Source organism: Zonotrichia leucophrys, chromosome 2 (assembly GCF_028769735.1).
Source record: "Zonotrichia leucophrys gambelii isolate GWCS_2022_RI chromosome 2, RI_Zleu_2.0, whole genome shotgun sequence".
NCBI classification, from domain to species: domain Eukaryota; kingdom Metazoa; phylum Chordata; class Aves; order Passeriformes; family Passerellidae; genus Zonotrichia; species Zonotrichia leucophrys.
The window spans coordinates 44,914,925-44,973,702 of record NC_088171.1 but is presented as its reverse complement, the minus strand read 5'-3'; the positions used below and the strand labels follow the sequence as shown (position 1 = coordinate 44,973,702).

At 40.7% G+C, this 58,778-nt stretch overlaps 3 protein-coding genes across 9 annotated transcripts; 2 read left to right on the top strand and 1 right to left on the bottom strand.

The window, feature by feature from the left end:
- Window positions 1-3,848: 3,848 nt before the first annotated feature.
- LOC135443122 (C-C chemokine receptor type 5-like) lies at window positions 3,849-11,078 on the top strand. Its single transcript, XM_064703350.1, has 2 exons — window positions 3,849-3,961; window positions 7,567-11,078. The coding sequence occupies exon 2, from the start codon at window positions 7,578-7,580 to the stop codon at window positions 8,646-8,648; it is 1,071 nt and encodes a 356-aa protein (XP_064559420.1). The 5' UTR covers window positions 3,849-3,961; window positions 7,567-7,577; the 3' UTR covers window positions 8,649-11,078.
- Window positions 11,079-12,824: 1,746 nt separating this feature from the next.
- Window positions 12,825-35,446, top strand: TOPBP1 (DNA topoisomerase II binding protein 1). Of its 3 annotated transcripts, none has more exons than XM_064704802.1 (28): window positions 12,825-12,842; window positions 13,164-13,251; window positions 13,842-13,976; window positions 14,525-14,668; window positions 15,144-15,325; window positions 15,445-15,638; window positions 16,439-16,618; window positions 17,521-17,690; window positions 18,211-18,374; window positions 19,253-19,500; window positions 19,789-20,108; window positions 20,893-21,065; window positions 22,091-22,302; window positions 22,868-23,157; window positions 23,898-24,071; window positions 25,000-25,109; window positions 26,145-26,268; window positions 26,649-26,792; window positions 27,277-27,370; window positions 27,970-28,162; window positions 28,973-29,199; window positions 30,295-30,458; window positions 31,394-31,508; window positions 32,030-32,193; window positions 33,133-33,273; window positions 34,157-34,246; window positions 34,687-34,848; window positions 35,189-35,446. In XM_064704802.1, exons 2-28 carry the CDS (start codon window positions 13,171-13,173, stop codon window positions 35,330-35,332), a joined length of 4,539 nt encoding a protein of 1,512 aa, XP_064560872.1. In that variant the 5' UTR covers window positions 12,825-12,842; window positions 13,164-13,170; the 3' UTR covers window positions 35,333-35,446. The 3 variants fall into 3 exon arrangements, with proteins under 3 accessions (XP_064560872.1, XP_064560873.1, XP_064560874.1); XM_064704803.1 differs by lacking the exon at window positions 12,825-12,842 and adding an exon at window positions 12,883-12,944; XM_064704804.1 differs by lacking the exons at window positions 12,825-12,842; window positions 13,164-13,251; window positions 13,842-13,976; window positions 14,525-14,668 and having other exon boundaries at window positions 15,195-15,251.
- Window positions 35,447-37,306: 1,860 nt separating this feature from the next.
- On the bottom strand, window positions 37,307-54,391 carry CDV3 (CDV3 homolog). Of its 5 annotated transcripts, none has more exons than XM_064704799.1 (5): window positions 53,948-54,385; window positions 51,451-51,530; window positions 49,105-49,247; window positions 47,893-48,055; window positions 37,307-39,996 (listed from the first exon to the last, which is right to left on the bottom strand). In XM_064704799.1, exons 1-5 carry the CDS (start codon window positions 54,182-54,184, stop codon window positions 39,972-39,974), a joined length of 648 nt encoding a protein of 215 aa, XP_064560869.1. In that variant the 5' UTR covers window positions 54,185-54,385; the 3' UTR covers window positions 37,307-39,971. The 5 variants fall into 5 exon arrangements, with proteins under 5 accessions (XP_064560869.1, XP_064560868.1, XP_064560871.1 ...); XM_064704798.1 differs by lacking the exon at window positions 37,307-39,996 and adding an exon at window positions 44,510-46,776 and having other exon boundaries at window positions 47,893-48,049; window positions 53,948-54,391; XM_064704801.1 differs by lacking the exon at window positions 37,307-39,996 and adding an exon at window positions 44,510-46,595 and having other exon boundaries at window positions 53,948-54,386.
- Between the last annotated feature and the right edge of the window lie 4,387 nt (window positions 54,392-58,778).

Below are 58,778 nucleotides of genomic sequence, written 5' to 3'. Positions count from 1 at the left end.
CCTACAAATTGGTAGAGCATACATAACAAACATGGATAAAAATAATAGAAGGAAGCAACGTTCTCTTCCTTGCTGCATAAGGAAACATTGTTCAGTAAGAGCAGCTTGGAGAAAGCCAAAACAAAAATCATATAATGACAATAAGAGATAGGATGTATAATGACATATGTGACAGATTTACAATGAAAAAAGAAAGAGCATAAAAATAATAGGTGAAAGAGCCCCCAGCCCCTATTGATGTTATAGACAATAAAGAGCAATGTGAAGAAACGTTCATCAGCTTTAGAAATGCTTGTGTCTTCCAGAGTTTTGTTTTGTTACCTATTTTCTTTTACACCTATGTGTGAAGTGTTTTGTGTTTTTTTCACTAGTCTCTATGATAGAAATCTTAGGGTGTGGTACATCGTGCTTTCCCCCTGTTCTCCTCAAAAGAATACATTTCACAGATGTTAAGATTGGGTGTGATTGTGATGGTGGCTCAAATGATGAGTCACCAGAACCTGAAAGCCCAAAAGAGAAGGCTGATAAGAAAAAATAGCCTAAGCAATAAAGTAGTTTGAACTGGATGTTTTTATTCAGCCTCTTCAAGACAAAGACATTTGCCACTGATGAAAGAAAATACATGCTAATACTAACTTAGTTTGGACACAGATGTTGTAAATAGAACAAGTAACAAGGTTCATGTAGTTCATGTTCTGTTGTCTTCATTTGACCTCTTCTCCAGACGAAAAGGATTAATCTTTGCTGTAGCGATAGACTTTTAATGAGACTGCTGTGCTCTATCACACTGTGTATACCCAAGAAAGGCATTTGTCATTCTGTCCCAGGATTCCTTCTTCCCCCCAGCCTTTCTTCTTCAGGTGCTGCAAGTTTGCAATAACTTGAATGGAAAATGTAAGTTGAATTTTCAAGTTTCTGTACCCATAATTACACTTGATGACACTTGTGTATCACAGTGGTATGTGAGGTTTTGGCAGTCCTAGTAGCCAGTCTGGTACCAGTGTGAGTCTCACATGAATTACAGCATCTCCTCTGGGAGTGCCATATCACTCAGATACTGACACTTCAGTGTGGTGGGCTGAGTGCTGTAAAGATGAATCATGCAATCAAACATTGGATAGGAGAGACTGACAGATGCAGCTTGGCTTGACAGTCAGTGTACATGGCTGCACACTTGCTGAGTGCCTCAACTTGAGCACCACAGATGGGGAATGCACCTCAATTCCATTCCAGGAATATCTTTATGGAGGGAAGGAGCATCACACCATTAAACACAACTCCTACTCATCTCTGAATGAAAACTATGATAGGTAAAATTCAAAGCTATATCAATCCACTGAATCATTACTTTTGTAATTAAATGGCTTCAGTTTCTTGGTAAAATGATAAGGTTCAGCGTAGGTAAAAAGTCTTAAAATCCACTGGCATTCATGACAAGCAGCAGCGCCCTTATTCAAAGAAATGCTTTCAAGGGATTGAGAAAAGCTGAGAAAAATCTGGCTTGCCACAGTGGATGTGTTTTTTGCATTGTCCATACCTGTGTTCACACACACAAGATGGAGGCAGCAGAGAAGAGGTGAGAGAGCATTAAGATGATCAGTCCCAGATTAGTGTGTTGAAGTTTCAGACTGGATGGGAGACCAATTCCTGCAGGAAAGATCTTGTCCTAACAGAACTGATAAAGGCACATCACCCAATGCCCCACAAACTGCACAAGGGCATTGGGCTTGCTCCCAGCCTCGTGCAAAGCCTGACCAAATCTGGCCTCCCAGCAGCTCTGCTTATCTGCAGCTGGGGTAGAGCTAATTGTAGATATCCTGCAGGTGCTGGCAGTAAAGCCACACAACCCAGGACTTGGGCTGCCAAGTGCCACAGCAGTTCACACTCTGGAGATTTTCTCATCCAGCTGTAAGAGGCAGCTGGTGAACAGACCCTTTTTCAGCTGTTAACAACCGTGAGTGGCAGAGGCCCCCTGTTGGTGTGCAGTACTCTTCATCAGTAAATAACATGCCACACTGTGCTTGCTGACCAGACTGAGCTATGGGAGCTAAAAGCTATAATCAACAAAACACATTAATAAAGCCAATGAATCCATGGGAACAAGGGAATTTTTTCTGAAGACCAGCCTACCACAGGTCTTATTTTAAAGCAGTAGTGGTAGTTGATCTTGTTATTGTTAGTCAAAATGCTGTAGACAAGTTTTGCAGGAGCATATTTTAGAATTAAAAAGCTTGATAAAAAACAGGCAAGTCCAGCAACAGGTTTAAGACTGTTTCCTCTGTTCCTGTGATGTGAAATTATGAAAGGGTTTAGAGTCTCCAGTGGTTAAGTAACATATAGGAATCAATGCAATCTTCATGAAGAGATACTTAAAATATGTATTAATTTTAGCATGTAGATTGTTTAGAAATTATATATTGAAAAAGTGATTTGACACAATACCTTGATTCAGAATTATAAGCATTCAGTATGAAAGCAGAATTTTTTATCCAGGAAAGTTAGGCAGTAATTGGAACTTTTTTTAGGTGTAGTGGAAACAGTATTAGAAGCAGCTATTTCCACTGACTGTGTAGGCAGTCTAATATAGTCAGTCCATCAACCATGGTGGGGTGAATATACCTTTAGAATACCCTTCAGGGGGCTTTAATTTTGATCCTAAAACTCCAGCCTTTAAAGAGCTCATTGGAACAGCTGATTAGGGAAGGAAGAGAAAAATTCATTTGTACTGTGGAATAAAGATTAGTCCTTGTGCAAAGAAGGGTTGACAAGGGAAAAGAGAGCGAGCTTTTCACTCTTTACTGTCTCCCCACAGATCTGAGGGATAACTCAAAAGTTGTGATTCCCTTGACTTCCATTAAGGAATGGCAGCATCCAAATAAAGATATCATTGTGCTTTTAAAATCTTTTAAGGATACCAAGAGTCAATGCAGAAAGGCATCCCTCTATAGCCTTCACTGATGGGATGAGATCCTCCAGAACCCTACCAAGAGATGTCAGTGTGAGGCAGGGGGTGGTACTTCACCAGGTGTCTTCTCAGGGGTTCTCTCTAAAGGGTTCTCTGACGTTTGGTCAGGCACCATTCCCTTTCTTGCTTTCTGTATTTTTCCTACATCCTTTGTTATTTTTTTGATGTCCAGGAAGGATCTAGAAATCTGCTCACAGTGCAGTTTCAGTTTAAAAGTCAGAGGAATCAGCTTCGAGGAAGGAAATTGATAAGAGATCAGATTTTATCAGCTTTTCTAAAGTTTAATTCCAAAACATAAGTAACAGTGATGGTTTAAAAGATCAGACTTTAGTTCTTAGTTCTTAGATCAAACTTTAGCTTTTAGTTCACTACACAGACTAAGTTACAGACTTATGAGAGGGGTAAAAATAAAAAACATAGTCCAGAAGACAAGGTGAAAGAAAAATAGGATTGATCAACTATTCTGAAACATAAGGACTGCGACTCAGAGCAAGACAACAGAAAGTGCAGGTAATTCTGAATAGATGCATAAACTTTATTCAAAGGCTCCACATTTTCTTAAAGGACAGAAAAAACATAAAAGAAATGTAATGACTTAAAAATGTAAAGGGCTGAATTGCATGTAAATTGCTCTTGATTCAAACAGGTTAGCTAAAAGATAAAATAATTCTATAAAGCCTTTTTCTAAAACTATAGTGCTGGGTTGTGAAACTTCAACTCCTAGGAGGATCCTCTAGAATTTCAACATATCTGCACGCCTCAAGGGTTAGAAAAGTAACATCTGATGACCCATTTTTAGAAAAAAGAGAACCAGAGAACTGCTCCTTCATTTTTTTTACATGAGAATAGATTTTTTTGCTTGAAGTTTTCAAACTGATACATCCTTCTTCACACAGGAAGACGCGTTTTTGACCTTCTTTTTTGTGACGGACAAGTCATTTTAGCATTACTCATGTTGTAATAATACAAGACATCACCTGCACCATAAGATACATGGTAAGTCATCTTTGCCTCTTTTTTTTTTTTTTTTTTTACATTTAGTAGCTACATGGTAGTACGATGTCTGAAGTGAAACATACTAGTGGAATCCTGCCAGTGTACTCATCTTTACAAATCACGCTGGCAAAATGCATAATATATGTTAAATTGAATACACTATTTTTAAAGGACAAAATCACTAGAAGACTTGAGCAGAGCATCCAGGTAGGGAAAGAAATAAATCTCTAGTGATTGATCTGAGTAAGAAACATAATGGAGTATGCCTCCCTGATTTTGTCTCTGAAAATGATGTGCAATGATAGAAATATTGATTTTAAAACTGTTACTTCAAAACAAAACAGTTTGAATGTTGATTTATTTAAGAGTACTTATGCTTCTCATAGGATGACTACAGAAAAACTAGTGTTGTGTTTTAGACACTGATTGATTGGATCCTGTTTACATGCAGGACTTTACACTTAGCACTTTACCTCCATTTGCCACAGCTTTAAAATTATTACCATTTTATGGGACTATGCAAATGAACTGAAAGTCACTTTAATAAAATCTTTCCCTTTTAAAACACAGAAAACTGTGACCTGAAACTCAGCATGAAACAGGGACACGAGTTTACTCATCTTTTCTATGGTGAGCCTTTCTTTTAAAATATGCATGACTGCTATTCTGCTCAAGCACAGAAACAGAATTTGTGTAGCAGATTGCAGGTTTCTGGAAATATTGCATTTATCTAAACTGTACTCAAAATTATATTGAAGGTTGGTTTTTTTTAATATCTTTTCTTCAGAGATCTTTGTTGACTACCTTTCAGGGTTTTTTTAATGATCAGGAAACATAAGCCCAGATCCCACCAGTTAGGTGAACAACCTACTCTAGTTAGTGCACTGATTAACCCAATGAAATGTTCCAACCAGTAGCCAACAGTGTCTCCTAAAACATCAAGATTATAGGCTAAAGCACAAACCTGCTTATAGTTATTTTTTCTGGATTCCAAATTAGTATTTTTAGTCTCCATTGTCAGCATGTGCTTGATACTATATTCAATTCAGAGTAGTAAATTTTTGCAGAGAGACTTGTGAAGCAAAGGGCTGCAGAAATGGGGCTTTTTTATCAGAAGCAACTGCTCAAAGGGGAAGCCATAGCTTAAGCATGCAAAAAGGGTTGTAAGGAAGAAGACAAGATGCAGGGAAGATGTGGTAGTCATTCCAGGAAGGCAGAGGAAAAAGAGAGAAGGCATTGAGATAGCAGTTAATGGGAAGAAAGGTCTGTCACAAAAAGAATTATCACAGTAATATCAAGGCAGCATTTTGCTATGAATCCTATCAATCACCTACTCATAAAATCCCACTCTGGGTTTATGACTTAGTTGTTTTTCATACCCATATTTATGCATGACCATCCCACTGGTGCAAAATGAACAAGACAGGTCTGGCACTCATCCCATAATCCCAGTATACAGCATGGCTGACATTGTAAATGAGGATACTCAGCTCTGTGCAGGGATGTACTGTCAGGGCATGCCACATGGATCTAGCAAGTCCAGCTGAAGGAAATCTTGAATATTTACTTGGGTAATGCCCAAGTCTCATAATGTTTTGAAGTAAAGAATTTAATGTTTTAGACCAAACACACTTTTAAAAAAAAGTGTAGCTGAAAGTACTTAAGAAATATAAACCCTTAGTTACTTTGAAATCAAGATATTTACTGACAACAGACAGAGCCACAGCCACTTCCTTTACCAACAAAACCATAACTGCTGCATTGTAATAGCTACATAGTATGACTATGGAAAAAAACTGTTTCACAGAGATTGCCCGAGTTTCCTAAAAGACCGTCTTTGAAGAGGTTGACAGCACTTAATTGTCATCAAGAAATTGTATCTGAGCAAAGCTGAGACCCAAACAATTACAATTTGCTAATATTCTCTTACTCCTCATTCTCCAAAAGAAAATTTTACAACATACTCAACATACCAAAGTAATGTCTGAACATAGATATTGTTGTTCTTATTATTCTTAGGAGCAGAGCTGGTAGCCAGACTCAAAAACTAGGGGAAAGAGCGTAACAACCTTTTGCAAAAGCAGCATTTCTTTTTGCACAAGGTGCAGATTTTGCTCCAACAAAACTTCCTCTTTTGGAGCAGAGGCATATCTGCATTGTGCAGCATAAGAATCTCCATCAGGAGCTGGCAGCAGAACCTCATTTTTAAGGTCAGAGACCTAGCAAACAGCCCCTTCCCCAAGACCTCAGCTTAGGGTTAGCTAAGTCAACCTCTCGGACACTGATTAAGGACACTGGCATTTTAAGCAATTTGTTTTTACAGCAGTAAATAGTTTATTCTCCTGAGTGGTTTTATCTACAGGCACAAAGAGATGCTTTGGGGATTTAACAAGCTCTAAGTCAGAATGGACCAGTATGAGCTTGTACCAAAAAGCAGAGCAGGGGCCTGTCTCTCAGTCACTCCAGACATGGGCTAGGTTTCTTCAGTGACATTTAAACTTGCAGAACTCAAGTGCAGACTGAATGAAATAGTGGTGGTTTCGAGACTGTGGTCTCTGCAGAAGATGCCTGCAATCACACAGGGCAGAGCACACCACTGAAAAAAGTGCATTCAGAAAAGGACAGAACACAGGTGCATGACATGAGTGTTCAGGGATCACACAGCAAGCTGGACCAGATGCACTGCCTGAACTCTTCTGCATCGGACACTGTTGTCTTTGGCTAAGAACAGGCATGACATTTCCAGGAACAGGCTGATTTCAAAACTAACATCATGCCATGAGCAGCCACCTGTGTCATGAAGTGTCTGATCAAAGCAGTCATGATGCACAGGAAGACAGAGCAGCCCTTTAAACAGACAGCAAGTAGCTCTCTCTGAGGGGCTACCAAAGGCATTGATTGCATTTCCTCACCAAGTGACCAGAGAGCACTTTTGGTCCTTCTGACACTTCACAAAATCCTCTGCCCAGCTTCTCATGGGGCACACAGGAATTCTTCTGTGTTCTTCTGGAGTCTGTGAGAAGACAGTAGTCCTGAGCTTTTCAGAGATCAAGTTAAACAAATCTATGCTTCTGCATCTGGCTCACAGTCCTACCAGAGTCTTGGGAAAAGGGGAGGCTTTGGTGACTGGAGGGGCTGACATCACAATCACAGCCTTTCTCTGCTCCCAGTGTGTAGCAGAATTTGCCTGACAGCTTTCACAGCTCTGCTGCATGCTCACTTCCCAGGCCCTGACTCCTAGCAAGGGAAGGCCAGTCCCTCACAGAGTGCCTAAATCAAGAACAGCCATGGCTCAGATTCAATCCGACATTCCTCTGTTTCTGGCTTAGCTAGGAAGCTGACAGTCTCTGCTGAGAAGGAAAAAGGCACGTGACAATGCACACATGGGAAATGACATACTGCACACTTCCAGCATGAAGCAGTGTGACTGCACAGCTGTATGGATGAGTTTCCTGGAAGCTCTGCAATTTCATTCTCTTGACATCGTAATGCTTGCGTGCTCATAAGCAGAAATCATTTCAAACGAGAACCTCAGGATGTTTCATTCTCATTGGAGATTCCTCTAATTCCTCTAGTTTAATGTCTTTTTTTTTTCTCCTTTTCAGACCAATACACCATGGGAAACGAAACCACAGACTACACCGACTGGCCTCTCACAACAGAATTTGACTACAGTGATTCCACGCCTTGCCCTGCAACTGATGAAAAGCACTTTGCAGCAAAATTTTTGCCACCTCTTTATTCTTTAGTGGTGATATTTGGCCTGACAGGCAACCTGCTTGTTGTCCTTATCCTGGTCAAATACAAGAGGCTGAAGAGTATGACTGACATCTACCTGCTCAACTTGGCAATTTCTGATCTGCTGTTCGTGTTTTCTCTCCCCTTCTGGGCTTATTACGCAGTTCACGACTGGATTTTTGGGGAGGCGCTCTGTCGAATTCTGTCAGGTGTCTACCTCCTTGGCTTCTACAGTGGCATCTTCTTCATAATCCTGCTGACCCTGGACAGGTACCTGGCCATAGTGCACGCGGTGTTTGCTTTGAAGGCCAGGACAGTTACCTACGGCATCCTCACTAGTGTCATCACTTGGGCTGTTGCCATTCTTATTTCTGTCCCTGGGGTAGTATTTCACAAAACTCAGAAGGAAAGTTCAGGCTATACTTGCAGTGCTCATTATCCATCAGAGCAGAGAAATACATGGAAGCAATTCCTCACCTTAAAAATGAACATTCTGGGACTTTTTATTCCCATGTTAATCATGATCTGCAGCTACACACGAATTATAAAGACATTACTGCAATGTAGGAATGAGAAGAAACATAAAGCAGTCAGGCTTATTTTCATTATCATGATTATCTACTTTTTTTTCTGGGCACCATACAACATCTGCATTCTCTTGCGTGATTTTCAGAGTGTATTTTCCATCTCTACTTGTGAAGGAAATGGTCAACTGCACAAGGCAATCCAAGTGACAGAAACAATCTCAATGATCCATTGTTGTATCAACCCTGTAATCTATGCCTTTGCTGGAGAAAAATTTAGAAAATATCTTCGCAGCTTTTTCCGAAAGCAGATTGCAGTCCACTTGTCTAAATACTGTCCTGTTTTCTATGCTGACACAGTTGAACGAGCAAGCTCCACCTACACACAATCTACTGGAGAACAAGAAGTCTCTGCTGCATTATGATCTGTGTCTAGTGAAAAAATGGAATTGACTCTCTTGAGATCAACTCTATGTAGAAAGCCTGCTGAATCTCTCCTGGATATTGTCTCTAAGGCAGCTGAAAAAAAAAATAATCACAGAATACACATTTACCAAAGTTTGCATTTGCTCACAGACTTGAGTATTTGTAAATATATGAAAAAGATGCAGCAAATTACCTGACTGGGGGCCTGAGCTAGCAGCCTAACAGATTTTCTGAAGGGAACTAGAGGTTATCAAGTTACACTGGTTCTTTGGAAACATCTCTTGACTTTGTGCATCACACAAGATACCTCACTCATTTAAACTCAGTTCCAGTCATATTTTTTACTAGTCTGGTTGTCTATCTCTGTAAATAATGCTAAATTACTAAGGTCCATCATACAGCATAGAACAGAAAATTTTATACACTTAGAATGGACTCTGATATTTCATGGTATATTTGCCTTTGTGTATGGTTGAGTCCTAACCACTTAGATCTTTCTCATAATGGTTCTAACTGCTAGGGGTTAATGCCTAAGTGACTTTCAGGTTTGATACTTCTGAAGGGTCTCTTTTACTCATCTGTTCTTTTATATGCTACTCATGCTAAAAAGATAATATAATTGAGCTATCATTAAAAAACTAATGTCCTATAGCTGATCAGAAAATCAATGTTGTGACAGTATTTTAAAAATATATTTCACATGGAGCTTTAACCAGGTTGGATGAAGAGTGGAGAGTGAATCAAGAGTGTTATAATTTTTAGTGCAGTGATTTTGCTCGCCTTTTTTGTAGCCTCCATAAGAGGAATACTTAAAAAAAAAAGAGAATGCAGGCATAATGGCTATCACCACAACAGTGGTGAAACACATGTGAAAATGATTTCTGAATTGGATTGACACAGATGTTTTTAGAGATAAGTTATAAACATTTAAGTTTACAAAACATCTGAATAAGTAAAAATATTCCCTGTTCTACAGAGTCAAGGGCAAAGGGCATAGACCATTTCTCTTTTGTTTTAGAAGCTGGTATCATTTGGGGGGCTGTGATAATGGCGGGTTTTTTTGCCATTTAGGAGTTCTACAGAGAGTAAAAGTTTCCATAATTAGTAAGACTGGTGGTTAAATATGACTGATTCTCCATAAAGTTCAGAACCTGTAAAGCATGGGAACACAGAAAACATGAAATAAATATTTGGCTACTCAGGTGCTTAAGAACATACCATAATCACAATATTAATTAATTTGGGACAATTTCTCCTTCTAACAGTTCTTATATTTCCCTTAAGACATATGGTATTGGACAACTTTGGAGACAGGAAAAAAAAAGTGAATATTTTGTTTGCAGTTCCTATCCAGGAGGGCAATTTTTGTTTCCCAACTTCTCTAGCCAGTCTTTAAAATAATATTTTCAAAGACGCAAATGTTTCAAGAAGACTCAAAGAAATTTTACAATGAAAAGTGTTTGTGAAAGCAGGAAGTAAAACAGGGAAACCTTATCAAACCACTTGTTTTGTGTTATTTATTTTGTCATATTAAGCACCACTTTGGAACTACATCCACATGGGAGGTGTAACAGAAGTAACACCTTCTTATCTCATTTACAAGACATTCAGCTGCATACTCTTCTTTAAGGCCCTGTGCATCAATTACTTTCTGGACTTAGTACATGCTTTTAAAATGGGTAAATATATCAGCATAATGAGAAATACACGCCTTCTAGTCAGGCTTGTTAGTTTTGTTTTTTTTTTACTTACAGAACACATTTATGAAAAAAAATTTATATTTTATTCTGTCTTGACAAGAACTTTCTCTTGGTCTTAAAAACACCTTTAGGAAACTACTTTCTCTGGAGGGCTTTGATGCCAGACACAGTAATGCCTCTTTGTCAGCCCTTCGGGAGCAAAGCACAACAACCAAACATGCGTGGGGACACTGACAAGCTTTCTGAGAGGCACAGCAAAATTGCCTTTATCCTTCTACAGCATGGACCTCTAACCATGGATCTTTCTAAGCAACAAGCAGCTTCGGAGGAAAGAGGTGGAACTGAGGTTGGTGGCCCAGCAGTTCGGCAGCTTATCAAGAGTTCCCATCATTTCACTGGAAAGGGATCACACTTCAACACATGAAAACAAGGCATATTTCAGCGACTGCAATGAACTGTGATCCACATTCAAGGAGACAATTGAAAACACAGTATTTGGTTGCACTGCTGGTGCACTCAGTTAAGGACTCTGCCAATAACTGTTATAATACTTTGTATTATACCATCCATTAAAGTTGGTTAACTTTTTTGTTAGACTTCTTGATCCTTTCTCACCTCCATCCCTAATTTTTTAGAACAGCCAGGAAGAATGAAAAAGGAAAATAAATTCCTCTTCATAACACTGAAAGAACAGGTGGGACAAAATTGGGGTTTTACAAATGGGCTAAGAACCAGCATAATCAAATAACCAGCAAGATAACTCCAGTGCTCTTAACTGCTTATCACTAATAATCTAATAATAAATATGCTATTTGTGTTGTGATTACATGCGATTTTGTTCACATTTACCAATAGGAAAAGCAGTATCTCAGACAATTCATACCAATCCTAGATGATTTCTATTAGTGTTTTTAAAAATAAATAAACGTATAAAAAAATTCCAGCGTATTTAGTGACCTAAGTAATTAGGTCATCTAGCTAAAATCTAACAATTACAGCGGACTTGTGCACACGCTTCCCTTCAGTTCTTAAGATTACAGTGCCACCATGTGGTCACACTGTAAAGTTTGATGCCAACAAACATGCACTACTTCAGGCAGGCTTTTTGTGCTTTTCTCATTCAAAACATTTTTTAGGATGAATTTCTTCACACAAAGGGTGATTAGGTATTGGAATGGACTTTCCAATGGGAGGTGTCACTGTCCTTGGAGGTGTTTAAGGAGAGACTGGATGTGGCTCTCAGTGCGGTGCCATGGTCTGGTTGACAGGGTGGTGTTGGGTCATGGGATGGACTTGGTGATCTCAGAGGTCTTTTCCAACCTAATTGATGCTGTGATCTCTTTTCCTAAGAAAATCTCTCAATCTAATGACTCCCTCCACTACAGGCATTATCAGTATTATGCAAACAGCAGCAAGCCACTGTGGTCACTAGGAATGGAAGGGAGGTGCATTTGGTACATAGGCAGGGTTACCCTGTCATGATGCAGGCAGATGCCAAGAGTGTGGTTCAGGCTTCCAGACCCTGCTCTGGAAGGAGAGCATTTGATGTTCTTGCCCACAGCTTGGAAGCTACAATCTACAGGAATGGAAGTGAGGTGCAAGGTCCAACACCTGGGTCACAGCAATGGCAGACACAGCTCTGGGTTGGGTGCAGCGGCGATTGAGAGCAGCCCAGTGGAGAAGGACTTGGGGTGATGGTTAATGAAAAACTCAACTCACTGTGCTCTTCTCTGGCCGCAATTACCACCGCACAACAATATTTTGGATTTCTTTCTTCTAAAATATATTAGCACAGAGGCATTATTGCCATTTCTAATTGGCCCAATCCACCTTTGGATCTGCCAGGGGTTGGATCTGCTGGACATAGAGGGAGCTTCTGGAGGCTGCTCAGAGAAGCCACCCCAGCTACCAAAAACCAGGCCTTGCAAACCCAATACAAAGTAACTGAAGGGGGCCTGCAGGGAAGCCAGAGAGGGACTCACAGTCAGGAACTGCAGTGATAGGACAAAGAGTAATATATATAGGCCATAAATTGAATAATGCAGGGCACAAATTGAAAGAGGGGAAATTTAGGTTAGATATTAGGAAGAATTTTTTTCCTGTCACAGTGGTGAGGAGCAGCGTGCCCAAGGAGGTTGTGGCTGCCCCATCCCTGGCAGCGCCCAATGCCAGGATAGGGTATAGGGTATTCAGCGGGATGTGTCCCTGCCCATGGCAGAGGAGGCTGAGGCTCCCGGTCCCTCCCAACGCGTCCCTAAGTTCCGCTCCCTCCCCTCCCCGCCCTCAGCGAGGCGCTCGTCCCGCCCGCTCCCCCACGGGCGCTCCCAGCGCCCCCTGCGGGCGGAGCGCGGGCGCGCAGCAACGCGGAGCCCCGGCTCCCGCCCCGCCCACATCCGCCGAGGCCCCGCCCCCCCGCCGCACCCCAGCCCCGCCTCCCCGTGCCGACCACGCCCCGCGCCTGCGCAGTGCCAGCACCGCAGCTTTCCCGCGCGGGTGAGGGGCCGGGTTTGGTGGGGGCTCCGGTGGGGCCGGGTTTGGGTCTGTCGGGGTCGGGAGCGCCGGGCACCGGTTCCCAGCAGGGACCCCTCCGTGCAGGTATTGGACCCCCTGGAGAACGGGCCTCCCGGTGGGGACGGGGCTTTCCGGTGGGGAAGGGGTCTCGGGTGGGGGCCGGCCAGTCCCCGCCCCTCCGTACCCGTTTGAAGTGGGTGCCGGGCGGCGTGTGCTGGGCCCGTGGCCCGGCGGGGACAGGGACGAGAGGGCTTCCGGGCTGCGGCGGGAATGTCAGGGTGTTCACTGGGTTTTGCTTCTTAGTTGAAGGATGAGAAGTAGTAAGGAGCCGTTTTTTGTGAAGTTCATAAAGTCTCACGGGAGCTCGGAGTATTTTTCTAAAGCTCTTGAGGTAAGTGGGTTTGGTCACCGGGGTGAACTTGGTGAATTGGCATGTGATTTCTGTGCCGTAGTTAGCTGCATGTGCCATACTATAAGATAAGTTATATGTGTACACCTGGAAATAAAGCTTTTTCCATGGCAGGGGTGCTTAGTGTGTAATAAAGCTTGTTGAACAAGAACAGTTTTGTTGGAGAGCCTCATGAAATAGCTTCAATTTCAAAACCTGGTGGCATGTAGGGAAGGGACATGTATCCTGGAAGGCCTGCATGGTGGTCACTCATCTAAGCACAAACTTTGGAAGGACACTCTGCATTGTTTTACACCTTGGGAGGTTAGTTGGGAGCCAAAGGCACTGTATGGCAGGATCGGGTCCTGAAGGCCTCTGTGCTAAATATTTGTCAGAATATTCTGAAGACTCAAGGGAATGAGGGAGACAGCCATGGGATGTTTTAGCCCTTTCTTCTGCCAGTACCTGTTTGCATGGTAGCTTTGTTGTGAGCTGTTTCAAGGACGTGCACTTGTGTAGTTTGCACAGGATTGCTTCTTTATTAATTGTTTACTAATTAAATAAATGTTGTTGTTCTCTTCATTTACCTGCAGTCTATAAAAGAATTCCAGTCAGAAGAACATCTCCAGATCCTTGAAGAGAAAACAGTACTCAATATAAAAGAAAATGATAAATCACTTTACATTTGTGATCCTTTCAGTGGTGTGGGTTTCAGTCATCTCAAGAAGGTATGTCACCCACCAACTTGCTTTGAGCTCTGTTCTTTCCTCTTTAGAAGCACTCATGTCCATACTTACATCCTACATGTTCTCTCCTGCACTGAGTGCAGCAGGGTGAGCTTCATCCTGTATTTAGGATACAGGATGAAGCAAAGCATAATAATTATTTTCAAACTTTTGGAAAAGTAAATGGTATGGTTGGTCCTGATTCTGCTGGAGTCTCTGAGCTGGGTCTTATACTGTTTATCTCCTGATAAACATGATTTGGTTTGATCTGCAAGAAATTGTCTTGTGGACAAAGGCTAGCTGGAATTCTTTGGCCATAGCCATAGCATCAGCTGCTTTTACTGAGGCCAGAAAATCTACAAGGATTGTACAGAAAATCCAGAACTGAAAGTAAAAACAAACCTCTCAGCTACCTGGGAGTGCTAGAGGAGAAGGCGGAGGACAGACCGAGAGCCCTGCCCTCTTCAGAATTCAGGAACAAGGAAAGTCTTCCTGATGCCAATGTACCCTCTGCTTATTTTCTTGGTGCTTTTCCTGTTATTTTCTTGCAGCTTGGCTGTAGGATTGTTGGACCACAGGTCGTTCTGTACTGCATGCAGTCGCAGCGGTGTGTCCCGAGAGCCGAGCATCCTGTGTACAACATGACCATGGCCGATGTCACAGTGTCCTGTACCAGCCTGGAGAAGGACGTGAGGGTAAGGCCTTCCCAAGGATGGGTTGTTCAGCTGGTTATCATTGGTATTTGCTTTGCATGATTCATTAGTAAGGCAGCAGTCAGAGCATGTACTTCTCATTGTGTCTAGATCCATCAAGTCTTCCTGTAGCTTGTAGACAATGTGTAGTTTATATGATTATATACATTTACTGTATTCAGATACCTTTTTCTAATACAACCTAAAATGGCAACCATCTGCAAAATTTTGCTCATACAGCATAATGGTCATGTTTTTACTTAGGATATCTATTATGTTCAGTTTATCATAAGTGCAAATAAAATGGAAATTACAGTTATATTTTATGGCTTTATATCCAGTTAGTATTTTTTTTAACTGCTTCTAGGGAAAATAATGGACAATTGAAATCCATGTTCTTGGTGTAAGGTGAACATGACTGTCACATAGGTTCTTTTTTTCCCCTGATGATTTTCTCTATTTTTTTTCCTCCATCCAGGAAGAAGTTCATAAATATGTGCAAATGATGGGTGGATGTGTATACAGAGATCTCAATGTGTCAGTAACTCATCTTATAGCTGGAGAAGTTGGCAGCAAGAAATACTTGGTAGCTGCTTCTCTGAAGAAACCTATTTTGCTTCCCTCTTGGGTTAAGACTTTGTGGGATAAGTCTCAACAAGGGTATGAAAAAAACAAACAAATTTTGTTTTGGGTAATGGTAGTTCTTATGTACAGACTAATTTCTTTTCCTAGCTGATTTTACTTGCAAAATAACTTCTTTCTCTCTTTCATTCCTGTAGCATGATGAGGTACACTGATGTTAACATGGAAGACTACGCCTGTCCTGTGTTCCTTGGCTGCACGATTTGTGTCACTGGCTTAAGCAGCTCCGACAGGAAAGAAGTGCAGCGCCTCACTGCTGAGCACGGTGGGCAGTACACGGGGCAGCTCAAGATGAATGAATGCACTCACCTCATAGTGCAAGAGCCAAAAGGTAAAACTGACAGAATAAATGCTGTTTTCACTTCTGGAGTTGAAGTAGTGTGAAGGTGTGTAAGCACTGGAGCTGGAACTGCCTCTGCTTCAGTGTTGCTCTTACTGCTTCTCTGTAGGAAATCACTGTTATGGAAAGAGTTACACAGAGCACCTTTGCTTTGCTTTAAACACATGGGAAAGAGAACAAAAGAGGAAGAAAAGCCAGAGATATAGATGGCATTTAAAGAAAGGAAAAGGGAAAATCCTAGAGGGGATAAAGAAAAGAAAAACTTTTTTTGGGAGAGCAAGATAGGACGTAATTTGTACCGTGATTGAAGTTGGATTGTGGCCTGATGTTTTTTAGCTGATTATTCTTTGTGCCTTCCAAACTCCCTACTAAGGTAAAATGAAAGCTCCTTTTCCTTTCTGTTGGGAACATGAAAGGATTGTAGTTTAACTGTGAGAAGAAAGGAAAGGTTTTCTTTTTTGCCTTGATTTCCCTCTCTTTGCTTATAGTGAAATATGCTGGGACTTTTTCCCCTTTTGTGTGCTTGAAAGCTTTAAAGTCTTTTTCCCCTTTTTGTTTCTTTAATGCCTTGTCATACCATGGGTTAGCCATCCATGAGATTTTTCTACTCTGACTTTAATTACAGCATAAGCAGCTTATCAACAGTCTAGTATAACATAATTTGTCCATTAAAATCAGTTATTTGAATTTCTAAATTTTCTTAATGTCCAGCCATCTTTTAGCAATCGATATTTGATGCTTTAGTCTTTTAATAATTGTGACTTTTTTAAAATTTTATTTTCATTTGGAAGGTCAGAAGTATGAATGTGCCAAAAAGTGGAATGTGCACTGTGTGTCAGTGCAGTGGTTTTCTGACAGCATCAAGAAAGGCTTCTGTCAGGATGAGACAATGTATAAAATAGAGGCTGGATCACAACTGAGTAATGCACCCAGTACATCAACACCTACAAATGACACCAGCAAGCCTCCCAGTAAGTAAGATAATTTAAAATGTGTTTCAATGATGTAGGAAACATTTGTGTTTAGGAAAAAGAACTATTCTGAGATGGGAATGGTGCTTGCTTTTATAAATACTGGTTTGATAGTTTGGGTTCTAGATTCAGTTTAAGCTTAAAACATAGCAGATTGCTTTTATGCACATATTTCAAGTCTACACTGTTGGAATATTCCAACATGTGTAGACTTGAAATATGTAGATGATGGATAAAAAAAAAATATGAATTAGGTGTATGATTGTCTGCTTGAGAACCAGTGGTGTATAGCAGTACGTCCTAAAAAAGCACAATTGTTCATAGATTTAAGTTTAAAACAAGTGTTTATCAGTTTAATCTTACAGCAGTCTTGGGGTAGGGGGAAGCAAATAGGTTCTTATTAATCTTTTTCTGTTTAATTTTTCTTTATACACTTGCTTTTATTTATTCCCTGTTAATAACAGAAGGATAGTTAAAAGTATGTTAAGCACACATGGTAGCCTAAAAGATACAGCCAGCTTTAATGTGCATCTTTGTGATGCTAACTCCTCTTAAATAAAGAGTCCTGTTTAATTTAAAAAGTATTTCTATTAGGTGTCACAAAACTAGAATAACAGCTTTACAAACAAGTCTCATTGGCTGCTGTGTCATGGGTGTCGTCCTTTAGGAAATAATCAGAAGATGTATCCGCATTCTTTCTAATAAGATGATGTTCAATCTGTGTGTAAAGAAAAGGTTTAGCAAAGGTGTTACTTACCTAGTATTTTTCATTCTTCAAACTTTACATTTCCTTATAGCACCACAAATTTGTAAGTGGCAAGTCTGTATTTTCTTTAGTGAAGCAGTGGAGAGAGCTGAGCCAAATCTAATGCCTTCTTTTTTAATTTTATTTTTATTTTAAGATCACGCCTTTTCCGATGTCAGCCACATTTCCAATATCAATTTGAGTGGTGTTAATGAAACTGCATGTAGTTCAGCTATGAGCAGCAGACTGGATCCTGTTTCTGATGAGCTGGAAAACCTGGACATAAGTTCTTTTCAAGCCGCTGAAGATTTGCTAGATGGGTGTCGAGTATGTTTAATGGTGTATACTTTGAAATGTTCAGTTTTAACAATGCAAAAGCAACTATGTTGAAGCACTGGCACTTTCTGCTTGAGTAAATAATTTCCATGGTCAGCAACAAATACCAAATTTATTTTGTGTCCATGTGCTTGTGTGTGTGTGTCTATAATTATATTAAAAATGTAGTGAAAGTTTATATTCATAGGTATCTGCATTAAACATTAGAGGGAATGGATTCTAGAATTAGTGTGTGGGTTTGTTTGGTTTTGGGTTTTTTTTGTTTATGCAATTTCAGGGTTTCGTTCCATTAGTAAACATTGACTCATTGCTAGACTAATTTGCAAAGCTAAATTAATCTTTATAAGTGCCTAACTGTTTTTGCTGCTTTTCAGAAGCTGCAGCACTACTTTCTGTGTTCTGCAGCAGTTAAAACAAATTATTCCAAAACATTCTACTTTATTTTTTCTTATTTTGTTGGGGTTTTTTTTACTTTTTTAAGGCTTTACTTGTTGCTCTGTTCTCTTTGTAGATCTATCTCTGTGGCTTCAGTGGCAGGAAGTTGGACAAGATGAGAAGGCTTATTAATTGTGGTGGTGGCGTTCGATTTAATCAACTTAATGAAGATGTTACTCATGTCATTGTGGGGGAAAATACTGATGAGCTGAAACACTTTTTGGACAAGACAGCTCACAGGTTGTGATAGCTATATTGCTTAAGGTCTGGTTACACCTCTTTTCCAGCTCTGGTGTCCCCAGCACAGAAAAGGCATCAAACTGTTGGGAGGGACACCAAGATGGTCAGAGGAATGGAGCACCTCTCCTGTGAAGATAGGCTGAGAGGATTTGTTTGAGAAGGATTTGGGGTGATCTAATTGTGGTGGTCTTCCAGTACCTAAAGGGAAGTGAAGAGGAACTTTTGGCAAGGACATGTAGAGACAGGACAGAGGGGAATAGCCTTAAACTGAAGGAGGGGAGGTTTAGTTCAGATATTAGAAAGAAATTTTTTACTATGAGGGTGGTGCCCCATCCCTTTAAGTGTCCAAGCCAGGTTGGAGCAACCTAGTCTAGTCAAAGATGTCCCCTGCTCATGGCAGGGGTGTTGGAACTAGATGATCTTTAAGTTTTCTTCCAAACCGTTTTATGATCTTTGAAATCATGTATTGATTTGAAACTACTAAGTAGTTCTTGATTTAAATTAGAAGACTTACAGCTAGTGGTAGTAAATATGTCCACATAGGCTTTTCAGTACCTTTGTAGTGTACAGTACCTACTGTATCTTTGGGTAGCCATGGGTAGAAAAGCAAGTGTTCTTGTTGGTGAGAAAAGGTGTTAATGTGCATTTATTAGTGCATTGAGGAGGAAGAACTTGGCAGTGCAACAGTGGCAGATATAATTTTTTTATGTTATAGAAAATAATTGTGAAATGCTCTGTTCTCAGACTGAAAGAAATAAAGTCTTTTAAGGGTTGTAAATTGCCCAAAGCTTGCTTAGTATTAGAGTTACAGACTTTGTGTGTGTACATACTGGTCTGAAACCTTCTGTGACTTGTTTCTATAACATTTTTTTTTATAGGCCTCATATAGTGACAGCAAAGTGGTTGCTGGAGTCATTTGGTAAAGGTTGTCTATGTCCAGTGGAGCACTATATCCCTCTAAACTACCAGCTGTTAGAGAATCCAATTTTAGAACAACCTGGAATGAAGTCAATTTTTCCCAAAAAAGCCAGTCTCTTGAAGAAAGATGCTGTGAACATTATAAAGCACCAGAAAACTGCTGAAGATGACTTCCTCTCTCAATATGCAGATAACTATTCTGCACTAGGTATGTTCTAGACTCAGCATGCTGTAGAAAATTTAACTGCTCATAAGTAGCATTTGAGCTTGCAGAATTTCCTTATTAAAAATTCATTCACATCTAGTATGTTAACTTCTACTTTGTGTTTCAAAATTCAAATTTAAATAGGCCTATGTAGAACAGTTTTTAAGTAAAACCTTGCTGTAAACAGCACAGTCCTGTAATTTCTTCATGAAACTGTTTTGGGTTGTCTTTGATGTTCTTGTCAAACAATTATTATGCTTGATTCTTTTTTATTTTTCTTTAACTTTCCAGATGAAGTTGAAAAACTAACATCCAGAACCTTCAGTGATGTTACTAGCTCGACTGCCCAAGGAGAGAATCAGCCTTCTGTCTGTAATGGGTCTTTGGCAGAGTCTTCTGCACTGGCTGAAGGAGGCTTATTTTTCAGGAAGAGATTTTTTCTTCTGGGTTTTAGTGAAGAGGACGAATCCTGCCTTGCAGATATTATTAAGGAGAATGCTGGGGAAGTTCTGCCACTGCAAAGCAGAACCATTGCAGACTATGCTGTGGTACCTTTGTTAGGGTGCACTGTGAAGGCAACTGTTGGTGATGTCGTCACAAATACATGGCTGGTAAGGGAGTGACACTTTTTCAACTCCCAAATAAACAGTTATCTCCATTAGGAATTTGTCTTGTCAGAATGCAGCTATTAATGGCTTAAATATAAAGATACTGAGATATCAGCCTCATTTCATTTGAAATGTGCTAAACAAAAGCCTTCATTAAAGCCTCTGTATCTGTAGGGTGTCTTATCCGTTTCACTTCATTTTCCACAGGACTGTTAAACAGGACTGCGTTGTCATGACCCAGGCTTATATGAGGTCTGACAGCATTCTGTCTAAATGAACTGTAGAAGGAGCTAGTTGACTAAAAGTAATTGGATATTTTTGTTTGTTTCATGCTTTTTGTAAGTTTTTTTTTTTAATTTGTAGCAGAAGAGCAAGTCTTTATAGCTTAAAAATGCAAGAATACTAACCATCTTTGGCAAGAGCAGGCCCATGATTTAGACTACCTCCTGTTAGCAGCTTTCACTATTAGGTAACTTCCTGTGAAGTAAATCTATACAGACCCTCAGATCATGTACTGAACTGGAAATTCCAGGTTTATGGGAACCTGCAGAGTTGGAATTTTAATGACTGAAAAGTTCTGAATAATGCTTCAGTATGTCAACCTTGACAAAATAGACATGGTCTGAGAAAGAGTTTGTCTGATCCAGTGGGAAATAATTTGTGTGATGATGGAAGCATGATTGCTCATTGTTGAGTCCATAAATGCTGTTGCAGAGTTGCTGAAATCTTGTTGGCTTTGTTACTATTTGACTCAATTGACATTTTTATGTTTTTCACCTTCTTGAAGATAACGTGCGTGGAACAACAGGCCCTTTTGGATCTCAGATCCAATCCACTTTTCACACCAGTCCTGGTAATGGAAGGAGCTACCCCTCTGGAAGATTGTGTTCTTTCTTTCAGCCAGTTCACAGGTGCAGAGAGAGACTCCCTTGCTTATCTGGCAGAGCTGCTGGGAGCCAGGTACTTCTGTCACAGTTTCTCCTTGATCTTTCAGGAGCCAATGTGCTGCCATTATGCATTTCATTTCTTCTGTACAGATACTGGAGTTAAAGCTCTTTTGAATTCCATCCATTTACAAAACCTCATGCTGAAGCAATGAGACATCATTATATAGGTCTTTAATTTTGCTCTCTTTTAAGGAAATATGGTCAGTACTCACACAGTCTCATTTCTACCAGAGTATGCTTAGTCTCTTATTTCTCAGTAACTGAGTCTCAGCGCTTTCACTCCGCTCATGAACGGATCAATGCAAGTCAGGTTTTCAGATGTGGCCTTCCAAGTTGCTCTTTGGTTGTCTAGGAAAGGACCACTTCAGTACTGTCTGACTTTGCCTCATAAGTATGGTGAACCCCATTCGCTATCCCAGCTCCCAAGAAATGGTGTTCTATTTGCTTAGAGTTCACAAAAATCTTTGAAAAACTTAAAGAAAAGCATGTTTAGTCATGACATGGCAAAATAGCGTAGCTTAGAGTAAGTATCATTTGATCTGGTTTGTAGCCTGTTCAAACTGAGTTCTTTGCTGATGAGTTCTCAATCCTGGCATCTTTTTGCAAGATTGTATCACAGATGATAAGAGAAAAACTGTAATATAAAGAAAATTGTTGTTCATTTGGAAGTGATGCTTGTTGACTCTGGGAGGGAAGCAAGCCTGTTCCATTCATCTTGCTGAAGAATGTTAGGCCCAGCACAGGATTTGAAAATGAGATATTGCTGGGGGCTTGCTGGAGTAATTGCTTTCAATGCTGGTAGAAGTGAAACATTACTGTGTAATGTTTTTTGTTGTTGTTTTGGCAGTTATTTGGGGAGTATTTGTGGATTTTTTTTCCTTTCTGCAGGTTAGGCTGTAAAGTGTGAAGTGGGTTGCCTTAAGTATCTACTTCTATTGGTTCTTCTTCTATTGTGAGAATACAACTTATAATAGTATAAACGTGCCCTAGATTAATGCTGTTCATGACTAAATGAATGTTTTATCTACCTGATTGCAGAGTCCAAGAATTCTTTGTGCGGAAGGCCAGTGCAAAAAAAGGGATGTTTGCCAGCACCCATCTTGTGGTGAGAGAACCGAACGGCTCCAAGTATGAAGCTGCGAAGAAGTGGAATTTGCCAGCAGTCACTGTAGCTTGGCTTTTGCAGTCTGCAAGGACAGGAAAGAGGGCAGATGAAAGCAAGTTCTTGGTTGAAAATGCAGAGGCTGAAGGTTGGTTCTTAGCAAATTAGGAGATATGATTGTGTCATTGCACTGTTTGTTCACAATAAAGAAAGCAGGTGTGATGAAATTTTCTTTCCTAACACCTTCAAAGTATTAGAGGTAAAGGATATTTTCCAAATATAAGGATAGAATTGTAGATTGGTTTGAGTTTGAAGGCACATTAAATCATGTAGTTCCAACCCCTTGCCATGGGCAGGGACACTTTCCATTAGATCAGGTTGCACATGCAACCATGCTGTTGAGTAGTGATTACAGAAATGATATTGTGTGTTTGCTGCAAATCTCATGGAGCCAGTGGGCTCTGGTGCTTATCAGTCAGTTGGGATTCAAGCTTAGTGTTTCAACTTTGTTCTTTTCAGCATGTATGCTGCTTTGTAGCTTGCATGAGAATTGATTAGAGATCCATCTTAGGACTTCAGACTTGTTAGTGTGCAATGATTTGATGCCCCTCTCTTCAGTTCTTCATGGTTGCTGGTTAAATAAGAGTGTGTGGGGTCTGTGTTCAAATGGAAAACCAGTTTACTTGCTTATGTTTTCTTTGTTTCTTTTAAAGATACAGAGAGTTTCATTACTCAGCTTAGCAAGACACCAGCGACTGTAAAATCTCCTAATTTTGAACAGCCTATTCATATTCTTGAAGCTGGAAAAAAAGGACCTGTGACCCCCCTTGATATCAACAGGTTTCAGAGTAAAGCTTTCCAAGCTGTAATCTCTCATCATACTGGGAAGACAACTCCTGTTGCACAAGGGGGAGCACTTCAGAAAGAACCATCTTTAAATCTTGACACACCATCAAAGTTTCTTTCCGAAGACAAGATCTTCAAGCCTTCTTTTGATGTGAAGGTGATTTTTGCAAACTTTTTAGTCTGTGTGGCTAGTACTTTTCAACATGTGCATAAACTTTAAACAGCACAGAAACTGTGCTTTTACCCCTTTTTGTGCTGTTCCCATATAGACTTTCCCTTTTGAACACAGCCAGGAAAACTGGCTCGTTTATTTGTATAGTTTAGTTAATGGCTTGTGGACTAAATTTATTGAATAGTAAGTGTTGTAATGTTCTCAGCAAAGCTCCTTTGTGCTTATTATGCTTGTGTGTCCTACACCTTAGACAGTATCCAGTCTGTGTTCTTTGCATCTAGAGACTGTTAAATGTGACAAGGCACCTTGGAATTGCTCCACGTATTTGTAAACAAGCGTTTGCATTTTCTGATAAAATGCTACATTGATGGTATGTTTTAATGTAATAGCTTTAGAGCAAGGTGCAAGTACATTAAAGTAGTTGGTTGGGGTTAGGAGTACCTGGGTTTGGTCACTGGCTTTTCCATTGAGGGCGGTTCTCAGTGATGGCAGTGAACAGAGAGATTAATAAACTGTTGTCCCCTTGTTTTGCTTCTGCAGGCTCTAAGATGGGGTTTGCCTTGTACAGCTTTTGTGCAGTGGTTCTACAGTTGCTCTTGGTAACTGTAGTTTGCTGTCCTGCTTTAGGAGTTTGAAGTTCTACTGTATTTGTAAAACTTGCACTTGAGTTAGAGTTTTGTAAGATGTTCATTAAAGGCAATCAGTTTCTTCTTTTTTTTTGATAGGATGCTCTGGAAGCTCTGGCAACTCCTAGAGGTTTTGAACAAAGAAACAGGAAACTGAGCACACCTCTCTCCGAAGTCATTGGCAGAAACTTGAAACTGGCACTGGCAAGCAGCACAACTCATGCAGCAGCTCTTACTGCCAGCCCTCAGTTGGCTGCTGCACAGCCAGAAGTGGTAGGAAATTTGGGGGTTTAGTTGCTGGAGCATAGGTTTAAATAAGAAAAAACTTTATCCTTTATGATTTAAGTTACAGAGGAATTTGTGAATTGTTGTATGTGATAAATTCATATGATTATGTGTTCTTCAATGACAGTTAAAGCAATGTAAGATAGAGGAATTTCCTTATGGAAGGCAAAGAACTTTAAAACGTTTTTCTACTATCTGCATTACTGTCTCGAATATTAAGCAGTGGCTAAGTGATATGACATAAATATGTGCCAGTTTAGACTGTAGTATTGGAATGAGATATCACACTTAAGAAATTCTCAGGTTCCAGCTAAACAGGATTAGATATTTTGTCTTGGACTAAAATTTGGAGTTCTTTATTGATGCATGTGTCTTCTTTTTCTGCCTTCCTCTGTCCTTAATAGGAGAAGAAAAGTGAGAGAAAACAAAAAGATGTAGGAGGAAAGGGAGGATTTATGTATTGCTTGCCATGTTAGTGCACTGTTTACTGTTGGAGGGGTAGGAAGCTTATGACCTCTGGAAAGGGAAGGCTGCTACTTCTTTTGTAGCTCCTTAGTCTTCTAAGGAGCTTCTCACTCACTTCTCTCACTCACTTCTCTACAGTGAAATACTTCAGTAGCATCAGGTTTCAGAATTCCTTAATTTCGGTGTTCGGGCTGTGATGAAAGGAGTAGGGTATGTTCTAGGGGGACTGGCTTAAACTTTTTCTTGGCATTCCTAGTGTATGGTATGTTAATAATGCTGGGTTTTGAGCATGGGTAGGGGAGCATCAAAAATAGAGGAAGTGTGTTTCTCTTACTTTTGTTGTCACTGTATATTTTACTACATGCTTCGCTAAATATTGAAGTATTTTTGTTATTGATACAGAAGCCTTCTAATCACTACTCTCCTGTTTTTATCCCTCCTGCTTGACCAGGAAGAAGAGCCCAAGCCTCTAGCTGGTGCTGTTATATATGTTAGTAAAAAACTTTGTAAGAGGCAAAGGGAGCTGAATGCAGTAGCAGCTTCTCTTGGAGCAGACTACAGGTATCAGCCAATACAGTGGCTTCTGAGCTTTTGCACTAATGTGAATTGTAATAACTTTGAGTCTTTACATCCTATTATGTCTTTTGCTACAACTAAAGATTAGATTTCACCATCCTAAACAACATTACAAGTCATCCACTTCTGGTGTGAAATAAAGCCATTTTTCCCTGCCACATCCCCAGTCCTTATGTTCTTTGTAAATCCATCTCAGGAAGACTGTTTGTCCAGAAGTCTTCTTGAATTGCAGATTTTTTTTTCTCCTTTGGTTTGAAGAAATTTTGCTTTTGGATGGTTTAACATTTGCTTTATATTTTACATTTTGAATCTAATGTGAATTTGTGTATGTGTCTCCTGGCTCAAAACAAGTTATTTTCTTGATTGCAAGCATGGCTAAGTCAGTGTTCTTAAAAAAGCTTAGGAAAAAGAGGTTATCATGAAGAGAAAGTACAAACTAACATTTTTGATTTAAGACAGAATTCTGCTTCCACTATACGTGTTTTGCTACTGACTTTTATATAAATGTTATTATTCATGGTGTGAAGGAGGTTAGCCTTATGTTTGGTAGTGCCTTAGAAATACTGAAAATAGTTGGATTAGATGGAAAATACTTGTTTTTATCAGTTTAAAAATTAACAGTCATCCCATTTTTTTATTTTGAGCTTCAAGGATCGATATTTCACTTGCAGTTCAATATGGCAACAAAAGAAAAAGCTCTTGTCCTGGCTCTCACATTCTTTTCAGAAACTGTTTTAAAATTCTACTTAAATAAAAACAAAACGTAGCAAACCCCCTACTTTCCATATGTTTATCCTATTTAGTTTTCTTCAGGAATGCTTTGAAAACATGTTGAAGTTGTGCTATCATGAAACTGAATGCTGTCTTTTCTGTCAAAGCAAGTGGGCTCATTGTTTATTAAGGCATAACAAAATAGGCAAAATGACTTTAACTTGAACAAGGGAACAATTTTTGAGCTGGATTTATGATACTTTTTGATAGAAATTCCATCTTCAAGTTGTATCTTGTTCTCTTTTCCAGATGGTGCTTTGATGAAACAGTAACACACTTCATCTATAAGGGCGGACAGAATGATAACAATAAGGAGTACAAATCTGTTAAAGAACGGGGTATACATATTGTTTCAGAACATTGGCTTTTAGAGGTATGAAGCTTGTTTTGTTCCCCATTTAAAAGTAAAATGAAATGGAGGCTTAAAACCTCCAAATTATAGCAATGGGTTTTTTGTAGGCACTTATTCTAAACATATATAAGGACTGATGTTTTGCATCCTGCTTTGAATTAATAAATTGAGTGATCTCTTTTCACTGATGTACATTTACATTGTTCTCCATAAGGAGAAAATAAATTCTCTTCCACTGAACACTTCTGCTACATTTTTCCCAGAATGGCAGCCACATTTTTCTCCTTGTGTGAAGTATTTCTTTTGACAATGTTTTTATTGTACTTTTCTTATGTTTAGGTGTGAAGTTTTTTATCTCAGTCTGTTCCTCATCTTTCTCTGATTAACTGGTGTTATTACAGAGTGCCCAAGAATGTAAATGGCTTCCTGAATCTCTTTTTCCTCACACTTACAATCCCAAAATGAGCCTGGACATCAGTGCAGCGCAAGACATCAGGCTCTCCTCCTCCTTTCTTTCAACTGGAAAACCAGCTGAGGAAAATGAGGTATGATGTGTGATAGCAATGTGTTTTCCATTATTTGAATTCAGTTAATAATTATATTAACATAGTAATAAAAACAATAATACTAATTCAGCAGTGTTCTGAATCAGGTTTAGCTAGTTGTTAGTAGTAGCTATTGCAGATGTTCTCTAAGGTTTTTCTGCATTTGTAATATTCATCCTCTAGGATGATGGAGAAAAACTCAGGCATTTCAGCATTTGCTTTCCAGATTTGAAAAGATAGATATCTTTTCTTTTAGGTAATAAGATCCAAGGTGTGATCTCACTTTAGTAGACATTAAGATTGCAGAATTGGAGTTGTCATCCATGCTACTGTTCACTGTCATTGAAGTAGCAGAAAGGTTAGATTTACTGTAAGGAAAGATTAATGATCTTCAGAATTTAATACAAGTGTCATACATAGTTAAAAAGCAGGAAAAAAAAAAAAAAGGATGTTTGAGAAATCTGCTTGTCTTCATTGGTTTTAGATTATTCCAGAGGATGAAGATGATGTAACTACTGACCAAATAAAGGGAACGGTCACTGTAGAAGAACAAACTGTAGCAAGTGAATCCAAAGGAGGTAAATGTAAATTGTTTTCAGAATTTTTATGGACTATCAGAGTATCAATACAAGCCTTTGCAGTTCCAGGTGCTGAATGCTATGATTTGGAAACTTCAATTAGCATATTAGTATACTGGTGAAGTACAGCTGGCTTTTATTGGTGCTGGATGCCAGCAAAGGGTTTTCCTCTCTCTTTTAAAGGTCTTGGCAGCCCAACAGAAAATCATGACCAGTCATTGGAAGATACTTAATTGCCATTTCTTTGTGTTTAAAACACTGAAGTTCATCCTTAATGTAACAGATTTTTGGTTTGGAGTATATATTATGTAATTAAATGTGTTAATGCGGATCTAAGTTAGATTGTTGAGGAGATTCAGAAGTGAGCCAAATGGAAATTTCTCCTTGTGTCTAAGAATAGGTGACTTAGGGCATATGTGGTTTTCCTTGATAGTCTTGCCCAAGTACTTTTCCTCTTTTTAATGTATAGTCTTCGTCCTGGTGGAAGGAGGGAGATTGATTGGAATTTCAGTTTTCACTGAGACAGTGAGCAGTTGTTCACTTTTCACTTGTTTCAGTATAAGAGTTGTGATAGTATGACTTTTGTTTCTTCTCTTAAGTTTTAACCCAAGCACTAGAAATGAGGGAGAACTTCCAGAAGCAGCTGCAGGAGCTCATGTCTGCCACATCACTAGTGAAACCACAAGGGCATAGAGGATCCCTTTCAAGGAGCAGCTTTGATGGCTCTCCAGCCACTCCCGACAGCGCACGGTCTGTGCGAAATGGCCGCAGTAGGGTCTTGGAAGCTCTAAGGTATGGATTTGTATTTAAATGTATCTTGCTTTGTCCTTGCATGTATTTAGACATTCATTGGTATTTGAATAGGTCTCCAGGATTTTCAAATGTATATTGTCTGTTTCTACTGATGTGCTTGATTTGCTTCTGCAGTTCAGAATGTTTAACTGAATGTGCTAGGTAAAGTCAGAATATTGCCTTAATCCATAGTGGGTATCTTTTGTTTTTTTATAAAAACCTGAATAGTATGACTGGTTTTAATGTTCAGGTTTTGAACTGGCTTATTTTCTTACTCTTCAGATTCCTTAGTGTTCTTATAGCTTTTGAAGAAAGGGTGTATGAATGCTTACATAGGTCTTAAAGAAGTAGTAGGCATTACTGCAGAGCACCTCTGTGAATGTTTCTTCTCTTTTATTTTTCTTTTCTCTCCAAATGGAGAATAGGATTTGAACTCCATTAATACTGATGTGCAATAAGACAGTAATGGAACCCTTGCAAAATAATTCATTTAGCTTGGTGCCTATTTGTAAATAAATAGGCTTAATAAAGAGTAAGGTATGCTGATTTTATAATAGCTTATTAATATGCAGATAATAAAAAATATCTGCTGGTATTTTGGGTGCCTGTTTTCAGCCATGCTGACACTTAGGTTCATAAAGCCAGGGTGCTAGAATAGCTTCTATAGTGAAATTTTCCCCTTTCCCAGCCATAATTTCTAATAATGAGGTGACTTGGGTTCTGCAGTTGATGTGATCATTAACACATTGCCTCCTAGAGTGGAAGTCGTCTGTAAAATGAGTCTGTAAGGTGTCTTGGTTTTTCCCTTAGGCAGTCCCGCCAGGCACTGGCAGATGTAAATACAGAGCCATCCCAGAGCGAGCAGATCATTTGGGATGATCCTACTGCGAGGGAAGAGAGAGCAAGACTTGTCAGCAACCTTCAGTGGCCTAACAGTCCCTCTCAGTACCTTGAGCAAGGTCAGAGTAACACCAATAAGAACGTGGATGAGTCTGCCTTCAAAGGATCCGTACCTGATGCAGAGATGGCTGGTATAGGTAAAATTACAAATGCAATATTCTTGTTCTGTGCAACAGCATCCATTTGGCCTTGGGACTTTTAAAATACAATAGTATTTGAGTTCTACTTACAAAAAATGTGAGCATTGTTGGCATTTCTCAAAGGCCAAAAATGCAATTTCACGTCTTTGACTTCCAATATGTGTTGCTGTTTTTTAAAAAGAAGCTTTCCCATTCATTTGTGGTCAAACACCATATAGACTAAAAAGACTTAGTCTAATATTAGTTTTAATATTTACTAAAAATAGACTGCTGTGGCTCTAAAAAAATGCCAACAACTTGAAGGACTTAATAAAATTTTTCAAGTTGTTTTGGTTTCTTTTCTTTTTTGAACCACAGCTGGCTTCCAGGTAACTCCACAGGTAAGTATAGTGGAATTCTAATGGGAATACCATGAGAATCTTTTCCATTGTAGTGGAATGGAAAGTATTTATAGGTGAAAAATTGGGGTACAAGATTAACTCACAGACCCAAAACACCAAGATGTGTCAAGTTGCTGATGGACATGCTTGGTAAAGGATTTGGTAAAGATATTTTATTTATGTTCCCTGTTCTTGAAGTCTAAAGTCTTTTGCCAGGATTAAGGAAGCAACGTACCTTTTCTGCCAAAACCAGATATTTTTTCATCTGTTTTGCTTTCTTTCTGTTCTGTGATAGCAGAATCCTTTATTTCTCTCTCCCTGCTGCCACAAACTCCTTTCCTCAGTCTACTTGCGGAGTTTCTATAGCAGCAGTCTTCCTGAAAACTGACCTTGTCCTAGAGGAGGTTGAAGAAAATTAGATAATTCCATTCAACTGATTTTTGGTTCAACTAAATCAGTGCAGTTTAGCCAAAGAAATCAGAACATTTGAGGTTTTCAGGTGTTTTTTTAAAAGCAAGGCATTCAGACACATGATTGCAATATTGCTGTTGGTGGTTTGTGGTATAAGGAAGAGCATCGTTATCAAAGGCAGGTGAAATATAACTGTACATGTTGTAGCAGCAGTTGTGGGGATTTTTAATTTTTATTTTATCTTTATACATACTTATAATCTTCCAAAGGCAAGTCATGCAACACCACTTTAATTTGACAGATGTTCCTGAGGCTGGGCATGGAGATGTGACTGAAAGGCTGAAGAATCCCATATGTAGAGATCCCGAAACACCCATTAAGGATAACTTGATCCCTACTCCACAGGCACCCAGCATTGCTTTCCCCCTGGCTAACCCTCCTGTGGCACCAGAGCCCAAAGAAAAGGTTTGTCTAATGGAAATATATTTATGATGATTTGTGTTCTGAGAGATGCAGTTATACCTAAAGAAATTTTGAATTTAATGATAAATATAAAATGTGCAGATCTGGATTTAAAATCTTGAGGTGGATTACTTTTGTACAGTTCTATTATCCTTTTTCTATTATTTTCATTACTCCCCCTTCCTTTGAGATTTTTAACAAATAATATTTGCTAAAAAAAACTGAAGCTTGTTTGTTTAGACAAATGAAGCTTTTTGTCCCATTAGTTAGTGCTGGGATGCTAAGGCAGGCTTTGGAGTGAAGAATTACTATGTGTACTGCTTGGAACTCCTCCAGCCATGTTAGGATGACAGAAAAAAAATTAGGCCTTTGTTTCTTTGGTTGTATCTGGAATTTTATGTTTAGGTACAAATGGGAAATTATTTTTCTGCCAAAACCTGGTTTAAAATTCTCTTTAATTTTGAACTTGGAAGGGGAAAGGAAAATGAGCTTATAGTCTCACCTGCAGTGTGTCACTTGATGCTCAAAGTTTCAGCAGCTGGGTATCTTCAGAGCTATAGCATATCATCTTAGTGGAAGGGCCCTCAAAAAACATGGTATTCTGACCTGACAGAAAGTGAATGAATGAGGCAGTGTGATAGATCAGTGCTGATTTCTTCAAGTGTTCAACCTGGCATTCCATGGATGTGAATGAAGGGCTACTTGTTATGACAGACTAGTTCAGCTGTGCCCTGAAGAAAGGGGGAACCAAGAGGATGTTCAGGCAGGAGCCTAAGGATAATATGATAAGATCCAAGCTTTTTGTCAAGTGACTGACAGGTTTGGTTCTGCTTTTCCCAGCTAAAAGAAACTTAATGTATAAATATTTGGCAGAGAAATAGTCAGCTGTCAACCTAATCATTCTGTCATATTTTCAAAATCTGTTACCGTATTTCTAGGTTGTTACTGAAGATAAGAAGGTTGATGAAGAAACAGAAAAATTCCGTAAATTTCAACTGTCTTCTCTTAATCCTCAAGAAAGAATTGATTACTGCCATCTGATTGAGAAATTAGGTACCAGATATTTGTGAAATTCAAAGAATAGCATGTGTCTGTATATGTCTGCTCAGCTGTGGCTTGTTGGAGAGAAGAAACGGCTTCTGTTAGTGACTCATCAGATTTGAGGTCTCAAATTTATGGCTTTCTGTGCTTGTGAGCAATTCTTTGAATATAGTGTTATTATTATGTGAGTGATCAGCTTTTCCATAAAACAGCAATGGTTTTGTCTTCTGATAGTTTTCTTTTAGCGGTTTTTACAACAGCCTCATTCTTTACTGTTGGGAGTGCCCAGGATGAGCTCTCTTCTGGTCTCTTGTTCCTGTCTGTGTTGCTGTGGCATTTTACAGAGCCGCTCTTTCCTGGCTGCTTCTCCCTCTCTAGCAGCTTCTGCCCATGTCATTACAATGACAATACTCTCCATGTAAATTTGAGCTGAATTTTTGTCTGAATTCAAATCATTCTCACTTAGAGTTGATCCTTTCTGTGTGTGGCATGATACTTAGATAATTTGAATGCAATCCATTCCTCACTTCAAGGTGGAATAGTGCTTGAGAAGCAGTACTTTGATGCGAGCTGCACACACATTGTTGTGGGACATCCTCTTCGCAATGAGAAATTCTTGGCCTCGATGGCGGCTGGCAAGTGGGTGCTTCACCGTTCCTACCTGGAGGCGTGCAGGGGAGCTGGCTGCTTTGTTCAGGCATGTCACCCTAGCACTAGGACATGAGTGTGTTTTACCTTTTTGCATTTATTCTTGTTTTGCACTGCTAGGGAAAGACCACTTCACAAAACCGATTGCTAGTTTAGGGTGCCCAAGCCATGGGAGTTTTAGAGAATCCAAAATCTGAGAGGTTTTTGGCCACCTTTGTCTAAAAACTAGCCCTGCACCAAACTGTTAATGTAAGATAAATTAAATACCTGTGCTTTTTATAATTGCTTCTTAAAATTGAGTCTTTGAATGCCTTTTGGTAAATTCTCACTGTTATCAGCTAAATTTACATGGCTCTTGTTAAACCAGGAAAAAAATCTTGATTCTTTCAATAAATGAACATGTATTATTTTTAAATAATTTGATTTTATAACCATGTATCTAAATATTTTTGAACTCTACCTCTTCTGATGCCTTCCTAACTGTTAATTTTGCAGTTCTCCTGGGTTGGACAGTTCTTTTACATTGACCAGGCTAACTTTAAAGTAATGCCTGTAAACTGCTTCATATCCTTATGTATTAAAACTGACTTTAATTGTTTTGGAAGATACTGCAGAAATATAATCAGTGGTATCCAGTGTAGTGAGATGCTTTGTCCTGCTGTTGAATTCTATTGTAGATGTAACTGCAAGAGGAATCAGATTATGTGCAGGACTTGATGTCACAGAAAACATGAGTTAATTTAGATAAACATGTGCAATTCAGAGCAATTGCACATGTTTATCTAAATTATCTCGAATATCAATATCTTGAATTCTACCTAGAACTGTTTTGGCTAGATAAAATCCATATATGTATATATAGCTACAGTGAGATGAGATTTGTTTCAGGGTTTTTTATTTTCTCTTTGGTGTGGGTTTTTAAAATCTATTTTTCTGCTGATAAAGTTGGCAAGATTGCTTTGTAATCCAAGCTTATGATTATTTTCAGGAAGAAGACTATGAGTGGGGAAGTAACTCCATACTTAATGTTTTGTCTGGAATCAATGTAAACCAGAAGAAACTAGCAGTGGCAGCCATGAGGTGGAGGAAAAAAATTCATAAAGGGAAGCAAGAAACAGGTGTTGTTGAGGTATATAGATAATCCTGTAATGTGAGCTGTACAGTGTGAATGGACAGGACAGGGATTGTCATCAAGAAACTAAAAACTTCACTGTCAGGGGAAGGCTCTGTCTTGTTATTAAGAACAAAACGTCTTGGCTTGATATATTCTAGTTAAGTAATTTTGTTTTTTAAAAAAGTTTCTGTAATGGTAGATTAAAAGTCTTAGTCTCCACTGTTGATGTTTCGCAAGGCTGGAATGTGGCTACTTATGCATGTAAGTGTCCCTCAGGCAGGAAGATGATATTTATTCTTCAGAGCTCTGACTGGAGAGCTAACCTAACTCAGCTCTGCTGGGAAACCAAAACTGGTTACTGCTTTCATAGTCTTTCAGTGAGATTTTTGGAAATGAGACTTGAACTCCCCAAAGCCTTTCAACTCCTCTCAAATCAGGCACTGCGGTTGAGGTTTCATTGAAAGATTATGTTTCAATTATGTCGGGAAAAATCTGGTGTGTGTGTTACAGTAACCTTTTTAAACGGAATGCTTGTAACAAATCTTCCGTGCCCTTTGCCTATGTGGAAACCACGCTGAGTGTTCCTAGGAGGCAGCCAGTTGGCCCTCTGTGCTGTTACTGTAACTAAGTGCATGCTGGGGGAACTGGGGAAGATGTTTCCAAGTTACTGGGGGTTTTTTAAGATACATTTTTCACAGTGTCTGGTGTTTTGGGAAGCACACTCTCTGCAAGGGTCTTCCCTTAGAGGGGGGGGCTGGTAGCTGTATGTTCTGTGGATTTTTTTTCTGGCATACTTAAAGGTAAAACTGGATAATTGCAGGTCTTCATCTGAAGACCCATTAAATCTTTGTACTTGTTCAGTACCAGCATACTTTTGACTGAATTGTCATTTATCTAGGGTGCTTTCAGTGGTTGGAAAGTGATCCTGAATGTTGATCAAACCAAGGAGGCAGGATTCAGGCGCCTTCTTCAGTCGGGAGGAGCAAAAGTATGTAGTTGATTGAAAGAAACAATGAACTGCATATGTTGTTTATTTTTTTCTTTCTGTTTAACTCTGTGCTGGGCATTTTTCATGAGAGTAAAAGGTCTTAATGAACAAAATTGCTTACACAGGGTAGCTGAGAGATGGTCAAAGGGTGGGAGGAAAAAGCTTTGTCATCTTCACTTTGCAAGTGGTCAGGCAGAGCAGCTTGTCTGAGGTTACACAAGTCAGTACTGCTGGTGGGAATTGAGGATAGAATTTCTGTCCCCTGCTCTGATGGGAAGGATCACCCTTTTGGACAGGTATGTGATGGTGCAGAATGCAGCTGTAAATGGTATTTGATTTCCCACTGGTTTCTCTTAATTTGATGAGAGAAATTAAACATTATGAATTGCATTTGTCTTGGGGAAGAAACTCAACTTTTGTGGGTCGTGTTTTGTCTGTAGGTGTTCTCTGGCCATTCTGCTTCTCTCTTTAAAGAAGCAACTCACCTCTTTGCTGACTTCAGCAAACTGAAGCCAGAGGACTCCAGGGTGGACGTGGCAGAGGCAGCAGCCCAGGGAGTGAACTGCCTCAAACCCGAGTACATCGCTGACTACCTCATCCAGGTGGGCACAGCCAGGGCTCCCTGCCTGCCACACCCAGCCCCCTGCAGGGAATGGCTGCTCTGCCAGTCACGGGCCTCTTTTGCCAGGAACTGTTGCCACAAAGTGCCCGTGCCGAGGGCTTTGATCTGTGGCCTCAAATTTATGCTCTAACACGACTTGTTCTGGTGCTGGCAATGGGATCTCTTGCAGGGTAGGGAGCTGCTTGCAAAACATATTTAAAATGTAGGTGTATAATGTTTGTTTTGTTGTTTCAGTTTTAGACAACTAATGAGCTGTTTCTGTTATCTCAAAAGCTGCTCTTCTTGAGCTGACCCATTCTTTTTTTCTTTCTTTACTGAAGGATCCACCTCCCCCTATGGAGTCTTACTGCTTGCCAGAAGCTGTGTCTTACCCTCAGAATAACTCAGATCTTGGAATTGGATCATCCCAGAAAAGAAAAGCACTGGGAGAAATGAGCAGAGTCAAGCGATCCAGAATACACTAAGCATATTCTCTGATCTTAATTTGTACATTTTAAAATTCATATTTATATTTTTTCATTCTTGCCCAAAAAATTAAAAGCTTTGAGTTTCACTTTTAATTTGTCCTGAGATTAAAATAAATTTGCAGTAATGCTTATAGGAAAGATTGCTTTGGTTACCAGTAGCATCTAAAACTATGGCAAGAATTCATCCAAAACATATTTTACCTTGTCTCAACTATCCCATCACTGCACTAGTGATTTTGTCTGTAGGCACAGTTGTATAATAATAGTTCAGAAATCATTTGTAAAATGCTTATCACATCTTTTATCTGTGTGTTGTGGGGAAAATACCAATTGATGAAAATTCCATCGCATTTCCCATATAGTAATAGACTTAGATTTTTGCATTATTTTTTCATCTTTTGGTATTTTCTATTGGAAGGGAAGAGGCAAATCAGACAAAAAGAATTGGCTTGTAAATTTTTTGTACTAATAGAGAGTGTAGTAAATTATTGCTATAGATTACAGGTGCTGTTGCTGCCATCCTGAGTGCTAATGAATCTGCTCAACAACTGCAGAAACAATTCTGTTACCCAAGAGGTGAAGTTTGTCTTGACCATGTTCCCTGTTTGAATCTGTGACAGGAACCAGAGCCAGACAAAGACTTCAGTTTCTGGCAGCTGGAAATGTTCTTAGTCAGACAGCCAGAATATTTGACAAAGTCTTTGACCTTTTCAGTAACAGTGGGTCTGGGTATTTAACAGAACTTTATGTATGTGAGTGCACTGTGTTAGTCTAGGCAAAGGTGTTCTCATGGAACCTGAAGAGTTGTATTTAAGCAGCTGGAATTACTACAGGCTGCTTGAACAGAAAAGCACAGCATCCAGTTGCACAGGTCCAGTGGAGTTGTCTGGAAGAATACATGTAACACTGAAGTCTATTTAATTTACCTCTTTTTTGTTTTGAAGGCAGGGGTGTATGTTATGTTTATTTTCTAGCTGCTGAATACTGTTTTCTAGAAAGGGTTTACATCAGTATTTGTTACAGATCCAAGACTGAGCCACAATCATTTAAGAGCCCTGTGCAACCTGGAGAGGCACTCTGGACTTTCCCTTTTGCTGCTTGGGAAAAGGACAAGGCACCTGAGCCATGGGGTCTCCAGGTGAGAGAGAACAGGAAAGCAGCTTGTCTTTATGTGCAAGGCTGTGCTTTGTGCTTCTGATTTCCTGCTTTAGTGCAGCAGATCTTTTGTCAGTGAGCTCTGCAACCTGCTGTCAGCATAACCTGAAGGAATTGTCAGAAAGGAGTGAGAATGAATGTGAGGGATTTGCTTCTTTAAAGAAGTGAAATCTGTGCCCCTGTCACTGCGGTCTTGGCTGTGACAAGACTGTTGAGCTGCAGTGACTACAGCCTTACGCCACCTGCTTTTGGTTGGTTTTTTTTAATAACAGCTTGATGCTTTTTGGTATTTGTGGACATCAAACATCTTCAACTTGTTCCAAGTCCATGTACTGAAAATAATGCCACTGTTAGTGCCTTACATCACATTTTGAATTAACTTTAACTTTGAATTAACTGTGTATTTCACTGTTCTACCTCTGAAGTGCTGCTTTGCATTGCAGGCATTTGAAATAGGTGCAAGTATTACCAGGCAAGACCTAAGGTTCCTGTGACTTTTTCTTCCCAGAAGCTGCTGTGGAAGGGTAGTGTTGGTATTTTCACTTTATAGATAAGAACCCATTCCCTGACCACAGTGAAACAAGTAACTTGGGATCTGAGTGCTACATGTTCTCCAGTGTTCTCTGCCCTTGTGGACACTGGTTTAAAGCCAGGGCTGAGGCAGGACAGTGAGGGAGGGCTGGGGGAACAGAAGCAGAAAGCAGCTGTTCCAGCCAGAGCCAACTCCTCTTCTGTGCTGGGCCTCAAACATCCAGCTGTCTGTATGCCACACACAGGGGAACACAACACAAGCAAGACAAACTTGGGAGATGGAAATTCAGTTGGTGCTGTTAAGATAAATTTATTTTCTTCAGCTTTCTTCACAGGAAACATCATGAAAGTGCTTTACAGAGTTTGAATACCATTACTCTACCATGGGACAAAAGGACAACAGGTGTGTGCACTGCACAGTTAAAAGTTGTCAGATGCGGAAGCCATGATAGGTAAACCAGGGTAAAAAAAAAAATCTACTGACAAAAATATATATAGTTCAGGTATTGAACTTAAGTTATGACTATTAACACAATTATATAAATATACAGGCACCATTAGGTTCCTGTGTTAACTGTGGGGGCCACACAGGGATTCTCAGAAACAGTTTCTGCTGTGCTCCATAGGCTCCCAGCCAAACCATTTCCCCAGACAGTATAATTCTTTTTCTTTTGCACTACACTGAGCCCACAATTAATTTATTCACATTAAAGTCTGGTACTGATGCATTCTGGTACATTGTTGAAAACAAATTCAGGTTGCTTTTTTTCCTTTTGATTTACAGAGAGCTCATCTTACAATTCTTCCCTCAATAATCTCTTAATTAAAAAAAAATGAAATGCTTTAGGCTAGATCCTGCTGTGAGGTAAGACAGTTTTGTTTAAGCTAGAGCATTACCAGTCATGCAACCCTACTCCTTTCCATAGCTGAGGTGTGTTGTACTGTGAACAGTGCTACTGCCTCCCTTTTGTTGTACTCTGTGGGAATTCAGCTCCTGCATAGCCTTTGAAGCTCTCTAGGTTTCAGTTCTTCAAGGAGACTGCATTTACTTGCTAGGCAGTTTTGCAATGTTTGTGATATTACAGCCCTGACAAAAACAATGCAGCATGATCAAGACTCAGGAGTTCTTGCCTGCTGCTTTCTAAATAAGTGGTGAATAATTCAGGCACCTGACTAAGGAATCCTTGGCATGGTAATAATGTAGATGAATAGAAGAAGGAGAGAATACTCTAGGGCAAAGAGAGGTCAAACCAAGAGATTTTTGCTGTGTTTTGAGTTCCAGGAAATACAATGAGCAGAGCCCATTACCTAGAAAACACTGTCATACCAGTTTCCAAAGCCACTTTGCCTTTTTCCCAATTCCCAGAGTAGAGACACAGTGCACGGTCAAAGAACTTGTCAGTGCTGAAGGTTACTGGGCCATTAGTAAGTAACAGTACAGAGCTACAGTGGCAAGACAGGGCTTTGGTGAGTACAGCAGAGGTGAGGCTTCCAGAGGCACAGGGGAGCCTATGAAGTGTTACCTTCTAACAACTCTCAGACTCATTGGCTCTGTTTTCCTACCCACATCCTCAAAAAGTGAAAATCTACCAACTCCCCTTGGCCAACTTAACCAACTCCCAGCGGCCACGACTGTTTTTTGACAGAATACTGCTGTAATAGAACACTTAACAGATACAGATCTTTGGATGCAAAATCCAAGGTACATTGTTCTCAACCCAGTATCAGCATTAGTACTGAAAGGCAGCTGCTCTCTAGGATGTGGTACTCTGATAATTGAGGTAATGCAGCTCTCAAGGGCCAGGCTGTACATCCTACCAGGCTTGAGTCTGCCCTTATGACACATCCTTTGTATCTGTAAACATAACATGACTGGGAAATTCAGTCAGTGCTTAAAGACAACATCATTTACAACTCCATGCTCTTTAAAGCACAAGATGATGAGAATGAAGAGAACAAACAAACCACAAAGACTAAGCCTGCCCTCCAGTGTTGCTTCATCTCAAATACTGTAACGCAGTTTCAATATCCAGTTAAATACTACTCCAGGTATATTAGATTGAGCATGGCTGAGCTCATGTGGTTGCTGGTCAGAGACCAAGTAATAGTAATGCATCTGCTTCATCTCTGGCACAAAGAGGAGAATTACCCAAAAATTTTAAAAAAGTTTCACTGGCACTTGATTCTGGCTGTCACACCTAGATGTCAAATGATCCCAAATCTTTGATCTCAAATCAAATGTTAATGAAACTGACCTTGTGTGACAGAAATAACTCTACTGAAACCAGTGAAGTTAAGCTCTGGGAGACCATACGCATATTTTTGCCTTTTTCTCAATATGTTCTATTGTAGCAACCAGTTGTTATGGTTTGAATCCCTTTGCTGTGGTTGTATATACTCTGAAAGATATGCAAAATAAGTGGTTTGTTTTAATTGAAAAAGGAGGCTTATGACAATACTTTAACAGTTTTCTGTAGGCAATTACTTGAAATAAAGCAGACATGTAATGTGATGACCTCATTGCTATAACTGAGCTAGAATGGAAATTCACTACAGAAGAGAGGAGACATGAAAAGGAATAGAAAACATCAGATTGAGCAAAAATTAGTAAGAGCTTGCCATGCTACTCACTGACCAGAAGAGTGGATTATATACATGAAACTGAAGACTTCAGTACATCAAATGGCAAAAGCCAATCCCCATGGAAGTTACTGGGTTGATGGTGATGGCTAGGATATTCTACATGACTGTAAATTTGGCAAATCAGGGGCAGGTGAGTTGTCAATAGGAAAAACCAAGGCAATAAATACTGGAAAGGTTTTAAACCACTCATACATGCTCTGGTAGAAGTTGTGATATGAGTCTGAGTTAGTTGTGATCTTTCAAGGGGACGATCTAGGCATCACCATGGGCAGCTTGATGAAGACATCTGCTCACTGTGTAGTTGCAGTCAAGAAAGCGAGTAAGATGTTAGGCTGTATTAAAGACAGAACAATACAGAAAAATATTACAGCATCTATTTCTCTTAGAGGTGATAATCTCAATGAATATTTGCTGTTTCTTCAGCACCTTAAAAAAAGTGACATATTAGAAAAATAAGGCAGGAAAGTGGTAAGAGAATGGTAGAAGCAGCTCCTTGGAGCTGGAAGGACAGTAAAACTAAGGTAGCTTATTTGTTAATAGGGGGATAGATGACAAACATCTTAAAAGCAATTCTTCCCATATAAGATGCATACATGAAAGTCATTTTAAGTCACATACCAATAAATATATGGACCTTAATACTACTTGTTACCATCATCATCATAAATATTCCAAGAAGTCCCATGTTATTCAGTGCTTATTCATCTAGCTAAACATTTTCTCTGAAGCAACTGCCACAGTTAGTTGAAGTTTAACAGTAATAATTTCTGACAGAGAACTGTCACAGCTGATGCACATTAACAGCTGTCTTATAGAGGTGCTGCAATGATAAAAATGTCAATAAGACAAGCTAACTGCTTGGGCCTCATCTCTGTGCAGGACCCACCGGAGCTCTCGTTTGTCTGCATGCAGGCCACCAGAGTGTTGTCTTCTGATTCTATTTGAGGCCCCATTGTAAAAGGGGAGCAATGAACCTTGAAAGCACCAGCAAAAGCAGACAAAGGCATATTTGTAAGTTACTACTGCATGTTACTTCAAATGCAGCTAGCTCATAAATCAGGAGATAATAAGTAGGATAATTGCCTCTGCTGTATCTGTATTCCTTGCTGTTACCTATTCTGCTTAACCCACTCACACCTAAGTTTTTGATAATTTCTTCCCTTTGTTTATTTCACAAAACCCCCTCCATGGCCAACTACTTCACTTTTGTTCATTCCCTTCCTCTACAAATTGCCTTAATACCAGATTTTACAGGTTTTGAAGATTATTCTCTCTCCCTATTTCCCTTGTATCTGCATGCCACTTCAACTTAAGTAAAGGAAAGAATAAAGAGCTAGAAAAAGTGTTTACACATGGAGAGGAGAAGAAAAACACATTCCTATGACAAAGTACCCCTTAGTATCAGGAGTGAACATTTCTGGTTCACATGATTTGAACAAACTTTAAAACTGCCACATTATAAGAAATGGCTATCAACTGTGAGCAGGATTTTATTTCAGTCATGGGGTTTACAAAATAAAAGCAATATTGATTTTAATATGTTCCACATAAAAACAAAGAGCCTCCTATTAATATGCCATTTGGGTTGCACAGATAATTGGATAGAGGAAATAACAGTTGAGTGCTCAGCCTGAACTTTTTCCTTACTCATACATACTAAAATAAGTCAAATTACATAATACTTAAATAGGACGTATATTACATTCCATGAGATAAGCCTTTGCCAAAGTAGTATTAAAATACTATAATAAAAGCTAATTTTAATAAAGATTTTTAGTCCTCTGTAGAACCTTCCATCAGCCCCAGCCCTTTACAAAGAACAGCTTTGGCCTCACAACATCCCTGTGAGGTAGGTTGTTGGTTATTTTGGTACAGCTGGGGAAACTGAGGCAGAGTGAAATAAAATTACTTGAACACAGCAGCTCAGTAGAAAACCTAGGCCAAATCCCACTCTCTTGGTCCCATGCTTCCCATGCTCTTGCTAAGAAATGGGCTTGGCTTCTTTTCAGTGCACACAGTTGTTTTAGATGACATTTCCAATCCAATACTCCGGACACACTGCTTTACCTGGTGACTCACTGATACTGTGATATGTTTTTAGTATTTGTACTCTGGCTAAGCAGAACTTCACTGAAGTGAACACTGAACTTCAATAACCTTGCTGCTTCAACACATACTCTGAAGCAACTGAAGATAAACCCATGATGTATGTACCATTTAGTAGTTACTTCATTCAAAAAAAAGAGTCTTCATAGCTATTTAAAACAATGCCTCAGCCTTTAATCATGCAGAAGAGAAAAATAATTTTCTTAAATACACAACTTATTTCCTAAGAGGATTGTTGAGCCATCTTGAAATTTATCCTCAGGTTTCTCTTTAGGCGACAGATCAGATTCATACCAATGCAAAATCCTACCTTCTCTGTGAACACATTCCCCCAATTCATTGAAAGGAAGAAATAAAATGTGCTGCCTTCCCCAAGTACTGAACTTTAAACAGTTTTGCTGATTTAAAGTCAGAGGAATCTGTCACATGTGCAAGCAGTGCTTACCCACACAGCATTTGTCCTATCCAACATCTGACACTCCACTCCCTGCCTCAGGCTATGCACTTAAAGGTATCATTTAGAAAACAGCCCTCCTAATCCCTCTCTTCTTACAGCACCTATGTTTTATTTGCATAATTCCACTCTCCTTTATTTATTTATTTATTAATCTTCCTTCCTACTCTATTTCACTTCAAACAGAACATGGCACAACAACAGGTGATGCTGGAGAAGCCAAACTTCAGATACACAATTGCAATGACTTAGACCCCTCAGTTCTGTTTTTTGCTGTCACTTCTTCCTTCAACTGCTAGAGCTTGCAGGCTCTCATATTAACCTCAATACAGACAAGCTGTCTTTATAACTTTTTCCGGAGTTTATCTGCAAATGTATGTATGTCAGATTTCATCCCCTCTGTACATACCTAATTCATATACCTGAAGTTTCAGTACACTTTCTGTTTTCTTATACTGTCTTATAAAAGCCCCTATTCAACATTGCAAACAAGTTGTAACATCAAAAGCTGAAAACAGGGAGAAAGAATTTGGAAACTAAGTTTCAGTCCATCAAAAAAACCTAGATTGTGGCTGTTCATAAAGACTATACAGTACTCAAGGTGGTTTTGGTATAATTTAGCTTCTTGGGCCAATGAGGTGTAAGTTTCTGACTATGTCAATATTGGAGAGAATAATATTATTACTTTGTAAGTAAGCAACCTTATTTATGCACATGAAGCCCTATTAATCTCTGCTCCATTTTAGTTAGGGTATTTGAAAGAAAACCACAAGCAGGTTTAAAACTGCTTAAACGGGCAGAAATCAGAAAGGCAAAAAGCTACAACTATTGCAAAAGCTCAGATAAGCAAACTCCAAAGATGTGCAGCCCAATCAAATTTATATTGTGTTTACTTGACCTGAACAACACTGGGGTCTCAGCCATGGTGTGGTCAAAGTTTCCAAGAGCTGACAGATGCAGTCAAACACCAAAAGCCATATTCCCTGTGGTGTCAGGCCTCTAACACAACCATTAAAAATTCATCTAAGTTACTGTAGACATTACTGGTAGAGCTAGCCACAAATACAAAACTGAAGTAACAGGAGACAGTCACTTTTACTTGTCAATTCCTCTTCATTTGTGAATAAGATTGAACATGACACAGCTAAACTGGGAGAGAAGGGCAGGGGCAAAACTAATCCTCTCCTATATTTATCATCAGCTCAAGTAAATACAGATTCCAGATACCTACAGCTGGCATTTGGGAAGTCTAACTTGATTATAATTACCTGGTTTTTAGCATTTTAATATCTTCAAATACAGACTATCACTGAGAAACACAAATCCAAACTGTTCTTTTCCCAGTAAGCACTGGACATGTTCATGTTCTACCAGCAAACTGGTAACTTTATGGCTATGTTTTATTGTAAGCCAGAGAAAGTAAACCAGAACCTTTAAGCTGGGAATTAACAAGCAGCCCACCATAAAAGCATGTCACATGCCAGGAGTCCCTGAAGCAGCACACAAGTCCATCAGATGGACTGGCATCAAGAGTCTCATTTCTACAACTGACAACGCTTCATTTATGGAATAAGCCTTCAACAAGCATTTTGAAGGAATGAAAAGGACATTCTTAGCATGCCTTAAATGAAAGCAACAACAAACCAGGATGAAGTTGAACTTCAGAGTCTCCAAAGCATACCAGGCTTCTGCAGAGGACTGACTCAAAATTTCAGGCATACAGAGCAATTACAAGGCAGATACTGACAACTGGCATTTTGATAGCTGCTGGCAGCTATACTTTACACTTCTTTTAAAACAGTTTAACATTCTGTACTATGGAAATCTGCATTTCCGATTTGTTTTCCTTATGCCTCCAGAAAGAAACTGGAATGATATGCTTAAGAGAAGCCCCCAAAGGAACACCTTTAGTTATCACTACCTGATGGGCTCCAGTGATAGCAGCCATGCAGAGCTTATGTTTTTATTCCCCATTCTTTAATTCAGCAGAGGTACTTTGAAGTAAAAAGCAAATCAAAACTTCATTCATACTCAACTCACAATCTCAAACCAGTCTTCTATGGTGGGAGCAAGAAGACACTTTGCAAGTAGCAAACTAAACTTTTTAAGTATAAATAAAAACTTATTGATATGCACTGCTACAAGCTCTGAAACAGAGCCCACCTGACCATAAGGACAACTGCCTGCTCCAAGGCCTATCCCTGAAGAGATCCAAATGCTGTTTCCTCTGCTATTGTACAGTCATGAGCTCAAACTAAAACGTAAAGACTCACTAGACTCCAGAATCCATGTATATTTCCATTTTATTTGATTTGAAACTTTTACAGGGTTTTCTTGAACTGCCAGGATTCATGCCCCAAAACCTCAGATAAAGGTGGTACAATGGACAGTCTCATCCACCCTTCACACAGGAGACTAAAACTCTATTCATGTGCATTAGTGATCGCAATCTCTTTAGAGCATCAGGAAAAGCAAAAGACTTCACATCTCTGCCCCATCAAGTGACATGTCCATTTACCATGAATTCCACAGAAATTGTGACAACACTTTTGCTGGCAACAATGGATTTTCAAGGAAGATACAGGGCTCCAAGGTATTGGTATCAGTCTTTCAGTGGGGTTTTGCTTCCAAATGAAGTCTCCAACTTTAGGAAGTCTCTTGAGCCCTCTCTTTAATAGCAGCTTCTAGCAGAATTTTTATGGACAGTTAACTCTGCAAGGGCAAGGCCAGTTTTAGTCTGTGCTCAAAAGAACCAGGTGAAATCCCAGCCCCACTGAAGTCAACAGCAAAATCTGCACTGACCTCAGAGAAGTAAATTTAAAGCAAGTCAGCAGTTAGTCAAAGGGAACCCAACTGGGTGATTCCTGAACTATCCTTATCTTCTGCACATACACAGTACTCTGACACACATAAGCAAGCTTTGTTTTGTTCCCTTGTTTTTCTTGCCATTGGCAACTCTTATGGATGTTGGGTCTGTTTTTTGGCATTTACTCTGAGAAACCTCAACACTGGAGCACACCACTATTGTACTTCATTTTGCTTCTGGTGTAAAAATTCAGAGAAGAGAAAAACAGTTACAGCAGAACACTTCTGGTACTTGACAGGTTTGGTTCACTGAAACAGTTACAGGCAATGTCCTATATTCCTTGTGTACCAGTGCCATTTTGCCTACTTCCACTAAATTAAGTAACTTTGAGAAGTCACTGCCTTCCATCATTACTAAACTTTCTGACTGTGAATGAACACCATTTATGAGTTATACCTGGAGGACTGCTGCCTCAGACAGCTGCATGCTTCACAGAAGTAGCCAAACAAATCAGGCTTACCAGCTTTAGTTATCTCTCTGTATGTTAAGTTATTCTGTTTATCAAATAAGCATCACTCTTCAATAAACAAATAATTGTTTCTGACAGAAGACAGTTTTTATCTAGTATCGCTACTGCCACATGTCTCATTATTAAAGGACGAATTCTGAAGACTGTAGTTGGAGTCTGGATACCTCTGTGTCAAATCAAAACTCCAAGTCTTAGTGCTTTAGGGTGAGAAAGACAAACTTCATGACAAAAACCAAAATAAAACCCTATTTCATTACAACATTTTACCATTATTTAAATATACTGCAAATCAATATCAGAAACAAGGCAGGCATTTCTTTTGTGGATAATAGAAAAAAAATACTTAGACAACTTAGAAAATGGCTAATGCAAACAAACCCATCATTCCTCAAATCTGATACTGAATGAGTTTTAATTTGTTTTGCAGTTACTTCCGTACAGCACTCTAGAAAGGTAAACAAACTACAGCTCTGTTGTACTTGGACAGTATGAGTGGTATGGGACGCTCCAGAAGTCTCTAGTAGGCTATGGCTACACGTGACAGGATTCCTCAGAAGGGGAACGAACAGGTTTGTCATTAAGGTCACTTAAATCTTTGTTATAGCAAATTGGAACCAAATGGCTGACTTCTGCAGGATTTCTGACAGGAATCCAGTAGAGCTGGTTTCAAGTTTCAGATGGCCACTAAAACAGCTGTAACCTTCTCTTCCAGAAGTTGTGATCCACATGGTGTCCACAATGAGTGCATCAAGTCTGAGGTAGTCAACCTTTACGAAGGCTCAGTATCTGAACATAAAAAGATTTTGAAATGACCACTGGCTGTAGGTATCTTTCTGAGCAATTAAAGCACACTGATGACTCTTGTTCAATCATTTACATTAATTTGCCCCATATCCAATGGAGAAGTTGCAACATATTATGCTTCCATAGTGCAGGAGAACCAATCACTTATGTCAAAGCAGTCTGCCTTGCTGCAGTAGATCCAGCAGAAATAAGGTGGCACGTTCATCATAGCTGTTAGCTGTAGTTTAGTTACCTTAGTAGAAGGGTTACCAAAAAAGCATTCCTTAATTGTAATGTGTGTGCAGCTCTACTGATCCCCAAGCACAGCATACTGGTTGTCTAGCTGAAGTTTAAGTGCCTGGTTTTTTGAGACCTCATCCCTACCTCTAGTTTTGTATTTTACTACTTCAAAGCTCTTCTCCATTTCTTTATCCCTATGGGAAAATAAATGTAATCAGTAAATATCTTGTCACTAACTTGTGAATTGTGAATTTCCAGTCCATTTCCACCCCATCCCAACAAAAACATTACAAATACAGAACAAAGACTAAGATCTAGAGTTTAACAGAACACCTAAACATACCCACGCAAATCTTTTAAAATCTTTTCTCCAAAATAAGCTCATCACCCAGTACACCTTACATTAACATTCCCAATTTAAATTTAAGTAAATTCATTTAAATTTATTTTTTTTTAAATTAAGATTATTTAATAAAGTATCTGACAGTAAATTTAACCTATTTATGAAAAATAGGTTCTAGAAAGCAGAGTTTTCTAGAATGCTCATTGAGAATTTCATCTTGGCTCAATGTGCACCATTCAAATCACAAAGCAGCAATAACAGCACGTCTCCTTTGCTACACTAAAAAATTCCCAGAGGAAACAAAGCTTCTCCTAAGCTGTATTAAACAGTAACATAGCAAGCAAGAGGGGGAAAACAACCCCAAGAACAAAAAACCACCCCAAATCCCCCAAGTGAATTAGGTATTGACCTAGCCATCTCTTCTACTAGGAATAAGGTTATAGAAAGATCATGACTGAAAGATAGGGTGAGACCAAGTCTTCAGCACCACATAATACAAAATACTTCAGCAAAACTGGGGGAGCTTGTCTCTGTAAATCACAGCTCAGACAGCAAGGGTATTGATTTGTAGTTATACTGCACTCCTCCAGTTAAACCAGTTCCACATCTCTAACAAGAAAGCTGCAAGCTCAGGACTTCTACATCTCTCTGCTGAAGGAAGTAACACAGAGCCTCACCACGGCTGTCTAGTGTCTGAGGGAAGCAGATGCTGTCAGCACCAGAAATATTCAGCAAAATTCTTCAGCTGTCAAAGAACACAACTGGCAGTCTTGTTTGGCTATCTCACTGTGCTACATCCTATGAAAGCTATTTCACAGGAACAGAGTTGGACAACACATTTATCCCCCCTTAGTTATCCCTCTCCTATATGGAAAGATTCAGGTTTAAGCACTAGGACAACGTAAGAACTTAGAGAAGGCAGTTAGAGATCTCTTGGGCAGTCAGTGGAATGCACTAATGCACTTACTTTCGACTGTCTACGAGCTTGGCGGTGGACTGCAGTGAGGGGAACTGCGTGTCACTGTAGATCTCTGGGGGTCCCTGCTGTGCTCTCCGTGGCCGCCCGCCTTCCCTGGCCCCCGGCGGCCGGTACACGCCCCCGGTCTGCACCGGTTCTGGAGCTTCTGTAACTGGGAACAACAACAGGACTCACACGGAGGAACAAGTCTGTGTTCATAGCTGAAAAGAACCCAAAACAACCAACACACAAACAAAACTCCAAAAAGAAGAAATGAAAAGAATCTTACAAGTATGTTTTTCCACCTTTTAAGTTCTGGAAGCGAGTTTTAGATAAGGTAGGAAATCAGGTGTCACCTAACTTAACCTACACTCAGTCAAATTGAAATGTGGCTCCAAAGTATTGTCTGTCAAAGTTTAGGAAATCTGAACTACTAGCAAGGACTTCATGTTTCTTGTTTGCAATTTGTTAGCAAGAATTTAAACACATTTAAAACAAATCTAAACACATAATTATATAGATACCAAATCTTACTTAAAACATCTCTCCAGATGCAGAGGGGACCGCCCAAACAGTTTGCACTTAAGGTAAAAATCTAAGATGAAATAACACTAATTAGATTTGCCTCCTTTACAAACAAGAAAGAACATAGGCTATTTTTCAATTAATTTCTCAGTGGAAAAGAATATTCCGAACTCAGAAGATGACTGAGTAGTTTATCTCCACTGACATTAATATACTGTAGTTTATAAAAAACTGAATCCTATCCTAGTTAAAAGACTCAATTTTGCAATGTCATGTTCTCAATATTTTAAGAACTCATTTGAAAAGTGTGTCAATGGCCAGATACTGGCTGAAAAATCCACTGAAGTGCTAAAGCAGCATTTTTAGATCAACAGAAATGCTTCCAACAGGTATTTCACAGACTGCAAAACAGAGGGATGTCCTGCAAAGGCAGACTGCTTCCCCCCATTTTGAACTTGGAAATAAACCCCTCCACATGGGTTTATATTAACTGATAGATACTTTAAAATCAATTCTGTTCCTCACATCCCTTGACACAGATTTCCTTGATGGCAGGCATGCCAAAACAGCCATTAGTTCACTAAAGGGTGCATGACAGGAGCTGCTCCTTGAGCTCTACCCACTGAGCAGCTTAATTCAACCTGATGCACTTCTGATGAGAAAAAAAAAAAAACAACAAGTCTGAGTTTAATTTACCAATTGGTTCAACGACAGGGGCTGGTGCAGGAGCTGACTTGTTCCAAGGACCAGATGATCTGTCTACACTACCACCACTACCAGTCTCTTCCCAGCTGTCACCAGGTTCTTCTCTTTTTTCACTTTCATCATCTTCTTTTTCACTGTAAGAGAAAAACGATCAGTAGCACCCTACAAACAGAGGTTTAAGATTTGCCAGAGATTACACAATCCCCCTAAGACAAGATTTCATGGCTGCCATGCTGAAGATACTAAATTAAACTAGACTACATTAGTCCTGTACTCACTGTACTAGCAATTCCATCTGAACAATTTCTGGCATGATGCTACATAACTTGGCAACTGAAAAGGAAAAAAGCTCCTAAAAGAAGAATATTAAATAATTCAACTTGAACAAAGTGATCAAAGAAATTGGCATCTTATTTTGAGCAGAAAGGCTTTTTTCTTACTAACACACACATGCATTTGGAAGGGATGACAAGATAAAGCAGGAAAGGTTTACAAGTCCAGCTTCCATAAAATGCTTCAGTCAAGAGAAAGAAATAGTGGAGTATGCTGAAAGAAAGCAAGTCCTGAGCCCACTTTTCCTATAACCACAACCACCTAAGAAACACCCTTTATATGTATGGGTAATATACAATCCACAAATAAACTCAGATCTCTTTTCTTAAAACAAGCAACAAAAAAAAAAAAAAAAAAAAAAAAAAAAAAAAAGCACAAGACAAAAATGTAATTTTTTGAAAGACAGACCCAATGCAAAAGCTCAGCTGTATTTTATTTAGACTACTTTATTTTGCACAGATGTAGCCAGATACAAAATAATTCACAGGCCAAAGCTACTACAGAAAGCTGTGGTAAAGGACAGATGTGGAGGGTGAGGCTGTTGGAAAGAATCAAGACACTGATCTCAACAGCAGCAATGCAGCAGCAATGTGTGAACTCAGAAGTTTACAATACACTAAATCCTACTAATCATGATCTGTGTAAGCTTTCTGTGTAAGTAATGGTCAGAGAACAGAAAAATATGCCTGTAAATGGCCTTTCACTGTTCATCCAAACATAGTAACAACCATTGTAAGGTGGTTGTTTAAAACACCTTATTTTAAATGAGAGTCAGAAGCACTGTCTACTGACTTAAATACAACAGAGAAGCACAGGGAACACCCCACCACCACCAGACACTCTGTATATCTTTTTTTCATCAAAGAGACCTCCAGAAATGGATAATTTATAACCTCTAGTGGGTTTTTCTTCCATTTACTTCTCCACTCTTCCCTTGAATCCACTAATTGAATGGTTACAAAATCCTGTGGCAAAAACTTCCACATGCCTGAAAATCTGCCACAGTATAAAAAAATATCTGGAATGCTGGCCTTTGTCTGGAAAACCAAAGTAGAGGCTTTCCAAACAGGACCAGCAGTCAGTGAAGCTGCAGGTCACTGGCTGTCTAATCAGACATGTGATTATCCGCTGTGACACTTCAGTGCTACAGACAGCTTGTGGGACAAATTCATGGAAAGGGCCCAAAGGACTAGTTAACTGAAAGGAATGGGGGAAATGCTATGATCCAAAAGAGTAAGTGATTCCAGAAATGTCAGACCTGCTCAAACAGTGAAGAAAGCATCTATTGCACTGGTTACAGGCACGCTGATTTTAAGATGACATTATTTTGAACATGAATACCTGGACAATGAGGATTATCTGACATTCTCAGTCTACAACTGAGGTCATAAAAACCCTTTTTCTGACTTGATGGAAAGTTGGTTTTTTTAACCAGGACAGACATAAGTAGACTTACTTTCCACCAGACAACAGGAAAAGTCCAATGAAAAAAAACAAACAAGGCACCATGGATTAGATTCATCAATCCTGTGGGATTTTCTCAGAGGACACTACTTTTACCAACTGTATTTTCGGTTTTTTGGAAATTCAAGTGCAATGTTTCAGGAATTTGCTCCCCAACTGAGTAGATTAAGTCAGATACCCTTACAGTGGTCAAATGATTCCGTGGGAATTACTATCCTGCACTACTCCTAGGAATTCCTACTTGACTATCTTTATAGAGCAGAATGTTAATGTTTAAAAAAATAAAAATCCTGAGTCCCAAACAAAACAGATAGCCCTGTTGAGTATGAACAGAGTATGAATAGACATTCAGAAAATAAAGAGAACATTGGCAGAGACTAGTCAAAGTTAAATTACCCAGTAGCAAACCTGTGTACTATCAGAAACATATCACATCTTTTTTAACTGGACTCCATGAAAGCAGCTCTGTAGAAAAAACCCATCCTTTTTAGACATTGGTAAGGATTATACTGAAGAAAATATAAAAAGAAAAAGTAGTACCTTATTTGCATGGACTGAACTCTAAGACCGCTATAATCAATTTCTTCCTTTTGTTCAAACTCCTTCCAATCATCCTCTTCCTGTAAGAAGAGAAAAATAGAAGTTGTCATTTTCTCCGAAACCAAAGTAGAAAAGAAGAACATAACTAAGATAATACAAAAAAACCAACCCTGGGGGTGAAGGTACAGCTCCAGGAGAAACCAAACTGTGTGCCCCACTGCCAAGAGGGGAAAGGACTGCATGTCCTCATCCCCTAAATCATTGTGTCACAGCTTTCAGGGATGCACCTGAGAGCTGACTTCACTCACTAGAACAGCTAAGAAATGCCCTAGCAAGAAGTCATTCAAGCAAAGAAAACCACATCACCTCAGCAAAGACACATCAGGAAATCAAGCAACAACGTAGTATGGAACACAACCCTGCAGTCATGACCAGGGCAACACAAGAGCAAGACCTTTCCCTTTCGCTAACAGTAGGCTTTTACAACAGCTTGAACGCTCACAAAGCTTTAAATTCACTTTTCCATCACCTATTTCATGAGCCAAACAGAAAATAACATTTGGAATAGCTTAACAATGGATTTATGACAAAGATCAATAATGGTACATTTGACTTTTTCACATTCACAACCACATTTACAGCCTTGTTTCCTAAGCAGTGTTTTCGTAACAGCAGAAAGGTCACCTTCAAAACCACAGCAATCTTAGTACACAAAATGTGTGTATCTTTCAAGAGAACCACTTGAGGGTTCTAAAATGGGAGTTTGTTTGGGGAAAGAGGGATTCACCTATGTGGAGGCAATTTTGTCCTACTGTGTCACCAGGAGATTCTGGGATTATTAAGGTAGACCAAAAGTGGACCAGAACAGACAAGCAGTCCTCCCATGTTCCCAGTCCCAGCTTTAAGACACCCAAAGCCTAATTAGTAGTTTACCTAATTCTACACTCTATCTGAAATGCAGTTATATTCCTCCAAATAGGAGGACCTTGTAGGCAAGGTCTGCCAAAGGTACAGCCCCCTTTCCACTGAACAGCTGAGAATAAATCTGCTTTTAGAGCCCTGTGATGGGATCTCCTCGACAGTCAATCCCCAACAGAAAAAACTTTGACCTGCTTTAGAGGAGCAGCAGAAGTAGGAAGTGACCTCATGTTGACTGCACTGTCTGCTGCAGATTCAGTCTTCTGGAAGAGCAGCACTCTACAGTTCTAAAATCTTTTAGATTTCTTAAATCCCCATCTCCATGGAAACATTAGTTTCCAAGCTAACATACCTTTCACATTTAATGACTTTTGTTTCTAATCCAAGTACCCGCCTCAGTCAAAGCCAGATATTTTGCAAGCAAGTGAGCAGAAGAGCAGCTGAAAGATTAGCACTGACCTTGATCTACTTAGAAAGCTACTGCACGTGTCACGCTCCCCAGGTGAAACAATAGGAAACAGGAGAGTATTTCTTAAAATTCATTTTGAAATATACAACATTAGAGCTCTTGTATCAAACTAGCACAACAAGGTAATATCCTTAAATCACTGATCCTCTATGTAAGCACGAAGGAAGTAAAGTATCTAACTTCCAAAAACCCTTTCACAAGCCATCTTTTTACACTCAGAGTATAATGATGTAAGGATAAAGATTAAATTCCTAGCAGTAAGACAGGGAACATAGCCTTAGATTATTACGTGCTGAAGCCTCCACAGGAAAACAATACCAAGAGACCAAAAAACCAAACCAGAAATAGAGATAAAAGGCACAGGTAATTTTTTAGGTCCTGTCTGGTCTACAGAGACAAATATATAACAAAGGTCCTGCACGTGTCAAGCTCCACAATTTAAACACCATCAGGCAGCAGTACAGTATTTCTTAAAATTCGCTTAAAAATACACAGCATTAGAGCTCCCATAATTACTTTTGGTTTAAATCTCATTACTTCAGAGCTGATATTGGTGACAGGAAGAACAAGGGCGGAGGAAGAAACAGACAGCTACTACCTTAACTACGGACATTTAAGCTTCTCCTGCATTCTCATCGTTTCACTGTATTATGCTACCAAAAAAAACCCAAAAAAACAACAACAGCAAAAAAAAAAACAAAAACAAAAACTACTGGCAGCAAAACTCTGCCTGGCAATGAGGCACAGAGCTCGGCGGGCTCTGGAGGAATCTTATCGCCAAGGTTCACATGCCACGCTGCACAGCCCCAGGTGGCACTTGACGCCAACCTCCGGTTCCGGCCCCAACACCCAGCAAGCCGGGAGGGAGCGCCGGGCTGCGCCGCAGCTGCAGAGCGGGGAGGGCCCCAGCCTTCTCGCCTCCCCCAGGGCAACGACCGCCGAGGAAGGCTCCCCCACCCCGCCAGCAGCACCGAAGCGGCGGCAGCGCCCGCCCGGCGGCCCCGGGGCGGGGCCGGGAGCGCCGCCAGCCCCGCACGGCCCCGGGCGCCGCATGGCAGGGCGGCGGCGGCGCCCCCTGCCGGCAGGAACCCGCAGCCTCCCCGCCCGCACCTTGCTCGCCGCCTTGGCCGAGGAACCGCCGGCGGCGCTGGAGGCGGCGGCGGCCCCGGAGCCGCCGCCCTCGGTCGGTCGCGGGGTCCCCGCGGCCGCGCCCGCCGCGTTGGAGCCGGCGTTGGAAGCGCTAGAGGCGGCAGCGGCGGCGGCGCTTCGGTTGCTCTTCTCCTTCCGCTTCTTCTTGTCCCGCTTGGCGAAGAAGTCGTCCAGGCTCCGCTCCTCGGTCTCCGCCATGGCGGCGGCCGGGTGGGGAAAGGAGGGCGGCGGCGGTCCGGGCTAAGAGGTGAGCGGCGCGGCCCTCCCGCTGCTCGGCGAGCGCGGCCGCCCGGCTGCGGCTGCTGCGGCGGCGGCTCCTGCCCGGGCCCGCCCGGCGGCCCGCGCACCCCACGCCTGACGCGGCCCGCAGGGAGCGGAGGGGCTGAAGGGAGACGGGGCGGGGCCGCGCCCCCGACCGCGCACGCGCTGCCACGCCGCGGCCAATGGGCTCCGCCGGCCGCTCGGGGGTGGCTCCAGAATGGGGTGAACGGCGCTGACGTTGAGGCGCGTGAGGATGCGCGCGGCGGGCGCGGGGAGGGCGGCGGCGAAGCCGCAGCGGATTGGCCGAGCCTGGGCGGGACGGCGCGTGCGCGCTCGGGGCCCGGGCTCGCGCCGGCCTCTCCCGCCCCGCCCTTCCGCGTCCGGGACCCGCGAGGGTGGGAGGGACAGGGCGGGTGCCGCCGGGCGTGGCGGCCGCGGGGCGCAGCGGCAGGAGTGTGGGCAGCAGGGCGAGAGAGGTGACCGCGCCCCTCTGCTCAGCCCTAGTGAGGCCGCATGTGGAGTCCCGTGTCCAGTTCTGGGTTCATCAGGACAAGAAGGATGAACTGCTGGAGAGCGTGCAGTGGAGGGCCGCAAAGATGATGAGGGGACTGGAGCATCTCTTCATTAGGGCAGGAGAGACTGCAGGAGCCGGGCCTGTTCAATCTAAAGACGCAGTCGGGGGCTCTCATAAATTTAATTAAATGTCTCCAAGGCAGGTGCCAAGAGAGTTCAGGGCTCTTTCTCGTGGTGCCCAGCAACAGCACAAGGAGCAATGGCTGTAAGCCAAATAATGAGAAATTTTACCTTAGCATGAAGAACTTATGTATGTTGAGGATGGCAGAGCACTGGAAGAGGCTGCCTGGAGAGGATGTGGAATCTCCCTTTCTGGAGACATTCAGGCCCATCCTGGATGCGTTCCTATGTCACCTCCTCTAGGTCACCCTGCCTTTGTAGCAGGATGGACTGGATGATCTCCAGAGGTCTCTTCCAACCCTAACAATTCTGTGATTGACACCAGCATAGCTCCTCTGGAAGCCCTTGGCTGCTTCCTGCTTTGGGTGCAGGCCCTTTCTGTGAGGACCCGGCCAGGAGGCTGCAAGAGCAGCTGGAGCAGCCCCAGTCCTCAGCTGGTCCCTCAGGCTCAGGGCCAGCACAGCTCTCCCCAGCCCTTGAGGAAAGGTGACTTTCATTCCCAGCGTGGACTGTGCTGCCTCCCACACCCCAGCAAGGGCTGTGAACTTACACTGTCATTGCCCAGGATGCAAGGAAGTCATTTAGCTTTCATCTTGGGTCTGTGTGGTTAAGTGAGTAAGTCTTGAAACACCACTCTGTCTAGGGTGTCTGGATGTGCTGGCCTGAGCTTCCTAGCTGCTTTTCTGACTGGCATTGAAGCCTAGGGAATACATGCTGGAAAACAAGCTCCACAGCTGGTGTCTGCAGAGTGTTCCCTCTCACTATGAGTTCTGTAGTGACCTTTAACTCTGGGAAAAAACATGGGTGTTTGAGAAGTTCACTGTGGCTTCAAATCACGTCAAAAGCTTTGAGGCAGGACTTTTGGAAAAACATCTTCAGCCTGTCATGACTCATAAATAATTACATGAAACACTGTTTCCAATTACTTACTTCTTTCATCAGCCATCCAAAGGAGATAGAAGTTCCTACTGGTAAAGTGTGAGCCCAAATGAAAATTACCCATCAAACATGTATTGGTTTGTGTTACAATTATATAGAAGTAGGCATGTTTGTATTCTGGAGTTATTTAGTATAATTCTGTGCATGTCATATTTTCACTTGAAATGATTATGTATGTATTAGCATATAAATTAAAAGTTTTTCCACCCTTTGGAGGTTGTCAGTCTCAACTTATGTCCATGACAATGCTGTTACTTAGTGCTTTCCATCCGTATTTCTCAGGTTGCTTGAAAAAACAGGCAAGGTGCCGTTGATGTTGCAGAAAGAGGTTAAATACACGATGTCTTCATGAAGTGTTTTGTAGCTGTAACTGAGTCACTGTAGTTAATTTCACCTGTGGGAAATGTGTTACAATCCTCTTTTTATGTGTCACCCTATGTCCTCCTCGTACTTTTACCACCTGTGTACTTAGAGGCTTTGAGCCTGCACAGAGCAGGCCCTAGGGAGCTAAAAGTTGCAAGCATAGCAATAAATGCGGTAGCACCAAGAATGTCACGTGATCAGTGACACTTTCCATTTGTGATAGGAATCATTGCTGAAGCAGGGAGCACATTTGGTAGCAAAATCTCACTTTTCTGTGCCTCCTGGGCACTCCCTTCCTACTGTCCCCTTGGGATGATGGAAGGTCATGGGGAAGGTGTGACAGGGAACGGCTGGGTGTGGAAGAGTGTTTGACATTCCTGTTGTCAAAGGCCACATTCCCTTGTGTTTGTGCTCCTTTATTTCCCGGGAAGCCAACATACCTCCAGCACTGCCCCGTGCTGGGACTTGCAGGCTCAGCATTGGTAATACCATTCAACTGGGCAGACAGTTTGTGTCCCTCAGCTTTTGTGGTAGATAATGTACTAAGCACAGTGCTGTGCCTGATTCTAAGCTGATCATTTCTTGAATTTCAGCAAGTGGTAAAATATTTTCACTGTATTATTATGGATAGCCCCATTATCAGGCTGGAGGATGCAAACCCAGTGCCTTTTTGCAGCTTTTAGCATCTCTGTCACTTGTCTCTTGCAAACACAGTACTGCAAGGCTGGAATGCCCAGCTCTGGATTAGAAACTTAAAACCTGTCAGGAGCAGCGCACCAAGAAACATTTCAGCTGTTAAATCTGCAACAGACTCAGCAGAAATCATGGAAAATAGCAACAACATTTTATGCCTCGGAAGGCTTAGATCCCGATTTAAAGACGTGTTTTGCTGCTTTAAAGGAAGCATTAGTTATGCAGTTATGCTTGGATTTACCTCCCACCTCTAGTTTTATTTTTATGTTAAGTTGCAAAAATGTGCTGATGCATGGCATTTGTATTTCTGTGCAAATGCATTGCTTCAGCTTTTGCCACTGAGATGCTTATTATGTAAAAGATGCAGGAAAAAAGTTATTTTTTGTGTTTTTCTTTGCCTTTCGCAAATTCTATGTCCCTCAATACTTGCACAGAGGACACTTGGCTGAAGAATGGCTCGCAGGCACGGACTGGCAGAAGTGATGTTTGTAATGCAAGGAATATATCCAGAATGCCACGTTGCTGTGCCGGGACCATGAGCTCAGCACGCGGCTCCCTGCTGCGCTGAGCATCACTGACCTGTGTGACCTGCCCTTGGCAAGACACAGCGCTCTGAGTGCCTCTGCTCAGCTGCAGATTTACCCCCAGGACTCCGAGGACTTTGTCTCTCTCTCCTCCCCCTGCAGTGCTGCTTGTCTGCCTCCTCTCCATTCTGGAGCTGTGGCAAGTCCTGCCATGGCACTGCTCCCTGTGCATCTTGGTGCATTTTATAAAGCCTGAGCTGTGAAGCACTACTGCATGTAGGGAAAGTGGTGCAGTGGCCACTTGGAGAAACCAAAGGAAGGAAATTTGGAGTGAGTTGTGGGTGATGCAAGAATTAGGAGCAGACTTCCATTTCCAGTCTCCCAATGTTTCATCTTCCTTTGTACCCAGTTATCTCCATTCTGTGACATGAAGGTGACAGCACTGCAAACTGCATTGACATTGGCAGAGCACAAGCAGAAGAACAATCAGTAACTCCTGGGCAGATGCCTGCTTAAGGAAATTGGAGAAGGTGCCCTTAGGTGCAGAGCAGCTTGCAGAGGGGTTCTGGTGGAGTCTTTGTCGCATCACGGGCCCATTCCTCTTTAGGAGCTTAGCCTTCCTCTAAGCTCTGAGTTTGCTGTAATTTCAGACCCCTACAACCAGAAGGGAGAGGTTTTATCATGCTCATTTCTCCACCATGGTGGTTTGTTAAACTGTTAAATTTTAGACAAAGCCAGAGTGAAAGTGACCTTAAAAACAATCTTTTAACCACAGAACCAGTATAATAGTTCTTATACTAAAATAGAAACAGTAGAATGTTAGGCTAGAATACCCGTTTCTAGCTGGTGTGCTATGTTGCTGCTCAGTGTGAAATCTTAAATGAGGCAGGGGCTCACATAGAGCTGGCACCCTCTCCTTCCCCCAGGGATGCAGCAGTGTGGGTTCAGGCTGTGGTGCAGAAGAAGCTGTGCCTGGCTGGGAGGAGTATAAAGTACACATCTGGTTTGACAGCACAGCTCATCTGACCTAGTGACTAGCTGTCACCAAGGGGGTGGCTGTGCTTCACAGTCTGGACTGGTTCCCCTCCCATCCCTGTGCTGCCATTGCTACATGTCTGTCCCTGCAGTGGCCAGATTCAGGAAACCAAGTGTCAGGAAAGGTTTCCAGCATTTTGCAGGGCTAATTTTCTGCTGATTTTGAATCTTGAGCTGTCTCCTGAGACATCAGACAGATATTGGTGCTAAAACAAGATGACACAACGGGAATACATAGCACATGAGGGGGAGCAGAGGTGTCTTTTTGTGCAGCAGCTGGCTGT

Coding starts and splice junctions, on each gene's coding strand:
- LOC135443122 (XM_064703350.1), top strand. CDS start 7,578: ATGGGAAACGAAACCACAGACTACACCGACTGGCCTCTCACAACAGAA.
- TOPBP1 (XM_064704802.1), top strand. CDS start 13,171: ATGAGAAGTAGTAAGGAGCCGTTTTTTGTGAAGTTCATAAAGTCTCAC. Junction 15,326..15,444: donor TGGGATAAGTCTCAACAAGG/GTATGAAAAAAA, acceptor TCATTCCTGTAG/CATGATGAGGTACACTGATG. Junction 18,375..19,252: donor TTGGACAAGACAGCTCACAG/GTTGTGATAGCT, acceptor TTTTTTTTATAG/GCCTCATATAGTGACAGCAA.
- CDV3 (XM_064704797.1), bottom strand. CDS start 54,184: ATGGCGGAGACCGAGGAGCGGAGCCTGGACGACTTCTTCGCCAAGCGG. Junction 48,056..49,104: donor CCCTGTCGTTGAACCAATTG/GTAAATTAAACT, acceptor TGTTGTTCCCAG/TTACAGAAGCTCCAGAACCG. Junction 46,777..47,892: donor AAGCTCGTAGACAGTCGAAA/GTAAGTGCATTA, acceptor ATTTTCCCATAG/GGATAAAGAAATGGAGAAGA.